This window comes from Spermophilus citellus (genome assembly GCF_964194105.1).
Source record: "Spermophilus citellus genome assembly, contig: SCAFFOLD_194, whole genome shotgun sequence".
NCBI classification, from domain to species: domain Eukaryota; kingdom Metazoa; phylum Chordata; class Mammalia; order Rodentia; family Sciuridae; genus Spermophilus; species Spermophilus citellus.
Window position 1 is genome coordinate 101515 of NW_027672768.1, and position 72089 is coordinate 173603.

General features: G+C 36.7%; 1 protein-coding gene and 1 long non-coding RNA gene across 2 annotated transcripts; both read left to right on the forward strand.

Annotated features, from left to right (window-relative positions):
- Positions 1–11717: 11717 nt before the first annotated feature.
- LOC308640636 (MLV-related proviral Env polyprotein-like) lies at positions 11718–13685 on the forward strand (the record flags this gene model as incomplete). The annotated part of the gene is made up of 1 exon (XM_081312454.1): positions 11718–13685. One exon carries the CDS (start codon positions 11718–11720, stop codon positions 13683–13685), a length of 1968 nt encoding a protein of 655 aa, XP_081168580.1.
- A 9483-nt stretch (positions 13686–23168) lies between these two features.
- LOC308640639 lies at positions 23169–53925 on the forward strand. Its single transcript, XR_014020322.1, has 4 exons — positions 23169–23243; positions 31817–31988; positions 50364–50490; positions 53832–53925. It is a non-coding gene; the product is annotated as an uncharacterized lncRNA (long non-coding RNA).
- Positions 53926–72089: the final 18164 nt, after the last annotated feature.

Consider the following 72089-nt stretch of genomic DNA (forward strand, 5'->3'; position numbering starts at 1 on the left):
AAGGAAAAGTGAATAACCAACCCAGTGGTTCCAGTAACCAACAAGCTAGACCTTGGGCTCCTTGGGGGCAAAATACTGGGTTTTACCCAATAATTAACAATTCAACAGCACCTGACACCTAATTAACAGGGGACGGAGAATTGGATCACTGGGTGTGGGGGTCTGTGGGTGGCCAGCTGCAGAAGCTTGCCTCTGGGGTGCATTCCTTGCATCTGGGAGGTTTTTCAACACCAATGAGATAAACAAAGTGGTGAGAACACTGGCAAAACCCTCTGCAATATTCTAGCCAGGAAAATTCATAAGCAATTTAAAAGCATCTTAATGTTTACCCTGGGTCAAATGTGCCTCAATCCGAATGAAACCATTTGAAAAGAGTTGTCAACATGAAAAGTTTCTGAAATCTGCTGGTTTGTGGATCACTGCAAATCCATATGAGTCCATGGCTAAATACATAAGTAAAAATATAAATGTAATAATGAGCATTTTCTTAAGACTTCTGTCCTGAAAACACTGCCCTATCTGCTTTGATAACTAAATGATCATTTAATCATTCCTCTAGCAACACTTGAGGTCCATAAAAAACTGTGGAACATGTCTGGTTGGGACAGCAAAGCTGGGATACCAAGAAGAAAGTTACTCTGAACCTCAAAGGAAAAGATTCATAAATCACCAGAATGCAGGAATGCCCACAAAATATTTGAAATTAAACACAAGGGACTGGGGTTGTGGCTCAGTGACAGAGCACCTGCATAGCACCTGTGAGGCACTGGGTTCAATCCTCAGCACCACATTAAACAGAAATATATAAAATAAAGGTATACTGTCCAACTAAAAACTATTTTTAAAAATAAAGATCAGATTTATATTTAAAAAAGCAACTTTCTGCAATGCAGCATTTCTCCTAGGCAAGCTTCCTGTACCCCCAAATACGAGCATGATGTGAGCAAGCTTAGAAAAATGGGTGAGAATGTACAGAAGTCTGATCTGGCCCCATCTCTAGTCCAGCCCAACTTAAATGTCCCTCTCCAAATAGCAACACCTCAGACAACGTATTTGCTGTCTCTCTCTTTAGGGCTTTCTCACATTTTTTTTCCTTTCTTTCTTCTTGTGGTGCTGGGGATTGAACCTGGGACCTTGTGCATGCAGGACAAGCACGCTACCAACTTCACTGAATTCCCAGCTCCTCACGTTTTTTCCTGAATGTGCATCTGCTTTTCTAAATAGGTGTATCCATGCACCTGACAAATGAAGTTCTTTTCTGCCATGAAAACCAAGGAACCTACTTTTTCTGAGCTGCTGTCCCTGTCTCTACCTGGAGTCCCTTCCCATGACACAACCTCACACAGCCAGAGTCAGACTTGAGTTTTGGAATTGTGTGGGTCTTTTATTGTTTGGGGTGTGATATCACATATACCAATGGAGGATGCTAACCAGCAGCTATGCACTTTTTTAATAAGCAAAGGACAAGGTTTGGTAGCACATGTCTGTAAGGCCAGGAATTTTGGAGGCTGCTTCAGGAGGATCTAAGTCAGAGGCCACAGTTGGCCTCTTAGCAAGACCCTGCCTCAAAATAAAATATTCAAAGATCTGACACTGGGTGAGTCTTCATGAGGAATGAAGGGTCAGAATTCCTGTTTCAACCGTCTCCCCTTAGGATGCTGTGTGTAGGTATGTGACTGTTACCTTCCAACAGGAGCTAGAGCTGTTGCTGTGTCCACCTATATTAATAAATAGACCAAATGAAGTGAGTAAATAAGTAAAGCAATAAAAAATCTGACATTGTTGGTGGTTGTGATCCCAGAGATACAAAGGTTATGTTGTGTTTCTTGGATCTTTTGTTCTTGCAAGAGTGAATTTTAGATAATACATAAAATGTAATCAAAGTATAGCAAAGTTTATTGGCCCCCACGTCCTCTCCCTTGTATGAATTCTGAGGTGCTGAGTAGGGTGTGAACAACTGTTGGAGACTCTGACACCTATTTTACACTTGTATGTTTTCTGTGCTATCATATCTCTGGTGTGAAATAGTGTTGAACTACTGTGAAATAAGGGTTGATTCATCCTTAAAGACCCTGATGCAATGTTTTCATTGTAAAACTTCTCTTCATTATGAAATCTATAATGTTTTGTAAGATATGATCTTCAATTTGAAAAGGTTTGCCATTCTTCACATTTATAGGACTTCTCTCTAGTATGGGTTCTCTGGTGTCGAGTAAGTATTGATTTTTGATTAAAAGCTTTGCCACATTCTCTACATTTGTAGGGCTTCTCTCCAGTGTGGATTCTCTGGTGCTGAGTAAGTGATGTTTTGTGATGAAAACTTTTGCCACATTCTTTACAGTTGTAGGGCTTCTCTCCAGTGTGGATTCTCTGGTGCTGAGTAAGTGATGATTTTTGACTGAAACTCTTGCCACACTCTTTACACTTGTAGGGCTTCTCTCCAGTGTGGATTCGCTGGTGATGAGTAAGTGATGATATGTGATTAAAACTCTTGCCACACAATTTACATTTGTAAGGCTTCTCTCCAGTATGAATCCTGTTGTGGCAATAGAGATGTGAGTTTGTATTAAAACTTTTGCCACACACTTTACATTTGTAGGGCTTCTCTCCAGTATGAATACTTTTGTGCCAATTACGCTGTGAGATTCTATTAAAAGCTTTGCCACATTCTTTACAGCTGTAGGGCTTCTCTCCAGTGTGAATTCGCTGGTGCTGAGTAAGTGTTGATTTTTGATTAAAACTCTTGCCACACACTTTACATTTGTAGGGCTTCTCTCCAGTGTGGATTCGCTGGTGCTGTGTAAGTGTTGATTTTTGATTAAAACTCTTGCCACACACGTTACATTTGTAGGGCTTCTCTCCAGTATTATTTCTCTGGTGATTTTTAAGGCTTGGTTTTTGACTAAAAGTTTTGCAAAGTTGTTTACGTATGTGGGGCATCTCTTCAGTCTGTGTCCACTGGTGACAAATAAGATTGGAGCTTTTATTAGAAGTTTTGTCACATTCTTTGCATTTGCATGGCATATCTCCTGTATGAACACTGTGATGTTGAGTAAAGTTTCTCAGTGTGTTGCATTCTTCACTTTTGTAGGTCTTCTCTGCAGAATAAATTTTTGGTGTTGAGTAAGAGTTGAAAATTTTTAAAGCTTTGCCACACTTTTTACATTTACAGATCTTTTATTCAGTATACATCCTCTGATGCTTAACAAGTTGTAACATTTCACTAAAAGTTTTTCCACATTCTTTAAATTTATAGGGTTTATCACTGTCATAGTATCTACTGTGTTTAGAAGATGTTGAGCAAGCCGATGCTTTGATATTTTATTTAAAAGTATTGGGCTCTCATTCTCTATAAATTCTCTTGTATTGAGCAAGCTCTGCACTGTGGTTAAGAGCCCTTTCACATACCTTACACTTGCAAGTTTTGTCTTGACTAGAAATATTTGGATGAATATTAGTTTTGGAGCACTGAATCAAGACTTTTCCACATTTTTCATCTTTAAGTTGTTTTTACAAAATTACTAGGAGTTTCTCTATATTCATAATTTTTATAATCAATGTAAATATCCTGGTAATTACTCAGGGTAGAGACATGGCTAATGGTGTTACTTATAGCATTATCTATACAGTGCACTTTCCAGAAATCTGTATCAGAATTGTCATTGAGCAATAGTGGGGAAGTAGAAACCTGTCTACAATTCTTAATATCATCCATTTGTTTTGTTACAGAAAAAAATGGACATTTTGTAAGGAAACTCTCAAAAGAATCACTTTTAGAAATTTGTCTTAAATATTGTCTCTGTGCAAATGTTTGATGGGAAGTTTAACTCAGTGCTACATTTATAATTGGCTAAGTTAAAAACTTATGCATGGACCAGATATCTTCTCAAATTTTCCACATTTCCTTTCAGAGGAAATATAGTCATCAAAATTGGCTGTGAATATTTTCTTAAACATATATATGTTTAAGAAAAAAAAATATATATATATTATATATATCCTTAATACTAATAGAAATACATTATATAATTTTTCAGATATTAATTGTTTATGGTATATTTTGGCTATAAAATTTTTATTGCAAATACAGACGACTAATTGGTTTTGTCCATTATAATACGATTTTTGAACTTTACTCTCACCTATATTTTCCTATTGTTTTCTTAGTTGTAAATAGTCAAGGTCACACTTTCCACATCTTCTCTCCCTCTCTTTTATTCCTTGCTCTGGTAAAATTTCTCGAGGATGATGAGAAGTCATGGCTGAAATAAATAAAAATTAAATAAAAAACAATCATGTTTACTTACTGTATTTTGCAAACATAGGAAACTACAGCAATTAAGGAACATCAGCAGGGGAGTGGATTATTAAATCCAAGTCCATTGATATGGCAGAAATATATATGAATCAAAGAAAAATCTACACAGAAAAATACATTGAGAAATTTTCAAATCATCTTACTGTTCACAGTATCCAATATGTGTACATTACTGTGAAGAATAATACAGTAGAGGAAAATACATTGTGTTACACATAGCCTTTCCTCCTTCACAATATATTTTAAAAATTTACCAACTTTCTTCTGCTTCATTAAAAAATATGAAACATGCAAATATTTGGGGACTGTTCAAAAAAGGGGTTCCTGCTTACCACCAGAAAAAAAAAAAAAAACACAGCTAAGTCAACTGTAAGAAAAGTTATGAATTAATCCAAAGGAATAGTAAATTATCATTTAAATGAAGTTTACTGAACTAAACCAACACACAAAAACAGAATAAAAATTAGTCAAGAATTGTTAATAGTAATAAGCAGAAAATGTGTGTTGAAAGTATTTCTTTAGAAAATGTCTGAAAGTGTCAAGGAGGACACAGCAACATAGGAGGTTGAGCCAGAAGGATAAAAATTTCAAGGCCAGCCAAAGTAAAATGAAAAAAAAATGAAAAGTGGGAAATAATCCTTTTCTTTCTAGTACTAATAAACACATCCCAGAAAATAGGAAAAATAAAACATCCAAGCAACTCAATTTTCACCAAGTTGTAAAGACTCAAAGCAGATATTAAACTAAGTTTTTAAACTCAGAATATTGAGAGCATCCAAGAGAAAAAGATGGATCACCTAGAAATGTGTAACTATATAATTGTGAAATCCTTAGTTGAAACTTCACAACACAGAAAGGAATTCAGGACTATTTTCAAAAAATGAAAGAATAAAATTATCAACCAAGACATTATATTCACAGCTAATATATTTCAAAAGAGAAGGAAAATGATGTCTTTAAAGATATAAAAATGCACACACTACTCATCAACACTAGCTGTTCTCTACAAGTATGGAAGTTAATCCTTCATACTGAAAGACCCCAGCCCGAAAGACCCCAGCCCAGCTTATAGCACTAGCTTTGTAACGCCGGATGAAGCAAGGCTTTAAAAGTATATATATATAGTAGTTTTACAAAAGGAGGTCAGTGGGGCAACAGGACGTGCAAGTTCAGCAAGTTCAGCAGTTGGGCTTGCTCAAGGTCGTTACCAAAAAAACAGGATGTCCAACAGGCTGACATCTGGGGGGAAACAAAGAGTGCAGGAAGAAAACAGAAACTGGTCAATAGCTTTATCAGATGTCCAAGACGTGAAAAATATGGGAAATAACCTTGGCCCCCCACCCCACTCAAATCCTCCAATAGAGACCCTGTAACTACGCATCCTGCTTCTGTACTCATGCTTCTGCTCACAAGTCCTATATAAACCCCTCTGAATGTACCGGGGGGTGCGCAAGTCTCATGCAGCTTGTCGCCCCGGGTACCCGAGTGCCTGAATAAACCTCTTGCTGTTTGCATCCGAACACCGTGGTCTCGCTGATCCTTGGGAACGGGTCTCCCCAGACGGAAAGTACCCTCTCTTCGGGGGTCTTTCATTTGGGGGCTCGTCCGGGATAAGAGACCCCCACCCAGGGACCACCGACCCGCCGTCGGGAGGTAAGCTGGCCAGCCTATAATTTCACTGTTTTCTGTCTGTCTGTCCATTGCGCTGCGAATCTGAGTTCTCTGTGATTCAGCTGAGTCAATCTGAATCTGGCAGGAGGCTGAAGGAGCTGACGAGCTTGGACTTCGCTCCTGCAGCCCTGGAAGACGTTCCACGGGCATCCGGAGTCCAATTTTCAAGGACTCATCCGTTAAGATCCACAACCAGAGTCGGACTCTTTGGGGCTCCACCCCAGTCCGAGGGGTACGTGGTCTTTCTGGGAGACGAGGAATCCGGATCCTCAGCTAAGTCTCCATCTGAACTTTTACTTTCGGTTTTGCACCGAAGCCGCGCCGCGCGTCTCCTCTGTGTTTGTGCCGGTCTGTTATTTGTTGGTTTTGTCCTTGGTGTTACCTGCTACCCAGTCATGGGGCAATCCATTACAACCCCCTTAAGTCTTACTTTACAGCACTGGAGGGACGTCCAAAGCATGGCGAACAACCAGTCGGTGGACGTCCGCAAGAAAAAGTGGATAGCCTTTTGTTCCTCTGAGTGGCCAACGCTATACCCAGACTGGCCTGCAGATGGAACCTTTAACCTGGACTCTATCTTACAGGTGAAAGCCAGAGTGATGAACCCCGGACCTCAAGGTCATCCTGATCAGGTCCCTTACATCATAACTTGGGAAGCTCTGGCGAAGGACCCTCTTCCATGGGTCAAGCCTTTCATTACCCCAAGACCAACCCCTCTATCTCTCTCCTCACCTACTGCCCCCCCTATGCCGCCACTCCCACCTCCTCTCGACCCCATCCCAACCCCTACCCGATCCTCCCTCTATCCTACTCTTACTAAGACTTCGCAGGAGACTAAGAAAAATGCTCAACCACCAAGGACTTCCTCAGTCCTGCCACCGGGAGAAGAGCTGCTGATGGATCTCCTCGCCGAGGATCCTCCTCCATACCAAAGTCCCACATCAGCCTCCAGACCAACCTCACAGCGGGAGGCTGATTCCCCAACCCCTCTGGAGGAACCCGAACCCGCACCCTCTCCTGTAGCTGGACGGCTAAGAGGACGACGAGAGCTACCAGATTCTACCTCCCAAGCCTTCCCCCTCAGGGCAGGGCCAAACGGTCAACTGCAATACTGGCCCTTCTCTGCCTCTGACCTATATAACTGGAAAAACAACAACCCTCCTTTCTCTAAAGACCCTTCTATCTTAACCTCTCTCATTGAGTCTATCCTAGTTACTCACCAGCCCACATGGGATGATTGCCAACAGCTTCTCCAGGCACTGCTGACTACCGAAGAGAGGCAACGAGTCATCCTAGAGGCTCGCAAAAATGTCCCAGGCGCGGATGGCCGCCCAACCCAGTTGCCTAATGAGATTGATGCTGCCTTTCCCCTTGCACGTCCCGATTGGGACCACACCACCGCTGAAGGTAGGAACCACCTACGCCTCTATCGCCAGTTGCTTGTAGCGGGTCTCCATGGGGCTGCAAGGCGCCCCACAAATTTGGCTCAGGTAAAGCAGGTAACCCAAAGATCAGATGAAACTCCCTCAGCCTTCCTGGAGCGACTTAAGGAGGCTTACCGCATGTATACTCCTTATGATCCCGAGGACCCAGGACAGGCTACCAATCTGGCCATGTCTTTCATCTGGCAGTCAGCTCCAGATATCAGAAGAAAATTAGAGAGGCTAGACAATTTGAGGGAAAGCTCAGTGCAAGATTTACTTAAGGAAGCTGAACGTATCTATAACAGGAGAGAAACAGCTGAGGAAAGAGAAGAGAGATTGAGAAAGGAAGCCGAGGAGAGGGAAAATATCAGGGATCGCAAGAGAAGCAAAGAGATCAGCAGGTTATTGGCCACAGTGGTTTCAAATCAGAGACAGGATAAACAGCAAACAGGAGACAACAGAGAAGGGAACCCCCGCAGCACCAAAATAGATAGAGATCAATGCGCTTACTGTAAGGAAAAAGGCCATTGGGTAAAGGATTGTCCAAAGAGACCCAAGGGACCCCGAAGACCTAAACCCCAAACCTCCCTACTGACCCTGGAAGATTAGGATAGTCAGGGCCAGGAGCCCCCCCCTGAGCCCAGGGTAACCCTTAATGTTGGGGGGCAACCCGTCACCTTCCTGGTGGATACTGGAGCCCAACATTCTGTCCTGACTCATCCTGTGGGACCATTGAGTGACCGCTCAGCATGGGTCCAAGGAGCCACCGGAGCCAAGAGATACCATTGGACAACAGACCGGAAGGTACAACTGGCAACCGGTAAGGTGACTCATTCTTTTCTTCATGTACCAGATTGCCCATTTCCACTACTAGGTAGGGACCTCCTCACTAAATTAAGGGCTCAAGTACACTTTCAAGACACGGGGGCATATGTCACCGGACCTCAGGGAAAACCATTATATGTCCTGACCCTCCATTTGGAAGATGAATATAAGCTTTTTGAACTAGGAACCCTGGAAGAACCACAAAGAGGTCCCAAAGGAGACATCCTACCTTGGCTACAGAAATTCCCACTTGTCTGGGCTGAAACTGGAGGGACAGGGCTAGCAGTCCGGCAGCCACCATTAATAATAACCTTAAAGGCCACCGCTTCGCCTGTGTCCATTAAACAATACCCTATGTCACAGGAGGCCCACCAAGGCATCCGGCCTCACATAGAAAGATTGTTAGACCAAGGGATCCTAGTGCCATGCAGATCTCCATGGAACACCCCTCTCCTCCCTGTTAAGAAACCCGGCTCTGAGGACTATCGACCAGTCCAGGATTTGAGGGAAGTCAACAAGCGGGTAGAGGATATTCACCCTACTGTCCCCAACCCATACAACCTACTGAGTGGGCTACCTCCCTCACACACCTGGTATACGGTAATAGACCTCAAGGACGCTTTCTTTTGTCTGAGGCTGCACCCCGATAGCCAGTCCATCTTTGCCTTTGAATGGAAGGATCCAGAGAGGGGAATATCCGGCCAGCTGACCTGGACACGGTTACCGCAGGGTTTTAAAAACAGCACTACCCTTTTTGACGAAGCTCTCCACCGGGACTTAGCTGCCTTTAGGGTCCAATACCCAGCCCTAATATTACTGCAATATGTCGACGACATACTGCTGGCAGCAAAATCAGAGGAAGATTGTAGGGAAGGGACTGCGGCACTCTTGCAGACTTTGGGAATTCTTGGGTACCGGGCCTCTGCTAAAAAGGCTCAAATCTGCCAACAACAGGTCATTTACCTGGGATATCAGATCAGAGGGGGCCAAAGATGGTTAACTGAGGCCTGTAAAAAGACCATCACACACATTCCAGCCCCCAGAAATTCTCGACAACTGCGCGAATTCCTGGGAACTGCAGGGTTCTGCCGCCTCTGGATACCAGGTTTCGCTGAAATGGCCGCACCCCTATACCCTCTTACCAAACCGGGGACCCTATATGAATGGCAAGAAAAACATGAAGAAGCTTTCCGGTCAATAAAGAAGGCTCTATTAGAGTCCCCGGCTCTCAGCCTTCCAGATTTGACCAAACCCTTTGAGCTGTTTACGGATGAGAAACAAGGTTATGCAAAAGGGGTGCTGACCCAGAGATTAGGCCCATGGCGACGACCTGTGGCTTACCTATCCAAGAAACTCGACCCTGTGGCTGCCAGATGGCCACCTTGTCTGCGTATGGTGGCAGCCATAGCGGTCCTTACTAGGGATGCCAACAAACTAACCATGGGACAGCCATTAACCATTTTAGCACCTCATGCAGTGGAGGCCTTGATTAGACAGCCACCAGAGAGATGGTTATCCAATGCACGGATGACTCACTACCAAGCCATGCTCCTAGACACTGATCGAGTGCATTTCGGGCCTATTGTCACTCTTAATCCTGCCACCTTGCTTCCGCTCCCAGAAGCTCCAGAACAACATGACTGTCTCCAGATCCTTGCAGAGGCATATGGGACCAGACCAGACCTCACAGACCAACCTCTGCCCGATGCGGACTTCATATGGTATACTGACGGCAGCAGCTTCATACAAGATGGAGAGCGAAAAGCAGGTGCAGCAGTGACCACTGAGACTGAGGTAATCTGGGCAGAAGCCCTACCCCCAGGAACATCTGCCCAGAAGGCAGAACTCATCGCTCTGACAAAAGCCTTACAACTGGCCAAAGGTAAGAAGCTTAATGTTTATACAGACAGCCGGTATGCTTTTGCAACCGCCCACATACATGGGGAAATCTACCGGAGACGAGGGCTTCTAACCTCCGAGGGCAAAGATATTAAAAACAAGGCTGAAATCCTAGCCTTACTTAAGGCCCTGTTCCTGCCTAAGAGACTCAGCATTATTCATTGTCCGGGGCACCAAAAAGGGGAAAACCCAGAAGCCAGGGGAAATCGTATGGCTGACAAAGCGGCAAGAGACGTTGCCACTGAAGTACCCTCTAAAGCTCCTCAAACTCACCCCCTTAACCCAGGGGAAACCGAAACCTCCATCTGCCTATTTCATTATGCTAAAGAGGATACAGAGTTACTAAAGAAAATGGGGGCCTCTTATGACCCCACTCAAGATCATTGGATTTACCAAAAGAAACCTGTGCTGCCAGCCCAGCAAACCCTTGAACTGATAACCTTTCTACATAAATTAACCCACCTAAGTCCCCATAAAATGAAAATCCTACTGGACAAAGAACAAGACACTTATCATTTGCTCAGGAGAGACAAAATCTTACAACAAGTAATGGACTCTTGCCTTGCTTGCGCCCAAATAAATGCAGGAAAAACCCAGTCTAACTTGGGGACCCGAATACGGGGGCATCGACCTGGGATGCATTGGGAGATCGACTTCACTGAGGTAAAGCCTGGACTATATGGGTACAAATACTTGTTAGTGCTGGTGGACACTTTTTCCGGCTGGGTAGAAGCCTACCCCACACGGCATGAGACTGCAAAAGTAGTGACCAAGAAGTTATTAGAAGAAATCTTCCCCAGGTACGGTATGCCTCAGGTACTAGGGTCAGATAATGGACCAGCTTTTGTCTCTCAGGTAAGTCAGCAAGTGGCCAAATTATTGGGGATAAATTGGAAATTACATTGTGCTTACCGACCCCAGAGTTCAGGACAGGTAGAACGAATGAATAGAACCATAAAGGAGACTTTATCTAAATTAACGCTTCCAGCTGGCACTAGAGACTGGGTACTCCTACTGCCCTTGGCTATCTACAGAGCCAGGAACACCCCAGGCCCATCAGGCCTAACCCCTTTTGAGATATTGTATGGAGCTCCACCCCCGATCACCAGCTTTTATAGTCCTAACATTTCCGATCATGTTAACAACCTCTCTTTAAAAGCTCATTTACAGGCTCTGCAGATTGTTCAGAATGAAGTCTGGAAACCGTTGGCAGCTGCATACCAGGACCAAATAAAGACCCCTGTGATACCCCATCCTTTTCAGATAGGAGACTCAGTGTGGGTACGCAGACACCAGACAAAGAACTTGGAACCCCGATGGAAAGGCCCGTACACCGTGCTCCTGACCACACCAACTGCCCTGAAGGTCGACGGGATCTCATCTTGGGTCCACGCCTCACACGTCAAAGCTGCCAACCCAGCTGGAGGAAGCCACCAATCCAACACCGGAGGCAGACCACTAACAGTCGGGACGGACACCCCCCCATGGAAAGTCCAGCGCACCCCAAACCCCCTAAAGATAAGACTCGTGCGGGGAAAAGCAGCATCCTAATGTTATGGGTTCTGACAGGGTCTCTTGGGATGGTTACAGGGCAAGACAATCCTCATCGTGTCTACAATGTGACTTGGGTAATTAACAACCTTATGTCTGGGAAAATAGCTAACACCACTTCCCTAGTGGGGACAATATCAGATGCTTTCCCTACGTTATACTTTGACTTATGTGATCTAGTAGGGGACACTTGGGACCCTTCTAATCAAGAGCCTTTCCCTGGTTATGGTTGCCACAACCCTGGGGGACGCATAGGAACCCAGAGTAAACCATTCTATGTCTGTCCGTCACACAAACGACAGAAAGATTGTGGGGGACGCGCAGATGGCTTTTGTGCCAAATGGGGTTGTGAGACTACTGGGACTGTCCATTGGAACCCCTCCTCTAGCTGGGATTACATCACTCTCCGACGCGGTAAAACCCCCCACGGGTCTGCCTGCTACGATTCCCGCAGAGGCTCCCGCGCAGGCTCCACTCCCGGAGGAAAATGCAATCCTCTCGTTCTAACCTTTAACCCTGCAGGAAAGCGGGCTACCTGGGATGGATCTCAAGCTTGGGGGTTATGGTTATACAGGTCTGGGCACGACCCCATTACCATGTTCTCCCTGACTCGACATATATTAACAGCAGAACCCAAGCTCCCTGTGGGGCCCAATTCCGTTTTATCTGACCAAACCGCCCCATTACTCAAGATCAGAAAGCCCCCTCTTCTGGAGAAAGAAACCCCACCTCACCTCACTAGTCCAGACTTAACCTCCCCATCCTCCATGGCCTATCTAACCCTTAGTCCTAACCTAAGGAGAGGAATATCTTATATTACAGGAACCTCTACTATGAACACCCCAATCCCTACCACTAGACTACTTCCAACTTCTAGGCCAGGAACTGGAGACCGGTTACTAGGCTTAATCCATGGGGCATTCTTAGCCCTTAATCATTCAGACCCAAACAAAACTCAAGAATGCTGGTTAAGCTTGCTTTCTCGGCCTCCCTATTATGTGGGAATCGCTATACAGAATAACTATACTAGCCATGCTACTCCCCCGTGGAGTTGCGCTTCCCTTCCCCAGCATCGATTAACTATATCAGAAGTATCTGGACAGGGTATTTGTATAGGAAAAATTCCCCTAACCCATCAGAAGCTATGCAGCAAAATCATTCCAACCGAAACTAGTACTGAAAGTAAATATCTGACTGGTCCCAATGGAACCTATTGGGCCTGTAACACGGGCCTAACCCCTTGTGTTTCAACTGGAGTCCTCAATACTGGCAATGACTTTTGTGTACTAATAGAACTATGGCCCACCATAATTTACCACACCCCTGAGTATATATATATTCATAGTCAGTCCCAAGAAAGAATTAGACCTCGCCGGGAACCAGTATCTTTAACCTTGGCTTTACTCCTAGGAGGGCTAACTGTGGGTGGAATAACTGCAGGCATAGGAACAGGAGTAACTGCATTGCAACAAACCTCTCATTTCAAACAGCTCCAGCAAGCCATGCACATGGATATCCAGGCATTAGAGGAGTCAGTCACTGCCCTCGAGAAGTCTTTAACTTCTCTGTCGGAAGTAGTGTTACAGAACAGAAGAGGTTTAGACATAATCTTCCTTCAACAAGGAGGCCTTTGTGCTGCCCTTAAAGAGGAATGTTGCTTTTATGCTGATCACACAGGAGTAGTCAGAGACAGCATGGCGAAGCTCAGAGAAAGACTTAGACAGAGACAGCAGGTATTCGAATCCCAACAGGGATGGTTTGAAAGCTGGTTCAATAAATCCCCCTGGCTTAGTACTCTAATACCCACTATCATGGGCCCACTTATTATTCTACTTCTAATTCTGATACTTGGACCATGTGTCCTCAATCGGCTAGTCCAATTTATCAAAGATAGATTAACTGTCATTCAAGCCATGGTCCTAACCCAACAATATCACCAGCTAGGACAAACTGACCTAGAGACAATTGAACTTACGAATGGAAGATTCCATTCGTAGAACCAAAGAAAATGGTGGAATGAAAGACCCCAGCCCAGCTTATAGCACTAGCTTTGTAACGCCGGATGAAGCAAGGCTTAAGAAATATAGTAGTTTTACAAAAGGAGGTCAGTGGGGCAACAGGACGTGCAAGTTCAGCAAGTTCAGCAGTTGGGCTTGCTCAGGGTCGTTACAAAAACAGGATGTCCAACAGGCTGACATCTGGGGGGAAAACAAAGAGTGCAGGAAGAAAACAGAAACTGGTCAACAGCTTTATCTGATTTCCAAGACGTGAAAAATATGGGAAATAACCTTGGCCCCCACCCCACTCAAATCCTCCAATAGAGACCCTGTAACTACGCATCTTGCTTCTGTACTCATGCTTCTGCTCACAAGTCCTATATAAACCCCTCTGAATGTACTGGGGGCACGCAAGTCTCATGCAGCTTGTCGCCCTGGGTACCCGAGTGCCTGAATAAACCTCTTGCTGTTTGCATCCGAACACCGTGGTCTCGCTGATCCTTGGGAACGGGTCTCCCCAGACGGAAAGTACCCTCTCTTCGGGGGTCTTTCACTGTCACTACACTGTTACTCACACAGAATCATTCCAAAACCAGCATTGTGGGCTGGGGATGTGGCTTGCCTCACATATGTGAGGCCTTGGGTTTGATCCTCAGATCCACAAATAAATCATTATTCTATGTTTTCATTAAAGAAATACAAAGTCATGTTTGGAGGAATGAAGGATAATTACTCATTTATATATCTTATTTGTTATAACTTGACACAAATCATTTGCTTATGTGATAAACAATGCTTCACTTAAGAACAGAATTGTTTTGAATATTTAAAATCACTTTAAACATGGTCAGAATTAATAATAGCACTGCTGGTAAGGCCATTCCATAGATGTCATTTTAATAAAGAGATCTTGATCTTACCTGAAATTGCAAGATATGGCAATAAAGGCTAGCTGAGAGCCAAAACTTGGAAGATAAATTGCAGCACACACCCAGCTCTGCCACTATGTTGTTTCTTCTCCATGCAAAGGCAGATGGTCAGATTAAGATGAATTAGAGAAAAATAACTCTACTGAGATTAAATGGGAGGTACTTGTGATGGGATGAATCCATATTCTCTGGCAGGTGTGGTCCCATTTGAGGCCTTCCTAATAAAAGGTTCAAGATATACTCTGTGCTATTAGTAATGGAAATTAGCTCAGTGACCTTGGACAAGTTATTTAAAATCAATGACACTCTACCTGTGTATAATATTCTCCAGCATAGCATTGTTGTGAAGATAGATGGTAAGCACATTGCCTAGCACATTGCAAGTTACAAGTAGATCTTACTCCACAAAACAGTGGTTTTCTTCAAAGTAAAATGCAACAGGAGGGAAGTAGTTGACAGTGGAGGTGTCAAGAGGAACCACAAATTGGCTCTTAGCTTCAATGGAACTCAAGCTGTAGCAGGTGTTATTTCACAATTTTAATTACAATCAGTATCAGAGGTGAGATGTAACGTTTCATAACTTTAATTATAAGTGGTTAAATGTCTTTGCTTTTTTTCACCAATTCACCTAAAGCAAACCATTTTCATTTGTAAAACTCCAAAAATCAATAAATAGAAGATGCAATGAATACTATGAATACTATGAATACTGAATGCTATGGTTATCTTCATCTTTTGTTTAGTGGATATTGCTTCTCAGTGAAGAGGAAAATACTTGGATATTGTGCTTGCAGAACTCATAGTCTGGATTCTATGGTTACTGAACACTCAGGATTAGTGGTGTTTAATGTAGATATGAATTTGGGTATTATGTGTTTGAAACACATGTAGAGAAATCATGTCAGTCAAAATTCATTAAAAGCTTATTGTTTAGCAAAATTGTACCTCTGCGAACACAAAACATGATAGTTTTGAAGAACCTGAACAAATTTAGAAGAAGAGTAAGTTTTTAAGAGAATCTGAAGCACATACCATCCACAGTTACTATTGGCAAGTTATTTTTATAGATTTTTGGGTACCTTGAATGAGTTCCTGTGTTCTTTTTTAATATTATTCATTAGTGGGCTGGGGATGTGGCTCAAGCGGTAGCGCGCTCGCCTGGCATGCGTGCGGCCCGGGTTCGATCCTCAGCACCACATACCAACAAAGATGTTGTGTCCGCCGAGAACTAAAAAATAAATATTAAAAAATTCTCTCTCTCTCTCTCTCTCTCTCTCTCTCCTCTCTCACTCTCTCTTTAAAAACAAATTATTCATTAGTTGTAATCATTTATACATGACAGAAGAAAATGCTTCAATTCATTGTACACAAATGGAGCAGATGTTGTGTTCTTTTAGAGAAACAACCTTAAAGGGTACTATCATTGTAAGGGAAAAAGATAGTGGAAGGTTTTCAAATGGATGCCCTTTCTATGCTGTAAAAGGTCTTGTATATTATGGTAGACCTATGGGTGGTTTTATTTTTGATGAGAAATTAAGCTTGTATCTTCTATAAGATATAGTAATTTGCATTCTTTTTTTAAATTGTATTTTATTTTACTTATTTTTTTTTAAAGAGAGAGGGAAAGAGAGAATTTTAATACTTTTTTTTTTTTTTTTTTTTTTTTTTTTTTAGTATCTAGGTGGATACAACATCTTTGTTTTGTATGTGGTGCTGAGAATCGAAACCGGGCCGCACGCATAACAGGCAATTGCTCTACCTCTTGAGCCACATCTCCAGCCCATAATTTCCATTCTTGATCCAGTTAGCTGAGTTCAGTAATGAAGAATATGCTCTTACAAAATATTGTCTTTGATACCATCTGTTAGAGAATTTACTTAAAAACTTCCTATTTGTTATTGGTATTTAAAAAAAAATTATTTGGGGTATGTCTTTTCACCCTTTTATATTTCTAAGCCAGAACCACCACTTAGAACTGGCAGACTCCATACTTGCTGTGTGTGGAAGTAATTTTTAATCTTTGTTCTGAGTTCACTTAAGATATGAGAGATACTTGTCATTTTGGAATTCTAAGCTGTTAGTATACAGTTCTTCAGTCATGTTATCATTGAAATTTATTATTTTAACCTTTAATTAGAAGACTCACTGTTCTTGGCTGTCTGTGGCCTGTTTCCATTGCTATTCATTCATCATGTGATTTAAGTGTTGCTAAACCTTACAAATTATTCCAAAAGAGACATGGAATAACTTTGTAATTTGGTACTGTCCATTCTGCATAAAATCCAGCCCTTTAAGCATGACATCCTGAGACCACATGTACAGTAAACATTTATTTGAATTAATGAATTGCTTCAGGGCAGCTTGCAAACATAGTGTTTTAAGTATTCAGTGGCTGAGCCTTCAGTACTGGTAGTGTAGCTAAACATTCAGACTTCATTTGAAGCCAGTAAACAGACAACTGTGCAATCCAGGGAGATCAATTTGCAATTTGTTACCTTTTATATACAATAATAATTTAGGTTTTTTTTTTTTTTTACGAGAGAGTTTTTTTAATATTTATTTTTTAGTTTTTGGTGGATACAACATCTTTATTTTATTTTTATGTTGTGCTGAAGATCAAAGCCACAACCCCGCACATACCAACCTACTGATCTGCTGTCATTATAGGTTAGTTTGTTTATTCTATGTTTTTACGTAAATTGAATTATATTACATGTACTCCTGTTTTTTTTTTTTGTTTGTTTTGTTTTGTTTTTTTTTTTTTGGCTTTTTCACTCAGTGTGATTATTTTGAGATTTGTCTCTGTTTCTGATTATATCAGTAGTTTATTCTTTTAAGTGCTCAAAGTATTCCATTATATGGATGTACCTGTTCACCGTTGACGGCCATTTGGGTGTTTCCAGCATTTGGCTCTTAGAACTAAATTCATCTGAACAACTTTATTCCATATCTTTGTGTGTGAAATTAGGCTCTCTTTTCTATTTGGTAAATACCCAGAAGTGATTTGAATAGATCATGTGGTACGGTATTTTTAATTTTTAAAACTGCCAAACTGTTTTCCAAGTTGTTGTTTCCTTTTACATTCCTACCAGCAGTGAATGAGGAATCAGTTGCCCCAAGTCTCTATCTTAAATACTTACTGTGGTAGTCTTTTAAAATTTTATTTCTCTAATAGATACATAGTGTTATCTCATTGTAAATGTTTTTTTTAATAGTTGTAGATGTACACAATATCTTTATTTAATTTATTTATTTTTATGCAGTCCTGAGGATTGAACTCAGTGCCTCATATGTGCAAGGCAAGTGCGGTGCCACTGAGTCACAACCCCAGTCCCTCATTGTGATATTAATTTGCAGTTTCCTATTGCCTGATGATGATATTGAGCATATTTTCACGTGCTTATTTGCCATTCCTTGGTAAAGTATCAAATCTTGTATGCTATTATTTTTGGAATATTTCATTTTTTTATTTATTAAGTTTTAAGTGTTCTTTATATATTCTGGATACAAATTCTTTATCAGAGTTATGATATTTTGTTCCAGTCTGACATGTTTTACATTCCCCTAGCAGTGTCTTTCAAAGAACACATGTTCTTAATTTTGATGAAATTCAATTTACAAGTTGTTCTTTAATGCACTTTTGGTATCATACCTAATAACTCTTTGCCTAACCCCAAGTCACAGAAGTTAGCTTCTGTTTCCTTGAGGAGGTTTATTGTTTTAGGTTTTGTACTTAGGTATATGACCCATTTTGAGTTAATTTCTGTATGTGGTGCAAGGCAGGGGTCAAAATTCATAATTTTTTGTATTTGGGTATTTAGTTCTACCACCATTTGTTAAAAATGAACATTGTTTCTTTGCTGAATTGCCTTTGTCCCATTGCCAAAATCAGTTTTATGTGTACATGGGTCTGTTTTGGCCTCTATTTTGTAGCATGATCTGCTTGTTTATCTTTATATCTGTACCACATTGTCTGAATTAGTTTACCTTTGTAATAGTGATTTTCTTCCAGATTTTTTTCTCTTGCAAAGTTGTTTGGACTGTTCTGGGTCCTTTGCATATGCATTGGAAGTTTATAATCAGCTTACCTGTTTATACAAAACAGCCTGCTGGGATTCTGAGATATTGGATCTATGAATCAACTTGGAGAGAATTGACTTCTTAACATCATTGAGTCTTGCAACATATGAACATGTTATTTCTTCCCATTTGTTTAGATTTTCTTTAATTTCTCTCAGCAATCTTTTAAAGTAGAAGTCTTGCATATCCCTTTCAAATTTGCCTTAAATATTTGACATTTTTGGTGTTATTATAGTATGTTTAAAAAATTCAATATACAATTTTTCATTACTAGCATAGAACAACAATTCAGTTTTGTATCTAACTCTTGTATCATGCAGCTTTGCCAAACTCACCTTCTAGGGGTAGCTTTTCTGGGTGTATATTTCATTGGATTTTCTATATAGATTATCTAATCATTTAAAAATATTGTTTGAATTCTTCCTTTCTCACTTGAATGTCATTTTTTTTGCCTTATTAAACTAAGCTGAATCTCTGGTATATTGTTGGATAGAAATGATGGGATTGGTAATCCTTGTCTTTTTCCTTATATTAAAAGAAAAACATTCAATCTTTTTTTTTTATTATGTGTGCTGTTAACTGTAGGGTTTTTTTTATTATTCCTTTTATCAGAATGAGACTTTTCTATTCCTAAAGTTTTTATTGTTGTTGTTTTTGAACTTAGAATGGGTATTGGATTGTTATTATTTGTTTGATAATATAATGATGTGCATTGTGTTTTGAATGGCAAACCAGCTTTGCAATATTAGCTTAAATCTCATTTAGTCATGAGGTATTATTCATTTTATATATTATTATAATTAATTCATTAAAATTTTGCTTGAGAACTGGATGTAGTGGCATACACTTATAATCCCAGCTACTCTGAGTCAGGAGGGTCACAAGTTCAAGGCTAGGTTGGGTAACTCAGTGAAACCCTGTATCAAAATAAAAAGGACTGAGGGTGTGGCATTAGCCTAGCCACATTAGAGCATTAGCTTAGCATGTGTGAAGCCCTTTTTATAACCCCCTACCCACACCCCTACAATTTTTTATAGGATTTTGCACCTGTGTTCATGAAGGATATCAAAAACTTTTGTAATGTCATTGTCTGGCTTTGGTAGCAGGGTAATGCTGGCCTCAGAATAAGTTAAGAAGTATTTCCTCCTCTTCAGTTTTCTTATAGAATTCATATAATATTTTTTTCCCTACATGTTTGTTGGAATTTTCCAATGAAGCTGTCTGGATCTGAAAAAAGTTTTAAGGGAAGATTTTCAAGCTACAAATTCTCTTAAATATAAACCTGTGACTATTCAATTCAAGTTTTCATTGAAGGTGAGTTTGGTGGTATCTTTCTAGAAATTTGTTCTCTTCATTTAGGTTGATGGATTTATTGGCATATGTCCTTTTCATATCTCTACGAACTATGGTGATATCATCTTTTCTTTCCTGATATTAGTGATATGTATATTCTCTCTTTTTTTCCCTCATTAGCCCAACTGGAGGTTTCAACTTTTTTTTCTGTCTTCTCAAAGAACCAGTGTTGTTTTTATGGTTTTGTTTTTGTTTTTGTGCTTGGGATCAAGCCAGGGCCTTACACATGGTAAGCACACACTGTACTACTGAGTTATACCACAGCCTAAGAACCAGCATTTAATTAGTTTATTTTTCTCTATTTTTTCTGTTGTTTATTTATTGATCTTTCTGCTCTTTCTTCATTACTACTTTTTCTCATTTACTCTCTGCATGTGATTTAATTATTTATTTTGCCATATTTAAAAATTTTTATACATAAAATATGGTTCTTTGAAGATTGTGATTTAAATTGTTTTGTCTCTGAGACATAACGTTATTGAGGCACAGAGAAGTGTGCTGTAGCTCAGTGGTAGAGTGCTTCCCTCACACACATGAGGCACTAGGTTCAATCCTTAGCACCACATAAAAATAAACAAATAAAGATTATAAAAAAGAGGGTTTAGGAGAAACTAATGTCTGAGGCTCCTTACTTTGTTGAAATCTGTGGAAAAATTCCTGACAGGAAATCCTAAGTGTTACTTTTTTTGTCACTTTCTTTTGCTTTTTTTGCAGTGGCAGTGATTGAACTCTGGGATGTTCTGCCACTGAAATACATCCCCAGTCCTTTTTATTTTGGGGCAGGGTCTCAGTTGCTGATGTTGGCCTTGAACTTATTATTCTACTGCCTCTGTCTCCCGAGCAGCGGGATTATAGACTTGCACCTGTGTGCTCAGTTTTCCAGTGTTAGGTTTTTTTTAGATGGACATAATACCTTTAATTACTTTATTTATTTATATGTGGTTCTCAGGATCTACAGGAGAAGAACATGACCCTCTGAGGATTGGAAGGTAAATAAAATTTGTGATTTCAAAGGGATTTTCTGGAATTAGTGAAAGTAGTAAGTAAACCACATCTAATAAAAAGTTGGCATAGCACATTTGAAAGGAACCCTGTTCTATGATTTTTAGCTCCAGAATGTGATGTCAATTAGATACTGCCTTTGCCTGATTGAGAGATTTGCATCTTCATGCAACCTTATTTCTGACAAGGGTGACACTGATGTAGCTCAGTGGTAGACTAGCTAATCTAAATAATCTATTTATTTATATTACTACATTTCAACATGTAGTAATATAAATAAATAGGCCCAACATGTTGACCCCATGCTTTATTTTACAAGAAAGTTCTGACTTAACTGCACAGGGTATGTTACATTTCTTAACAAACTGTTATCTACAGAAAAAATGCAGTTTCAAAACAATGTTTATAAGACCAATTTAAATTACCCTGAAGTGAAGACTTTTGTGACCCTGCTATAGACCAGATTCTGGAACTCAGAGAAATAAAAATAATTCTTACTAACCATGAAATCTGTGAGAGTTTATGCTTAAGAATTCAATTAGAAATGGTGAACATGAGCCTAATTAACCTAAAGTTGTCATGGCAGAGGATACTTGAGAGTTTAATGTTATCCTTCTGTCAGTCCAAAGTCAAGAAGTGTACCTGGGCCGGACACTTTGGGATCTTTTTTTAGATCTTCAAACAAAAAAAAAAAAGGATTTCAAGAGAGTCATGCTATTTTCTTTTCAGAGAGAACACACTTTCTTCTGTCAGAGTGTCACCCTGTTCCTCCTTCACATCACTTCTAATAAACTCATCGCCTCCCTGTGATGTATTTTAGTATGTCTGACAATACAAACAATAGTGTTATTTCTTAAGAAGTTCACAGGGAAAAGATTGCAAATCAAGGTTCCTGAGAAAAGCTTAAAAACTTACACTTAGCCCCTCATTCTAAAGCCACAACTTGTTCAACATACATTCCCTTCACTAACAAAGCCTTCTTTGCCCTACACAGGAATTATGATGAAAATAGGAAACACATAGTTAATACTAATAGCAAATGAGTTGAAGTCCCCACCTAGTTTGAGTCAGTGACAAATGGCACAGCAGATCTCTCCTGTCATTTGTAGACAAACAACTTAGCAAGGAGGGAATGTGCCTAGAAGTGCTCTGTGGGTCTTTCTAAGGACAAAGGTGATACATAATCTCAGTGAGGCTCTTAGTGCCTTGCCATTCCTGAAGCTGGCTTTGAACTCACTGTCCTCCTGCCTCAGCCTCTCCAGTTGCTAGGATTACAGGCATGCACCCCTGCATGTGGTAGATCCCAAGGGTTTGATCAACAAAAACAGAGCAGCCAAAAACCAGTCTTTGTGTCCTTATTTGATTCTGATCTGTATGCAACTTACTGTAACTCAAACAGTAGGCCTACTGAATTAGACAGGCACTCAGTGTAGATAGGTGAATTGAGTCAGGTTGAATCTAGGAAGCCAATTTTGAGTGAATCTGGGAATTTAGAGATGGTCCCCTGAGGGATATTATCAGGAACCTGCCCCTGCTCCAACCTGTTGCCATGGTAACCTGTCCCAGGTTTTCCCCTCCCTACAGGGAGCTATAAGATTATAAATGTGTCCTTGTCTACTCCATCTTGCCCTTCCCCTTCAGCCCACCTATTTCCCAACTTTAGGCCATCCCACAAAGCCTTTCTGAGCCTAGGCAGTCCTCAGGCAGAAGAAAGATTAAGGGAGGAAAGGCAGGAGAACAAAGGAAGCCTAGGACATATAAAAAGGTCAGAACACCTTGCTTCTTAGGATACCCAGATACCAGCTATGGCCCCCTTCTCCCTTGTGGGAGAAGTCTGTGTTACCCTTTTCTAAATAAACTCTGCTTCATATGCTTCCCTCAGCATGCTTCTCTAATGTTCAAACTTCAACATGTGGAAAAGTAAGACTTGTCACCAGTAACCAGTGGTATCTCTACCAGGCTGAATTTGGAGGAAGTTCCTGAAGCCCTTTCCAATCTGTCTCTTGGGTGAGAACTGTCCAATCAAGAAACAATCAGTGATGAGGGGGCAGACTTCCACAGTCTTCTGTTCCTTTTGTTTTTGGAGCCTGCCATTCACTGAATCCATTTCTTTGCTTCCAGGTTTCTGTGCTACACTGGAGCTGAAAAAAATATGTATATGTGGAACACTAAGCATACTGAAAGCCAGAAAATGGTAAGTGTGTGTTCTTATTTTGAGACTGGGTAGGGAGTGAAAGGGTAAAGTTTCTAAGCTGGAAAGCTTGAATTAAAATGTAAAAGATTAGGTATTAAGTTCCTCTGTTACACCCAGATTCCTGAGATAGTTAAGACAAGGCCCTACTGGCCATTCAGCCTAGGGCCCTGTGCAGTTTGTCACAGAGCCCGAACCAATCAGTTTGAATGTGTACCCAGTTTAGAAGTGACCAATCACCCCTGCCCAGCCTGTTCCCGCCAATGAATGGACTAATCATGTATCAGAGTTTTTGTTCAATTTTCCCGCGCCTCATGATGATTTGTTCTGATGTATGCAAAGCCCCCCACCCTCTCCAGAAAGTGTACTTAAGCTCTGCTTGACCTCTGCTCTGGGCTCTGGGCTGCTCTCCCTTCTTGAGTGAGCACAGAGTCCCAGCGCGCTGGAACGGATCCAATAAATCCCCCTTGCCATTGCATGAAGCTAGTCTCGTGGTCTCTTTCTCCGACGTTTTGCGGGACCCTTACAGGGAGGCTGTTTGAAGCCAGTGGGATTGGCAATGGTGGCTGGAAACTCCTCATAATTGTCTCCAGACTCTGGTGGCTAGAGGATCTCTCCTTTTCAGCTTAGCCTTTAGTTTTCTCTGACTAGTGTAGTGGAGCTTAGATTAGCATTTTAGACCTCAAGTCTTTTGTTCCATAATTGTATGGTGTTTTCAGGGCCTTCCTGAATTCCTATGTGGACATCTGTGTGCCATTAGCTCAGCATGTCCCCAGAATGTGTGGTGAAGACTGGGATAATCATCAGAAGAGGACCCCAACCTTCATTAGTTGTGTTGTAAGGGTCCGGCGGAGCATAGGAGAAAGAGACCACACAAGAGACTAACTTCATGCAATTGGCAAAAGGGATTTATTAATTCAGCATGCTGAGGTTCCAGGCTCACTCAGGAAGATAGAGCAGCCCAGAGCCCCGAGCAGAGGTCAAGCAGAGCTTAAGTACACTTTTTGGGGAGGGCAGGGGGCTTTGCATACATCAGAACAAATCATCATGAGGCGCAGGAAAATTGAACAACAACTCTGAGACATGATTAGCACATTCATTGGTGGGAACAGGTTGGGAAGGGGTGATTGGTCACTTCTAAGGGGGTACACATTCAAACTGATTGGTTTGGGCCCTGTGACAAACTGCACAGGGCCCTAGGCTAAATGGCCAGTAGGGCCTTGTCTTAACTGTCTCAGGAATTTCAGGTTTTGGGTGTAGCCAAGGAACTTAACAATACCTAGTCTTTTACATTTTAATTCAGACTTTGCAGCTTAGAAACTTTACAATGCCCTGTCTTTTGCATTTCAATTCAGGCTTTGCAATTTAGAAGCTTTAAAATGCCCAGTCTTTTACACTTTAACTCAGGCTTTTGCAGCTTAGAATCAGCTTAGAAATTTTACCTTTACAGTGTTCCTGTGTGAGAGAAGCTGTGGCTTTTTTAGGGACTCCTGTTCTTCTTCCTCCTAAGTTTTTATTTTTGTTGTTTATATTTTTGTTTACTTTAGACCACAAATTATTTCCCTGGGTGTTTATCTACTGACCCACATTCTCAACCTTTTTCTATATATTTATGTAGAGACAAAGTTGCACTGAGTTTCTTAGAACCTCACTAAGTTGCTCAAACTGGTTTTGAACTCAACATCCTCATTCCTCCTGAGCTTTCTAAATGTAGACTAAGAAGTATCTCAAATCCAGAATGGTTATCTGATAGTTTAGCTATTTATAGGTCTGAGGTTAAATCCCAAATTTCCAGCTCCCTTCAGATTCTCAAAGGCAGGGTTCTTACACAACTTGATTGAGAAAAAATAAAATAAAATAGATAGTAAAATTAACAGGCAACTGTTTCATGGACATCTTATTTAACCACACCTGAATGTTAATGGATAGATATGTTAATGAGCACCATTAAGGCCTATTCAAATTAAAAAAAAAAAAAACACTTGAGACTCACTTATGGGGATACCTTCAATCAAATTCTTTTTCCTTGGGGTGAACCCAGTTGGAAGTCACTGGAAGGAGGATGGGATACATTAAGGACAAACTTGAGCCTAGTTGGTAATAAAAATGCCTTTTTCAATACTCATTTTAAATAGATATTAACCAAAGCTTTGCCAATAACCATATTTAAACTTTGAAACTGACACACACAAAAAAATGGGTTCTTCTGCTAACATGCCCTTTCCCACATATTGGGAGGTGTATTTTTTCTTGCTAAAATAAATCCTATTCTTTTTACTACTACCTTCCTTGAGTGTCCATAGATTTTATTCTTCAAAACTTGTGAGACAAGATCCCAGAGAAAATTGGTTAAATGGGAAATTTAACTCTCAAAACTTCTGTTTCAACATAATTATGTTTTCCCATATTTTGTTTTAAAGGCATGCTTTGTTTGTATTTTTTTTTCTCCAAGAACTCGATGACTGTTTTAAAAAATTTTGCTTTTTCCTTGTGAGACTTTCAAATAAGAAAAAAAAGCAGGAAAAAATTAGATGACATTAAAAATAATGACTTTTTTCTTAATAAAATAATATAGTCAATGTGTCCCAGTCACCAGGGGCAAAATTGCGACATATGCAGTCAAGGAGAGAAATAAAAAATGTCCAAATGCTTCTGCCCCTTTTAATGCTTTATTCACTCAAATTGCTCAAAGCAATTATACTCTATAGGTTCTTACTCAAGAAAATAACAATCCTGAACGCTAGGCACTGTAATAGAGATAATCCATTCACAGTAAAAGAAAAAAAATAAAGGTTGATTAATTTACTGCTAAGAAGTCTAGATTAATTTTAGACACTGCAAAAGTAACTTAATCATGAAAGGCTAGTTACAAACATTCCCTCTGTGTACTAAGTTTAAATGTCAGAACAAAATTCTTAAGCCTTAGGCTTTTAGTCCAGCAGATGCACACTCACTCAGACCATGGTGACCAGGTCCAGAAACAAGGCAGGTTTCTCCTGGCTTGGAGTGGACAACAGGTTGAGGAGAGAACCTATGGAGAAGTTGTGGCTTTCACCAAAGTTCAGATGAAGTGGTAGAGTTTGAGAGATGCGAAAATCATGCAGAGGATCAGAAGAACAATGACAAGTGATGGGATGTCAGGTCCTCATGAGGTTCTTCAGCTTGAGTGCATGCTGGTTTCTGCTGGCTAAATTCCTGCTCATTAGCTCTATTATTTATACTAAATTTGGGGGCTTTTAACCTCTCTTTCAGTTCTTCTTAGCTATCATGGGATTTCTCCATGACATCATTTACCCTGGGGTTAGAAACTTCTGGTCTTGTGGTCTCCACTCTGATTTTCTTCTCTTTCTCTCTTATCAGGCAAGTATAGCCTGCCAGATACTTCACTCTGTTTATCAAGTTAAGGGGAAGTAACTTTTTTTAGGCCATACTGGAGGACTCTGTGTGTGCCTGGTGCCTCTGCATGTTTCAAACTGGAGTTTTTAAAATGGAGTTGTTTAAGCTCAGGGCTAAGGCCATCCTCACAGTCCCAATTAAAGACTTTTAAAAAATGTAATGGGATCTTAGTTGAGTTTTTTCCCATCCATATATGTAAGACCACTTTATTAAAATGACCTGTAGAAGCATTCCAAACATTTCCAGGAAACATCTTTGTCCTAGTGTGGAGGAAAATAAAGATGGAACCGGACTTGATTTAAACTATAAGGAAGTTTAATCACAAAGGCTATAGTACATAGTGAATCTGAACATCAAAAGCCATGTGAGAAACCTGGTACATTTAAAAATTTAGTTATCAATGGACTTTTATTTTACTTATTGATATGTGGATCTGAGGATCCAACCCAGTGCCTCACCCATGCTAGGCAAGCATTCTGTTACTCCAGCCCTAATCTGATACATTTTTAATAACCTGTTTTACATAGACATTAACCAGTAGCCTTAACACTTTTTCAATATCTGTTTGGTTTGAATTAATAACCCAGAAATCAGTGAAGCAAAGAATCTAATTTTATCTCCAACTGTGGTTTCAGATATCACAGTGTCTGAGTTAAGATTCCCCTTTGAAGAACTTAACTGTGTTGTGTTCTCATTCCAATGTCCCATATTTGCCCAGTCCTCAGTTTTAGAACAGTCTGACTTAAGGTGTCCACAGATATCAATGTCTCTTAGCCTATTTAGAAAATATCATTATCTGAGTCTTGTCTTCTAGAGATCAGTTTGAACTCTAAGTGTGTAACATCTAAGGGGAGTAGTTCAATGCTGTGAAGCTGGAAGAAATCTTTTGATATTCCTTTCATCTAAAAGGATTTTTTTTGGGAGGTGCATACCAGGAATTAAACTCAGAGGCACTCCACAACTTAGGCTCATGCCCAGCCCTATTTTACATTTTTTTTGGAAAGAGTTGCTTAGTGCCTTACCATTGCTGAGGCTGCTTTGAACTCTCCATTCTCTGCCTCAAACTCCCAAGCCCCTGGGATTAGAGGGATTTCCCACCATGCCTGACTGGCATTTCATATTTTTTATTAGATACTGTGAATTAAGGTACAATAAAAATGGAATTGCAGTTATTTTTTTGAGAAAAATTTTTCAATTCATTTAGATGTATGCCCAGAAATATTATTACTGGATTGTATGGCACTTTTTTGCCAGATTTATTATTATTATTTTTATTTATTGAGTCACTATAGATTAACCCATGGGTACATTGTCACTGTTCTATACACCAACCTGTACCCCTTTTTTGAGACAGCATCTCACTCATTTGGTTACAACCTTGCCAAATTGCTGAGACTGGTCTTGAACTTGAGATTCTCCCTTCTTATACTCCTGAGCCACTGGAGCATAGACATGTGCAGCCTTGCTTTGCTACCCAAAATTATTATTAGTGAATTATATGTCATTTTTATCTTGAGGTTTGGAAGGACCTTAACACTTTTTTAAAAAAATATATATATTTATTAATTTTTAAATTTTCACTAATATTTTTACATGTATATGTACACTGGCATAATTGTAATCTTTCAGAAATTGTTCACCTTACATGGTTTGGCACTGGGAGATAAACCCAGGAGTGCTAACCACAGAGCCACATCCCCAGTCTTTTTTATGTTTTATTTTGAAACAATGTGGAGAAAACAGGAGCCACTTCAATGAAACTATAAATGTGTCTGATCCCAAGAAAGCAATTTTTTTCAAACTATAGCATTTATTTCATTTTGAATGTACCTCCTCTTTTCACCTATTTTTCTGGTTTCAACAGCATGGACAAACATATCTGTAGCCTTATGCTATCATATAACTACATATTATCAGGATCAGAAACAATATTTTATAATGGCTTTGCTACTGTTTGAGGAGTATCATATATATTAAATAAACACTTTACACAAAATATAATAGCAATTTATATTCTTTCTCTAATTTAAGAGAAATTGTTTCTTGTCCTCATCAATACTGTGAAATTTTTTTTTGGCATCAGATGTTAGCTTGCATTTTTATAATTTGTTAAGATGTTAAGAGGTTTTAATTTTTGAACATTTCTCCTACCATAAGTGTCATTTTCTTTTTTATTAAATATTCTTAACTTTTATGAGAGCTCATGAGTTCTCCCACTTCTCTTTATACCTTTTCCTAAAATTATGTTATTATTTAGTTGTGGCTGGACATAATACCCTTATGTTGCTTATTTATTGTTATGTGGTGTTGAGGATGGAGCCAAGGGCCTCATGTGCCAGGTGAGTGATCTGCTACTGATCCAGAACTAAAGCCCATCTTTGTACAACTTAATGAAAAAAAAGTTTATGTATTAATGTTGCCCAATTTATATTTTTTTAACATATTTACATAACTTGCTGAAAATAAATAACTGCTCTGTTATGTGGTTCTTGAGATTTAAACCAAAGTTGCCATTACACTCATTAACAACCCCAGGTATTTTTTTTTTTTAAATCTTATATAGAGACAGGTTGTTGGCAAGTGGCGAAGGTAACCTTGAAATTTTAAGCTTTCTGCCTTAGTCTTCCAAATAGATGGCATTAGAGGCCAGTACTATGACATTTTCAATATAAATCCCTTTTATTCATGCTGGTCATTGAATGCAGGGGCAACTGACAAATGAATCACATTCCCAGGATTATTTTATATATTATGTAGTGACAGGGTCTCACTGAGCTTTTTAGTGACTCTTTATTGTGGCTGGCATTGAACTCACAATCCTCCTGCCTCAGTCTTTAGAGTTTTGGAATTGCAGGCATGTGCCACCACACCTAGCATAAATTCCTTGTTATAGTAACTTTTGGCAGATATAAAAGGTTATTGAATCTAGGGGTGGCATACCCTTAAGCCACAGCTATATACCCAGGCCATTCAATATTTTATTTTGAGGCAGAAACTTCCTCATGGTGGTCATGGCCTTCCTGTGTTGACGAGGCTTTCCTTGAACTTTTGGTTCTTCAACCTCTACCTCCCAAGTCATTGAGATTATTTGTGTAATGCCATCCACAGCTCTATTTTATTTTTATATTGAAGTATATAATACTTCTGAAAATGAGTTTCTTCTGGTATTAAGAAAGAATATAATATAGTTTTCCCAAAAAATAATTTCTTGTCCCAAAGATTTTTTTGGAAAGAATGTCATATTTCTATTTCTGCAAAACACTTCAAACTTTCTCTAGATTTCAAGTTTCTTGTTGTTTGTTTTGTTTTGTTTCATTGTCTTTTTCTTAATAAAGGTTCTGTGTTACTTACACACGTCTATTTATTCATATTATTATAAGGTATCTAATTATTTCTATAAGTTCATATTGAACAACAATGTGTGGTAAAATCCATCTGTTGTTCAGTGATGTACTCCAAGTAAATATAATATGTAACCTGAACATTTGGCAATACAAAATTCTAGATGTCAGTATTCACTATTACATATAAAAAATAAATAAGATAAATTAAAAAAATAGTTAAAAAAGTTTAGAGTTCATTTCTTTCAATGTATACCTATTATTAAATGAGGCATATTTGGTACAGGTACATATATATTACTATTATGTACAATTAATATTTTATTGCTACATCTCTAATTAATCATATCTCTTTCAATTTAATTTGTCTTTTGGAAGCACCCATACATGACACTCTATGCAGATGTACATTTTTTGTGGTGTGAAAATTTTGCTTTTGCTAGTATGTTCTGCCCTTTACTCTCCTTTTTATGAAATTGTCATTTCAAAACTATTCATTTTCCTGAATTTTGGACCTTTTATTTTAACTAGTGGAGTCTGTAGATTTTCTTTTTATCCTCAGCTTTAGGTGCATCCCACTATATAACGTTTTAATGTTGTGTAATTGACATCTAACATTCTGTAAAATTTACCCCCAATTCTGAGCACTCTGGACTATTGATGTCTGAATGAAAAAAAATATCAAAATTATTCATGGAAAAAGCAGTAAATGGATGGATCAGAATGTAAGACTGGTGGATGCTAAGTATGTAGGTGACATTTTTTTTTTTTAAGTATTGGTTGAGGGGCTGAGCTCAGCTCCAGATTTCTGACCTATCAGATAAGAGGCCCTGTGTTTGATCATCAGCACCACATAAAAATAAATAAATAAATAAAATAAAGATATTTTGTCCAACTACAACTGAATATAAAGACATTAAAATTGTGGAATATATGGGGGTAGGGAGAAAAAGATCAATTAAAAAAAAAAACTTGAGCAGCAGAAGGGTTCAGATGCAACAAGTCTACAATGGCATCATGAGGTTAGGGGGATAGTGTTCTTGAAAGCAGAAATAAAATTTGGGAAGAAAGAAAAAGGTAACTGTTGCACTATTCCCAAGAGAGAGAGAGAGCCAGTTGAGTGTGTTCTGTTTTTAACTCTTCCCATTTATAAGTGGAATTGAAAGTTCATTAGGTATGCCTCAGTAAGTAGTAGAACAGCATATCGAAGTACCTTTACACTTTTTCAAGGCTACAAGCTCTCTTTTACAATTGCAGTCGCATTAAATCTTTGTGCTTTTTAGTTATTCATTCATTCATTCACTTATTTATTTGTTTCTTTATTTACTCACTTTTTCTTGTCATTATTTTTACATTACTAGTGATTATATAATGGCATAAATATCCTGAATGTTAATTTCTCTAATATTGGTTTATGTGTTTATGTATATACTTATTATTTGAACAATTTCCCCCTTGCCAAGCTTGATTTATATTAGATCTTAATCTTGTTTTATAAATACTTGATAAAAACACATTATTTTAAACAGCTTAAGGATCTGTGTCCTGAGCATAATTCCAATCACAAACTAAAGTGGGCATCTGGGTCAATTAAAAGCTGTGTCAAATCTTTTCTTTGTTCCTATTTACATTTTACAATAGGACTCCTCTCTCACTTGTATATGTTTGAGAACATACTAATTTCTGAATGCAGCATTTATAAATAGAGATGAGTTTTAATCAAAAAAACCCACTATTGTTTTTAAATTGATTAAATCCTTGACCCTGAAAGTTTCACTGATTACCCCCCACCTCTCTCTCTCTCTCTCTCTCTCTCTCTCTCTCTCTTTCATATTACAGATTGAACCCAGGAATGCTTTTCTACTAAGAAACATCCTCAGCCCTTTATAAAATATTTTATATAGAAAAGGGGTTTTGTGGAGTTTCTTAGAGCCTCACTAAGTTGCTGAGGATGGCTGACTTTGAACTAGTGATCTTTCACCCACAACCTCAGAAGACTCCAGAATTACAGGCATGCACCACTGCACACAGCTTTTGATACTCTCTTTAAAATAATCAGTCACAACTCTAATAATTGAAATAGCATTTACATCACTCTTTTCTAATGCAGTAATATATTACCATCTAAAATATTTTTTGAAACAAATTTATTAGATGACTACTATTTTATTACCAGAGTTTATTCTGTTACCTCTTTAGGATTGATAAATGGTCTTCTTTCTCTTCTTCCTTCTTCTTAGATACATGTGGTCTCTTGTTATCAAATGGGTCTATGATAAGTGTGTTGAAAATTATGATTCTAAACCTATCATGAATCCCAACATTTCCAAGAGTATTGAGAGCAGAAAAAGAACAATATTTATAACTAATGAATCACTTTCAGTGGAAGGATAGTACCAGTGTCCAAGGTGGAATGCAATAAAGATTCTTCAGTGGTAAGGTGGTGTCAAGGGTAAATTCAGTGTGCATGAGTTGTATGTACAAGGTAATGATGGCACCTAAAAGATGAAGAAAGTAGTAATTGAGGTGATTCAGAACTCTATAATTGTGGGGAATAATAATAAAAATTCAATAAAAATAGATATTGTTATATCCCTTTGGGTATGCCTCTTTCCTCTGCTGTTCATCTGAATTTGATTCTCTCAAATAAGCTTAGGTGGGTAAAGTGCTTTCTGAATTTTTGTTTTCAGGATTTTGTCAGCTAAGTCTTGTAATGCCCAGTCCTGAACTCACTTTTGTTGCTTTTTTACAACTTATTCTCATCTGCAGAGGCACAAACCCACTTCACTCACTTTGTTCAATGAACTGACTTTTTTCTATCTTTGCAAACAATGTTTGGAATAGTCAGTCTATAGGAGGGTCTTCCATATTATATAATATGGTTCTCAGACCCTGTGGGAATTGAGGGTAGTTCCCTGCTGTTTTCCTATCATCTTCCCTGTGAGAAGGCTTATCTATCTTTTGTATTCCACCAACTCAGAAGAGAAGTATTTGTGGTCACAAGCTAAAGAACATTAGAAGCTATAAGATTTGAGAAAATGCAAGTAATAATTTTCTCTTAGAGTTCTATACGAAGTATGGCTATTTCATCAATTTGATAAAAATTAATATACTCACAGTCATTCACACTGTGAAAGTCTTGTATTTAAATAATCCATAATTGTAAGAAATAATTTCTGGTTATTTCATTCCAATAAGTGACTTAATTTTTTTAGCCATATTAAAAATCAAAAATTACTGAAAATTAAATCTATGTATTCAAATTTCCACCATAATAATGTGATCAGAATTAAGTAGGAATTAAGAGAACATTGAACAAAGTTGCTATAAAACATGATTGAAACTTCCCTGCCTTTTCTGAGTGTAAGAAACAGGTTGATAAATCAACGTTAAATTTCTGAATAGTATGTAAGTTTATTTGTGATTCATTTTTCAATACTAGTTTGCAGTGCTGAGGATATAGCTCAGTTGGTAGAGTGCTTGCCTTACATGCATGAGGCCCTGGGTTCAATCCCCTAGCACACACAAGAGAGAGAGAGAGAGAGAGAGAGAGAGAGAGAGAGAGAGAGAGAGAGAGAGAGATACCTGTTTCTTTGTGATGTAACTTATTGGTGTTCTTTGCTAAACCATTCTCTTCATGTTAGATACTCACATGTTCTCTTTGATTTTAGTTACTTCTGATAACTTCTGCCTTGACTATTATTTTCTTATAAACCTAATAAGGACTCATTTTATTATTTGGAACTAAAAAAACTGATTTTCACAAAAGGAGGCTTTCTACTGTTATATATATACTCTGATCATTCTAGTTTTATATTTTGGAGATTGGCTGTTTTATTTCCAGCTTTTTAACGTACTCAATTTAAATTTGGTCAATTTGTTGGCTAGTTTACTATCATTTGTTTCATCAAGTGAATGTAGTTTGATCAATTTTATGGTCCCATTCTCTACTTTTCTACCTCATTGATATTGGTTTCTTCAAAGTTTCCCATCAAAGTCTCTGATTGGTGGTGGGGATAACTAGAAACTAAACTCAGGGCTACTGGAGTACTGAGCCTCATACCCAGACCTTTTTTGTATTTGATTCAGTGGCAGGGCCTCACAGATTTGCTTAGTGCCTTGTTGCTGAGGATAGCTTTGAAGTTGAAATCCTCCATCCTCAGTCTCCAGAGCTACTGGGATTCTAGGCTTAAGCCACCTTACCCTGCTAGATCTTGCACGTCTTAATTTGATGTCATTTTAAACTTGCAAATACAACTATGTTGCTCTTACAGAAATATATTTCCATTCATTATGCAACTATTATTGTGTTAGCAAATTTTTTGGGGGGGGTAATGTTTCTCTATAATTTTTCTGTTGTACTTACTAAATTAAATATATATCATGTTAATGTCATGTTATTGACAGTGTTTTACAACATTTAATATTTTTGTAGCTATGTAGTAACTAAAAATGAATAAGCTCATATTTCTTCAATCTTATATGACCCCAATGTAGCTAGTTTCAGACACACTTTTTACTTTTTGTACTAAAATTTGTCATTTTATGATGAGTAGGCCAATGACAAAATTTAGTTTCATTCAAAAAATAAATATTTAATTGTATTTATTCAGGTTATCATCACATCTGATAAGCCTATAAAGAAAATAGTAGTGTGACTACTTCATAGGTGATTGTGAGTTGTTTTAGTAATTAATATGTTACCACAGTGTGTCCATTAAAAACAGCTCATAATTTACTCAGTGTACATTCATTAAAATATAATATTTTGAGAGACCTTTAGCATGACAGCATGAAGATATTCATGAAAGGTTAGCCCAGGAGAACTAGTGAACAGGAAAAAAATTTCAACTATTTATAATTGCTGATCCAGAAAAGTAGCTCAAGAAAATAGACACATAAAGGTACAAACAAAAGTATAAAAAGCAATAGAAATACACGTTTTCTACTTTCTTAATGGATATTGAAAGCAACATATAAAACTGCATATTTAGAATATATGTCCCTAGTTCCTCAAAAACTCTAACCTGAAAAATAAAAACAAAATCAAAAAAACCTCTCACTATGTGGTAAGCATTCTTAGTATTCTTCTTTATATTGTTTGACACATATTTTGAGGTTTCTAAAGAAAAACATGTAAAAAATAGAGAGTGTCTTTAGACTGAAGTGTTTAACATTTTTTTTTTTTTATTACCCACACACATACATTTGGCTGGGTACAAAAATCCTTGTTTAATTCTACTAATTTGCACTTTTTTTTTCAGAGTGCAACCAAAAGTTTCAGGATGTGTATCTTCTAGTCTAGCATGTACTTAGTGCCACATTAGTTATTCACCAATGGAAATCAGTCCTCAAAAGGCACTGATTAATTAATTAATTAATTTTTAATTTTACTGTGGAATTGACTTAAGTAAATGTATGGCTCTTTATTTTATTCTTTTTTATTTTTGTTCTTATTTGTACTGGGGATCAAATCTAGCAGTGCTCTATAATTGAGCAAAATCGTCTCTTCCTTAGTTGCCCAATTGGTTTTGTACTTTCATTAGTATCAGGAATTAAACGTAGAGGAACTTAACCACTGAGTTACTTGAAAAACTCTTATTTTTTTTTTTTTGGTTAAATTTCTGAGGTTGCCTTTAACCTTGAGAATTACCTGCTTTTTTTCTTCTGAGCTACTAGTATTGCAGAAGTTCACCATCATAACAAGGAATCTTGTACTTATTTGGTTGGACTCACCATCACAACTTACTAAAATTATAGATGTACACCATCATGCCTGGTGCTTGCTGAGCAAGTTTGAGGTACTGGGTTCAATTCTAAGCATCACATATACTTAAATTTGTAAAAATTAAAAGTCCATCCACAACAAGATACATACTTCACATTTGTTTTTTATTTTATTACTAAATTAATATTTGTTAATAAAACTGGTTATTAAACTCATACTAGTATAATTAGGCTTTATGAAACTGGATAATGAACTAAAAGTAATGTATATGTCCAGGTCTCAGGAGATTACAGTTCATCAGTTATTTACAATATATATCATGTTCCTTTGATTGGCAACTTTTAGTTATCTCCTTCAAATAGAAATTAAAGTAGAGGCTAATAAATTTGTAGGCCATATTTGTTTCACCTAAGTGCTAATTTTGTAATTCGAAGAACTATTAGATAATTAATTCATTTTTAGTAAATTTCAGATATTAGTCATTTTAAGGGTTTTGGTGATTGACCCCATTGACACTTTACCAATGAGTCACAGCCTGAGAATTTTCATTTTTAAGACATGCTCTCTCTATGTTGCATAGGACCTCACCAAGTTGTTGAAGTTGGACTCCAAGTTGCAATCCTCCTGACTCAAACTTCATCATTTCTGTGATTACAGTAGTGTTCCACTGCCCCCTACAGTTATTATATTTTAAGAGAGGACAATTGGAAATAGAATGACCTTGCTTAGTTGGCTTTGTATTTGTAATCATCTGGCCTCAGCCTCCAAAATTGCCAGTTTTACCAATGTATGATAAATTGTGTAATTTTCATCTTTGTGAGTTACTCATATAACTTATGTGTAAATAACATGTCAGGAAACTTTATGCTCAGGATCTTATTTGTCAGCTTTCATTTTGTCTTTTAGTAGATGCCTTGTGACTCCTTTTTTATAAATCTGAGTGTCCCTATGTATAGTTTCTTCTGTCTGAAAACATGGCTATGAGTTATAGATGAGTTTTCTTTGTTTTAATGCAGACTTATTCCTTGCTATGTTAGAGTAAGACCCATGACATATGCAAGAGCATAGGTAAGAGAGATTGCCGACACTGAACTAGAGCAAAAGCAGGAGTGAGGAGCCTGAGGAGCCCAGAGAACTGAGGATTGTGTGAGACTGAGCACACTAATCAGCAGGGAGATCAAGTATATAATCTACATAAAATAAATAGGCAATACAAGAAAGCATATATGTGAAGTATTAGAAGATTCTATTTAATTATGTGAAATTTTTATTCACTCATAAAACAGCAACAATCTATACAGTATTAGCAGAATGTTAATTAGAACATAATAAATGTTCTCTTTTGCAATAAGAAATATGTATAATACAGTTGAAAATTGGCATTAGATATCTTTTCAAAAAGAGATAAATAGGCAGATATAGAAAGACATGCCTGTAATCCCAGGACTGAGGGCTGAGGCAGGAGGATTATAAATTAGAGGCTAGCCTAATACACTTAGAAAAACTCTCTGCCAAAAAAATCAAAGGGACTAGGGATGTAGTTCAGTGGTAAATGACTCCAGGGTGCCATCTGTGTCCAAAAATAGAAAACAGAGAGAAAGAGAGTGAGGGGCTAAGAGAGAGACAAAGAGAGACAGACAGACAGACAGAGACAGACAGAAAGAAAGAGAGGGAGGGAGGGAGGGAGGGAGGGAGGGAGAGAGAGAGAGAGAGAACACACCAAGATTAAAAATATACATTTTTACGTGGGTTGTGGCAAAACAGTCAAACACCTGCCATGCTTGTGCTAGATCTTGGATTTGATCTCCATTGGTGCATGCACACACACTCTCACAAAAAATGAATATTAATTCATATAAGAATATTAAAAACTTGACAACTTTACAATAGTGGTTGATGTATAGACATAGTTTTTTATATACTTATTACAAATTATAAAGTAACAATGAAAAATTTAAAAAGTCACAGTATATTCACATAAATGTAAGTGGATCCCATAATGAAAACTCAGTGCTTTTTTTTAACAGTAATAAGTTACATTTTTATTTCCCTATTTTACAGGCTTTAATTTTGGCTGCTTTATGAATTCCATAAATTATTTATCTTTTTATTCCTAGAAAGCACATGTGAACTTAAAATTAACTATAAATATTTTCAGGGTGTAATTCTTTATCATTTAGTATATTCACATGTTTACCATCCCTAGCATTTAGTTTCAGAAACTATTTTAGATGAAAAGAAATTAGTGCCCACTAGCAGTTTTTCCTTTTTTTGTTTTTTTTTTTTTTCACATAGCTCTAGGCAGTGACTTATATGTGTTTTGGATTCATGAATTTACTTGTGCAAAAAATTAAATATAATATTAATTGTAAATCGCATTACAGTTTCTCTGCTTACTTTCAAATAGCTAAAGGTTTCCATGTACACATTCATTGTAACATTTAGTGCTCTCATGAATCCTACTTGCTCAATATGGCTGGGATAATAACTCAGAGGTAGAGTGCTTTCCTAGGCTGTGTGAGCCCCAGAGTTCAATTTCTAGCAACACCAATATAATATTACTGAGTAACAGTCTACTGTGAGGATTTACATGTTTCCATTTATCTATTTACCTTGCATTGATTTCACATATTGGTTCTTATGAATACTTCAGTAATAAATATTCCTATATTAATGACAGTCTCAATACATTTCCAGTTACTTTTGGTATATTTCAGAAATAAATGCTTCTTCATCTAGTAATTCTTTATTTTACCAAGAAACCATCAATGTAATTTTACTTTTGTATCAGAGAGGCATGGGATTTTCAATATTCTGCATATTTACATTTTTTTCTTTAGCATATTGTTTTATTTTAGGGTATTTTTGCAAATATTTATAATTTTTATTTACATAATATAAAACAGTTGCTTTGGATAGGCAAAAGGAACAAAAGAATAATGTCAAAAATAAACACATAGTTGTTCATTCAAAGGTATAACAAAGACATATTAGAACTGTGGTAGCAGTTCTATGTAATCTGTACTATATACTATGTACTATGAAGTCATCTAGATTTTAGGAATTATCATTGACTTAACAGCTTAAAAAATGTGGGGTCTCTGGGATGTATAACATTTTTTTCAATGGTTTAGTCCCTTATTGTTGGGTAATTATGAAGGGTGCATTTTGGCACTGGAGTATGAGAGCCTAAAAAAGTAATTATTTGGGCTCTGTGCTCAATCAGCCTCTCAATAAGGAGGAAAGTCTACCCTCTAGCCAAGGCTAAAAACTTGGAAAACATAGGTCTTTGAAAACAAAAAGGAAAACTTGATTATTATGTCTTCACTTTCATTGTGAGGTTATTTTTTGTACAGCAGTTTTTTCAAGTCCAATTTCTTATTTCTTATTTTTACTTTGGAAGCATAAGGAAGACTCCACAGCTGAATCTGATTTATAAATATGTAATTGTTTTCTTCTTAATTTTTTATAGTTTTAGTTCTTATATTCTAGTGTAAAACACATTTTATGTTAAATATTGTACATAATCTCATGTAAAGTCCAACAACATTACTTGAAACAGAAACATGCATTTATATCAATCTACATTAAAGAAGAGACTACTTATTCTCCATTTAATTTTTCTGACACAATTGTCAAAATTAAATTGACCAGAGGTATGGAGTTTACTTATAGACTTCTAGTTTTCTTCCATTGTTGTGTTGTTCAATCTTATTTGTATATATACTACCTGAATATTCAAATAATTATAATGATTAAGGTAATAGGATATGTCAATGTCAGTAAGATATAATATGTAATGACAGAACCTTTTTACTTAATTTTATGAGACATTAAGAAGAACAACTAGTGAAAAATTTGAAGCACAATATTTTTAGAAAAAAAAACACTTTTTTTTTTTTACCTTGGATTGAACCAGAGGCACTTCACCACTAATCCACATCCCCATATCTTTTCATATTTATTTAGAGACAGAACCCCTCAAGGTTGCTTAGAGCCTCACTAAGTTGCTGATGCTAACTTTGAATTTATTATTTTTCTACCTCTACCTCTTGAGACCCTGGGATTTTAGATATGTGCCACCATGTTTTGTTAGTTTTTGTATTTTATAAAGATGAAATATTGTTAACTTGCATTATTGAAAATCATTCTCACTTATTAACAGAAGTGTTAATAATCAGAAAACTTTAGGATAAATGTGGCCTCTTTAGGTAATAGCTGGAACTGAATTTTTATCTGTATACCAGGGATTACTCTTGTGACAAAGGGGGGTTTACGTACCTCAGGTTTCTTTTAGAATTGATTTTTATTTAAATTGTTATTTGTTTTCTACTCATTCATATTTATTTTTTACTCTAACTCATATATGGATTTATCTTATGATATTTAAAATAATTCTTGCAATTAAATTTAAAACAGTGTTCTATCAATGCATATATATCATAATCATCGAATGCATTTCCCAATTATGTCTATTTGAAATCCTTTTGTTTTGACACAAGTTCCATGTAGCTTTATGTTGTCATATATAAAGGCACAGATAATAATCTTATCAGGGAATTCTAGTGTATTCTGTGGTATCTTGTTTAAAAGTGCTGTGTTCTTCTACACTCTTTCATGGGTTTTTAAATTTTCATTTTTAGAACTTTTGGGACACAGATGATGTATTCTTTTTCTAAAATTTCCACAGAATATGTTAATGCCATGCCTGTGGAATGCATTGTAGCATTTTCATATTTCTCACATGGTAAGAAATTAAGAATATATTGTTGATTACTGATTTTTTTTTTTAAATTGAGACATCAGCCATTACTCAAAATTATTCCAAGTTCTTTTTAGAAGGCTCAGAAGAACACTCTTGAGTATATTATCCCCACTGGTGATGTACACAATATGGATACAGATCCTGCTCTTTTTGGTATGTCTCTGTCCAAAACCTCAGAGAGTAAGCAAATTTGCATGTAGTATGTGGTTTAGTGGAAATCTTTGGGATTTGGAGTCATGCATAGTTGATTCTGGATTCTACCTGGTCCGCTTAATAGCTGTGGATGTACAAACACATTTTTTCCTTCAAATCATTATATAAGCTTCATGTATAAATTAGGGTTGAATGATATAGAGGGCTTGATATCAGCAATTCTTCCTTATTTTCTGCCTTTATAAACTACGTATTGTGTTTTTCATCTTCACCTCTTAAAATGCAGAATCTATTCCTAAGTTTATATAATATTTATTTCTTTTTTTTCTTTCTTTTTTTTTATTGGAGTGGGGGTGGAGTACTGGGAATTGATGTCAGTGGCACTTGGCTATTGAGCCACATCCCCAGCCCTATTTTGTATTTTATTATAGACAGGTTCTCACTGAGTTTCTTAGTTTCTCAACATTGCTGAGGCTCAGTTTAAAGAATGTTTTTAAGAATTCTCCTGCCACAATCTCCTGAGACACTTGTATTATGTTCAGGCACCCACCACTGTTATTTGCATTTTTTTATTTATTGTGGCTCATAGGAACCAGTAAAGATGAAAGTGAATAGTATAGTACCTACACTCAGAAGATCTTTATTTCTTTTGATTTTACTTTTCAAATCTTGTTGTGTCCAAAATAACAAGCCTACATTAGTGGAGGAATTATCAAAGCAGAGAATCAAGGTACTGCTTGTGAGGATGATAGCTAACCCTCTGAAGTTCACCAGCCATCAGCTAACTTTTTCTACCAGATAAGCCCAGCTTGAATTAATAAAGCAGCCCAATCAAAATCTAATAAGCTTTAGAGTGACTCATTCACCAATTATAATTGGAAACCAAGATTCTGTCACATACTTGGAGAAAATTCTGTGGAAAACAGCAGTTGCCTTATTGGTACTGTTTTCCTTTTTCCCTAAGTTAAGTCTGGACCATTATTGAGGTGCTATTAGCTTATGCAGACATGTATACATCAGATTGATGCAAAAACTGTCACAATACCTCATACAAACTGAGGAAACAATATCACGGCCTAGGTAGGCATTAGGTCAAAGGCTAAGTTACAAAATAAGATGTTTGTCTTTAATATATTTAAGTTTTAGAGTCAACGCTGTGAAAAGATATACCAAAATGAGACATCCAACTCTTGGAACTCTCTGTAATGCTATCTGACATCTGAAATGGGAATGAGTCTGTGTCCAGCATCAAATAGAAAAAAAAAATCATTATCTTTTATACCTTGTCTTTTGGTCTTCTCTTTCTGAGGGCAGTGTCACTACTGCTGTTTGGTTTTCTGGAAAGTCATTTATTAGAAAGTGTATTCTCATATCTCTTGTATGGAATGCAGGGGCCCAGGCACTTTGACTCCCCGAGGACAGAGAAGCCATATTCTCAAAATGGAATGAGATCATTATGAATTAATTGTGATAGAACATTAAAATTGAGGGAGTTGTGAGGATGGAGTTCTAAATACATATATATTCTTTATTAGTAATTTTATATTTGTCTCATAATAAGAATACTCTAGATATATTCAGTTTTGTGATTAAAATAAATTTCAACTATGTCTTTTTTTTATTTTATATACTAAAATAGTTAAATCTACACCTGTGCCTAACATATTATTTGTAATTGGAGATTAGGGGAGTGCTTCCCAGTTGAGAGCTCTAACTGTGTTTTTAGAAATTAGATCAAGAGACTTTAATAAAAAAAAATATTGCCCATTATATAGTTTTCAGTAATTAATAATATGTATGCATTTAATTCATACATTGATATTATCCTATATAAAAGGCTTAATGTAAATATCCTATTGCCAGGCTAGACTCCATAACTTTTGGATAAACTTGCCTTTTAAAAAACCTGTTGTCTGTACTCAATTATAATCACCTTTAAAATATGAAGTAAATGCACACAAGAACATGCCCATCTTGACTCATTCTTTTTTTTTTTTTCCTTTTTTCTTAATTGGTTGTTCACAACATTACAAAGCTTCTTGACTCATTCTTGCCTCTTTCATTCCTGGAGTTGATGACATCTACTGTTATTAGATAGTAGGCTCAGTGGATTCAGACTAGGAGAGAAGCAGTTTCCAATCATGTGCTCTTGGATGATAATTGTTTAATCCAACATATGATAAGTACAAAAGCTATGACTTACACTATCTGATCGAGTTTTAATTTCTGGAGCTTGTCATTCCTTCAGATTCATATTTAGGCTTTCTTCACAGTGTGCAGGAGACTGAGGTTCTGCTTCCACCTAGATAATAAAAAAAATCTACTGGGAAAATGCAAGTCACCCTGAAAGCCGGGCAATAGTTACTGTGCAAGGTATTGAGACTGTATCTGTACACTGGAAAGGGAGAAGCACTCTGAAATATTGTGTGGAGATTATCTGGAGAGTAGTTGGATGCCCTGCACCTGAAATAAATCTCCTGAGACACCCTTTACTTAAGTCTTTTTTTTTTTCTTTGACTATTGGCAATACTGCTACATGATAATGGGCATGTAGTCATTTCTTTTACTTACTCATTTTAACTCCTTGAATTTATATCCAGAATTAATTTAACCATGTTATCTGTTATTTCTTTTTTTAAATAGTTCAAGGAGTTTACATTGTTTTCACAAATGACTTTTTTAAACTTACATTTCACCAACAGAGTACAAGGGTTTTCTTTTTTTTCCATATCAATAGTTTCTCAACTCTTTGTTTGGTATTAGATTATTGACAAAACTATTCTCTTTTTTGGGGGGTAGGCACTTGGGATTTAACTCAGAGACACATCCCCTGCCCTATTTTGTATTTTATTTAGAGACAGCATCTAACTGAGTTGCTTAGTGCCTCACTTTTTCTGAGTCTGGGCATTGAACTCGAGGCCCTCCTACCTCAACTTTCCAAGCTGCCGGGATTACAGGCATGTGCAACTGTGACTGGTGACGAAAGCTACTCTAACACCTGTTTCAGTATACAATTGTCCACTATTTGACTTGCTTATCAAATATGTCAGAATTGTGGAGTCCAGTTTGTCAAGTATCCACAGAGAGAGTGTGTGGAAACATTTTCTGGGAATTAACAAATATATGTGCTTTATAACCCCTTATCTGAACTACTGCTTGGGATTTTAGAAGCCCATTTAGATGCTTGGAAACCAATAGTAAACAAATATTTTGTGATCTAGGGGAGATTTGCATATGATCAGTAAGCTTTATTCCCAGAACTTGAGCATAGGGAATGGCTTTTTATTTGTTGTCCTCCGCCTAAGCCTCCTACTTTTCTTTCTCTAGAGTGTTTTCTTATATGTGATGTAACTAGTTTCTTCCATCGAATGGCAGATGTTGAGATATTACATCAGTCAATAAAGAAAAATTTTCCTGCTGGGAAAAAATTGGCTGTCATTGAATTTTTAGAGGGGCAAGCTGAAGACTGGAACTCTTTGTGTGCTGGACACCCATAAATCCATAAACCAAGTTATTTGTGATTTAACTTCTCTGTCCCAATCCCATGGTCTTAAGCCCATGGATGCCCTTGCAAGAAAATTGATAACCATCATTTTTTTTTGTATTCTTATTAGTATTAATGTGAGGATCCTTCTTCAGCACAAGCAAAATTAAGATCTATTTCTCTATTTTGGAGTCTCTGTGTTTGATATTCTTTTTATTTTTATTTACTATTTTGGTGCCCAGTTTTAAAATCATGGATTCTTGGGCTGGGGATGTGGCTCAACAGGCAGTGCGCTGGTCTGGTATGCGTGCGGCCCGGGTTCGATCCTCAGCACCACATATAAACAAAGATGTTGTGTCCGCCGAAAACTAAAAACTAAATGTTAAAATTCTCTCTCTCTCTCTCTCTCTCTCTCTCTCTTTCTCTCTTAAAAAAAAATCAGGGATTCTTAACTACTGTGCAACATCCCCTAATATTTTTATTTTATTTTTTTAAAGTTTAGACAGGGTCTCTAATTTGCTTATGGGCTTGAATGTGTTGCTAAGATTTGGGATCCTCTTGCCCTAGCTTCTGTTACTCCTTTTTCTTTGTGAGGCATACATTTTGTCATATGTGAGGCAATTAGTTTTTCCCCAATTTGTTACTTCTGTTCGTACCCTTTAATGGTATCATATTATAAATATGATTTGCATTTAAGTATTTTTCTGTTTTGTTATAAATTTATCATTTAGGGGCTGGGGATGTGGCTCAAGCCATAGTGCGTTCACCTGGCATCCACAGGGTGCTGGGTTTGATCCTCAGCACCACATAAAAAAAAATATAAATAAAGATATTTTGTCTTCTGAAAACTGAAAAATTAAAAAAAATTAAAAAAAATTCTCTCTCTCTCAAAAAATAAAGGTATCATTTAACTTTGAAAATAAACAACCATATTTCTGTCTCTTAATGTTCTTATTATTTTATTATTCTTCATGATTAAAAAAAGGTGTGTCATACTACTCAGACACATTCACAGCCATTTGTAAAGTTTACTTTGAGTAAGAATCTCACTAAGATGTTTAAGCTGATTTAATTTTGCAATATTTCTTTCTTTTTCTTCCAAGTAGCTGGTATTACAATCACCAACCATTATGTACAGTGTATAAATTTCTTCTTTGTATAAACTTTGGCATATCTTATATTTTTCTTTTATATTAAGATATATTTTAGCAGTGAATGATTTATTAAGTAATACCAGGAAATGATACAATGGCATTTTTTGTTATGCAGATACTCCATTGTTTAAGCAGATTTTTTTTTTTTGGAAAGTTTCTCTCTTTTTTCTCCTTTATGGTAGTTCTGTTTCTGTGATATATCATTGTCTAAATGACCATTGTCTTCTTAAGTATTCTGTCTTTAGTTCCACAGGGCTAATAACTCACCTCATCATGATATCTATATTGATTGCTATAACATTAAATCCAATAGTCATATGTAGCACAATGTTTTCATTAATGATGGACTTTATGTACTCTAATGGCTAAATTATAACCTAGGTGTGTAGTGGTATATACCATGTAGAATTATGTAAGTACCCTGCATCATTAGTAAAATAACAGAATCACCTTATGGTGCATTTTCTATAATGTATCTACATAATTAAATGAGGCATCATTATACATACCATACATTTTACAAGTATATAATATATAAATAATATAAAAATTTTACTTATAAAATTTACCAGAGCTCTTTTAATTTTAGTTGTGTTCTCAGTGCAACATTTGGAATTACTGATACTTTCTATGCTATATTCACTGTTAATATGTTCAAGTATTACTCCTTTGTTAGTATTTTCCCTATACTCTCTACCTATAAAAATTGCCTTTCTCAAAATATTGAGACTGATATTTAGTGAATGAATTCTTACTTTTATTTTGAATTAATTATTTAATAGTGTGATTTCTAGTACCCTAATTTTTTTGTCTCCCTTATGCTCTTCCCCACCAACTTTTATGAAATTAATTTGATTATATTTAACAATGCAAATACTTGATCAGCATCACACTCTACTGATCAATGAATTATTACAAGTGGAACATACTATGTGACTACTATTTCTATTAAGAAATAGAACATTAATGATGCTGCAGAGAACAGCTTCATGTCCTCTTGCTTTCACTATACACTCCAGTCACCCTAGTGGTAACTTCTACCTTTTTGTTTCAACTAGTTATTTTAAAGTATTATTCTTTAAACAAATAAAAAACAGGTGGGACCATTTATTTTATTAATTGTACATGAAATGAGTAAAATATGCATCTCATTGTGTAGGAAAGAAAATCTTACACCAATTATGCCTGAAGATTTTTCTTGGTGGAGCAAATAGGAGGGTGATCCAGGAGTCATAAAAAGAGGGGTAGCTCAAAATGTCAGGGATGGAGCATTAAGAGTTCAGTTCTGAGAGGTTACCTGAGTATAAGGATTGGTGGGATGGTTTGAAGAAAAAGACAAAAAAAAAAAAAAAAGATTAGGTATGAGTTACTGGAGACAATCTGAGGGAGCTCAAATGGCACAGGTTCAGAAGTAGAGGACCAGCAGATTTAAGTTGGATGAGCAGTGCCTGGAGAGGGATAAATTCGAAGTCTTGAAAGAAAATGAGAGTGACATTTCTGGTAAAGCTCTAAGAGCAGGAAGCCAGGTGTGTGGCATACTTGTTTGATTACAGCATTCTGGTTTTTAGAAATGTCCAAATATGAGGCCACTGGTGTAAGTATCCTGCTACCACAATATTTCCTGTCTTTTTCCCCATAGGGATCAACCTCTTTTCTCATCTAATACACAGTTAGCTGTTTCTTCATCCTCCTTGGATCCATTCTTTTAGTCCTTCACCATTTTTTCTTCTACTTGTTCCAATTTGCTTTTTCTTTCATTGTGTCCACATTCAGATCCTTGATTCTCAAGGATGCCACATTCCTTATGCTTTATTCTGACATTGTTGTGGGACTGGGCATGGGCTCATGGGAATGTTGGTAACCAGGGCCCTGACTTAGAGAACCTGGACATTGGAAGATTGTGGCAGAAGCAGTGTATTTCCATGATGAAAACAGCAGTGGCAGAAACCTGTTGGAAAATTCAGAATATTTTGGTGTCCAAGAGTAGAACTGATGACTCATTGAGGTATACCTATGTAGGCAGTACCAAATCAATTTTCCACAAGGCTTGTAATTTCAGTCACTTTTTTTTGCCTTTCTATTTCATGTTCTCCTTCCTGATTAATATGCAATAGTGAATATGCTTTTTTTGTAAACTTGTCTCAATAGTCATGATTTATACTCCTTTTTGTAAATTTACATAATGGTTTAATATTTCCTCTCTAATTAAGTGAATTTAGAAATATTTTGACCGTAACATACTCTTTTGGTATGCCTTTTTTTCCTCAAAAATATAAACCACTTTCATTCTGTCATATCAACTTTTTGCTACATATGTACTTTGCAAGTATTTTCTCTCACTTTATATTTCAGCTTGGATACCTGAGTGTTCCTCATCTACGATATTAAAAATTGGCCTTCACATACATAAATCCATGAAAATAAACAGGAAAGGGTCTTAAAAATTGAGTAATATAGGTCACTGATATAGTTTCTCTTTTCCCAGTATTCTAATAAGTACCATGCACATTCATTGTAAGAGGATGACCAAGGACAGGCAGAAAGTATAAACAGAGTATTAGTTGGAATAATCCAAAGCTCCATGTAATTGAGAGGGTTTCAAGAATAAAATAAATAAGACTTCCACTCTGTACACAGCTCTGTCCTCTGCTCTGCATCTGGAGATAGTGTATGATGTCACATTTTAATCTGTCATAGTCAGTTTTGAGCATAATTAACCTGTCTTGCTACTTTCTCCTGGATCAGTGTCCCCTCTCTTCCTTCATCCACTCTGCATGAAATTTTATTTTTTTGTGATTCTGTCAAATACTCTGTGCAAGAATAAAAATAAGCTCAATGGAGGATCTAATTTCTATGTTGCTATAGTTCTCAGATTCTATGCGACTTGAATGTTGTAACTTGTTATCACAGCACCATTCTCTCTCTCTCTCTCTCTCTCTCTCTCTCTCTCTCTCTCTCTCTCTCTCTGTGTGTGTGTGTGTGTGTGTGTGTGTGTGTAGTCTCTCTTTATTCTTTTGAAGGCTGTATCACTACTAGGAGAAGGGAAACATTTGTAACCACAGAAAAAATATTGATAGCCATTAAAAACTGGAATGATTTTCTTCTAGAGTTTCTGAAGGAGTGTGTCTTTGCTAATATTCATTATTAATCCTCTGTCTTGATAATAAAAACATCCATAACTACAAAAGAATGAGTTTTTATTATTTTAAGCTATTATATTTGTGATTATTTCCCTTAGTTGCAATAGGAATCTATGGATTTTTTTGCAAGTTTAATTGACAATGTAACCAAACTGAATCCTCCTAAAGTGGTTGGTATCAAATATAAATACTGGTTGTCCAGGTTGTTTATATATATTTGCAAGTGTAATTGAAAGCTTCCTAGCATATTTTCAGAAACAGAATGAGCTTGGTAAGGCAAATTCTTCAGTATTTTATTTATTTATTTATTTAATATCTTACCTGCTGCTTACTGCAGATGTGACTCGATCTTTTATATAACTTCTCATTACTTATTCTTTATAAAATATTTTGTTCTAAAATACTTTTTAATATATTTTATTTTTTGCAGTGTTCAAAAGTGTAGGGCTGATTCTGACAAACTTCCTGGAAATATGTTTTTATTTTTTAAAATTGGATGAATTCTTTATTGCATCTGTCATCTACTTAATTGAGAATAGTAAATGTACTGGTTCATGTTTCTTTCACTTCTTTCACTGAGTGGATGTATTCGTTTCCGTTGGTGGTCTTGTTTTTTTTTTTTTTTTTTCTTTTTTTTCTTTTTATTTTGTTTCTGAATTGTAGATTTTTGAGATTCAAACCAACGTTTTTAATACGGTAAAAGTAAGGTATATACCGAGTAGCTTACTTGTGTCTCTTGCTATTTAATTTTGTTTCTTTCCCTAATGAGTTATAACAGAGCTAAGCAACATTGTAAGCCCATTTATCACAATAAAAATAAAATCAAAACTTCTTGAAATGCATTTCAGGGGTAGAGTGACCCTGGATTAAATCTCTAAATTAAAAAAAATAATAATAATAATGCTGTTTCAGAAGAAAGACATCACAGATCAGAATGTTAAAGTAACTTCATGTATGTGTTTGTTCACTAGTGATAATTGAGACCCTGGTAAAAGGAGTATTTCCAAGCTGTCAGAGAGGCATTTAAGGTGCAAGAACCTTTCAGAATTTTTTTTTTTTAATTCCTTAGTATTCTCTCACTTTCTACTTTGAAATGAGCCAAGTGAGGATACAGTTTCACAGTGAGAGTGGTTTTACAAATCTGGGAATATTAAACCTGATATGTCAGTTTCCTTATGAACTGAGAGATTAAGAGTCTATTCACTTAATTTGCTTATTTATTTATTTTTTGTTATAACTTTGTGCCATGTGATTCAAGGTGACCCAAGTACCTAAGTGTTTTGTAATAGTTTGATACTTAAAAACTTTATTCTTTTGTTTTAGAAGTGAGTTGTGATATTGTGAAAGTAATTTTTTAAATACAGTATAGATTTATGGTATATTTAAACAATGAGCAGATAGACAACTTTAGAGATAAACATTCAAATAATTATGTGGACTGTTGAAAATTTTAGTGTGTTTTTAGTGATCTCTTATGTCTTCTACTCACTAAGGTGACCTCCGTCATATAAGTATAGTTATTATTTACAATTTTGCTATGCATATCTCAAGTATCATTGATTTGTTTGGTTGTGCTTCTTTTGAATATTTAATAACTAATTGCAACTATTATTTATCCTTTGGAATTATGTTGGATTTTTTCCCACATTTTTGCTTCAGTGTTTTGCTTCACATGTGCTGCTCCCTGGGTTTCATTATAACAAAATTATCTACCAATTTTACTGCTTAAAATGAATTATTGGGGCTGGGGATATAGCTCAGTTAAAGTGCTTACCTTTCATGCAAAAGGCCTTGGGCTCAATCCTGGGCACCACAAAAAAAAAGTATATTATTGAATGGTTGACATCACTACCATTTGTGAAAGCCACCTCTTTTAACTCTCATTAAAATTTGTATAAAATTAAATACTATGTCGTTAATCATATGGTTCATGTGATATGTATTTCTTCATTTTTATTTCAGGAACCATTGACATTAAGGGATGTGGTCATTGAATTTTCGGAAGAGGAATGGAAATTCCTGGACCCTTCTCAGCAGACTTTATATGGAGATGTGATGTTAGAGATCTGTAAAAACCTACTCTTTATTGGTGAGCCTAAATTTCATTCAGAATTTTTTAATTCAAAACCAATATTTATTTTTGTATCTTTACAGAGTATCCTATGGTAGCTTTTATTATGCATTAAAAAGTTTCTTTCTTGTTTTTAGTACAAAGATTGGGCATTTGTTTATATAGAAAAGAAAATGTTAAAGATTTTTTTTTCTTTTTATGTTTAACTTATCTTTTCTAAGTAGTGCTCACAATGTAGAAAATGAAAATGGTTTTTCCTAATGAGGGTAACATTAAAAAGACTTCTTTAGTTTCTTCAAAAATAACAAAATGTGACATATTCCATAAAAAAAAAATTGATGTTTCTCTGTAATCTTTGGTCACCATTTGATCTCCAATGAAATAACCTTGGGATTTGAATAGAAAAATGACAATAGACATATCAAATTGGGTAGAAACCAATGAAGCAAAGAATACAGATAGGAGGTCCAAAATTAAAGAGGAATTCACATTTAAAAATGTTAATTGATAAGCTAAAATTGGACAGAAAATATTTTCTTCAAACAAGTTCTCCTTTATCTTACTTTTTCATCCCTAATGCCATTCCTTTTGGTCTTTATATTTGGCTATAGTAGATATCTCTCAGAAGAATTACCTGTTTTTTTTTTTTTGGGGGGGGGGTGTGAATTACTATTTTACTTAACATACTCTCCTGAATGTTGATCATTGTAGATATTATATAATTTATTATCTTTGAAAAGATTTCTGACTTTTTCATTCCAAATTGCCTTCATGTAGTCATTTGAAATGATACTTGATTGGCTTGCCACATTGGTCTCTTTTGAATGTTGTTTAATGAGAATAGCTCTGTAAATATATTTTGAATTGACCATCAAGTTGAGGGCTAATTGATATACTTTCAATTTTATTACTCATGGCTTTCTCATTTAACCTCATTCCCTTGAATATTGTGGCTTTTATTATTTTATATCAGGAAGCATTTTTATTTTTTATGTGTAGTTATTGATGCACCAAGAATATTCCAAAGAATTGTTCAAATAACTTATTTTGTTTATACAAAAATAATGTTTATTATTTGGTGTTACATATACTTCTTAGATTTGGGAGGATGCTACTGACACTTTTTTTTTAGAACAGTTGCTTAACCACTGAGCTACATCAAAGATCTTTTTGGGGAAGGGTACTGTCGATTGACTTCAGGGGCACTTGTCCACTGAGCTACATCTCAAGCCCCATTTTTTATTTTACATAGATTTGCTTAGCACCTTGCTGTTGATGAAGCTTGCTTTGAACTCACAATCCTGGTGTTTCAGACTTCCAAGCTGCTTGAATTACAGGTGTATATTTACCCTGCCTAGCTGGCAGCTGTTTTTATATTTTATTTTGTGACAATGATTAGGTAAGTTGCTTAGGGCCTTGCTTACTTGCTGAATTTGGGTTTAAACTAATATTCATAAATTTTGAATATCACTTTCACTTTTGCTTTCCAACTTATTATTTTATGTTACAAAGCAACTTCAATATTTTAATATATTTAACATTTGTTTTGTATTTTTAACCTGATCTCTTTGGAACAATATTCCATACACTATAAAGAAGATTGCCTCTGTAAACCTAGTTAGTTTTTAATGTTTTCTGAAGTTTTTTCACTCTCTGGGTACTAATGCAATGATATTTTTTTTTATTTGCATTAACTGGGGATTGATGTATCCTACTATTACTGTGTTGGTTTTTATGCTATTGAATTTTTTTCTGTGATTCCTTTCTAGATATTCTACTTTCTATCTCATTTATATAATTATTATCACCTTTGCAATTTGAATGTAATATTTGTTATATCTTTTGTTTTTAGTCATTCTGTAACCTTATATCTTAAGAGAACTTTCTGTAGATTTGCATCTGACATTATTAATATATTTTTATTTTATTTTAATATATTCTTATTAATCACATTTTCTGATTAGTTTTTTCAAATTAGTTCATTTCTACTTAAATTACTGATGAGAAAGAACTTCTGTAGATTTCAAATTTTGTTGAAATTTTATAAATTTTTCTACTATGAAAAAAACTGCCTTAATTTGTATTTCATAGATTTTATAGTGATTATTTTATTTTATTCCCTTCAATATTTATGTTATCATTACTTTGGAATTATATAAAAGTACATAGGATCTCATGATGTGCTTAGTGCCTCACCATTGCTGAGTCTGTCTTTGAACTCATTATGCTCCCGCATCATTCTCCCCAGATACTGGGATTATAGTCATGTAACACATCTTTGAGCAGTACCTGTGTATTTTAATTGATTTTAGCCTTTGATATATTTTCTTCCTCAAATTTCTAATTTATGAGACTGTGTGTGTGTGTGTGTGTGTGTGTGTGTGTGTGTGGTGCTGGGGACTAAGCCCATCCTTTTGCATGTGAGGCAAGCATTCAAACATGTGAGCTGTGTCCCCAGCCTGAGACATTGTTTTTAAAAGAATATTTTTAGTATATAATTTTTACCTTTTCTGTTGCTATTTTTTTCTGATTTTTTTCAATTTTCTACATTGTTATTTATTTTATTAAACATATTTCAGGTGGTTTTCTGGCATTACTTAGATAATTAACAACATCAATTTTTGAACTCTCAATTACTAGTATTACATTGTTTTTTTTTGCTTGAGTTGATTATACTGTTTATTCTGTGATCTATTATTTTCATTGGGATTTTTCTATTCAAAATTGGTTCAACTAGATCATTATAGTCATTTTGGAAAATATTTGGAATTACAAAGTAAACAAAAAAAGGTGATGTGCAATGATATATAAATTTAATTCCATATAACTGGAATGCTGGGACAGTGGAATGCCAGTTTAAAATAAATTTCAGCATCTTTTTTTATAAACTGTCTTTTAAAAAAGTATATAGATATAGATATAGAAATATAGAAATAGATATATAGAAATGCCTGTGGATCTAGTTTGGTGATAGAATACCCCTGTGTTCTCTTATGAAATAATCCCCCCAAAGATAAAAATATAAATAAACAAATAAGAGATATTCATTTCCTGAAATATTTGAGTCACAGATGGAGTTTGAATATGTTGAAGTGAAGGGCTATGATTTCACATTGTTGTAGTAATATTAGTCAGTTTGCATTTTGTCCTCATCTGTGGTGCTATAATTTCTTAAGATAATTTTCAAAGTTCTCAAAGCTTTTGTCATCATATTGTAGTAAATTCTATATATTTTTTTGAGTAATAATGGCCTTGAATCATACTGTTCTCTGGCTATTCCCCCCCACTTTGACAAAGTTTTATATAATTGAAGAGTTATTCACCATAGTAAGTGAAATAACTTCCTATTATTTTTTTAGGTATGACTTCTAATCAAAACCAAGAATTTTCAGGAGAGCAAGAAATAAAATATTTTTTGCAAAACTTGAAAAAGCAAAGGTATGGAAAGCAGGAGAGATAATACTTGGCTTTAAACAAGAAATTGAAATTGAAAGAGAGGGAAGTTCAGAAAATTTGTCTTAATGAATGGAAAAAAACATGAAAATTATTTATGCATAAAATTACAAGTTCATCAGTTTATATTATTACAAACATCTCAAAAGACTGACTGCTCAACTAGTGCCATTTAGTTATTCTTTGGTTAAAACTTTAAATTACATTATTGTAATTGTAAAATTTTTACTACTCAGTATTTTGTGTAAAACCACTTGCAATGCACAAAATTTTAAATTGCAAAAACATGTATCAAATTACATTTACCAATGTTTACAGGGCATTATGAAGCTGTATCTTAAAAATACCTTTAGAAAAATAAAGACTCAACCAGTTTGCTCAGCTTTTAAATAGGATTAGGATAGAAATAGGCATTTTAATGAAAAAATCTCAAAAAGTTATAAAATGCTTATATTCAATTATGTTTTTTTAATTTATTTTTTATTTTTTATTATTTTATTGTTGGTTGTTCAAAACATTACATAGTTCTTAATATACCATATTTCACAGAATGATTCAAGTGGGTTATGAACTCCCACCTTTACCCCGTATACAGGTTGCTGTGTCACATCAGTTACATTTCCATTGATTTACAAATTGCCTTTCTAGTGACTGATGTATTCTGCTGTCTATCCCATTCTCCACTATCCCCCCTCCCCTCCCCTCCCCTCCCCTTCTCTCTGTCCACCCCCTCTACTGTAAATCGTTTCTTACACTTCTATAATTTCTCTCCTACTACTCCTTTCCTCTTATATGTAATTGTGTATAACCCTGAGGCTCATCTTCCAATTCCATGCAATTTCCCTTAACTCTCCCTTTCCCTCCCGCCTATCATCCCTGTTAAATGTTAATCTTCTTCTCCAGATCTTCGTCTCTACCCTGTCCTTGGTTACTCCCCTTATATCAAAGAAGACATTTGGCATTTGTTTTTTAAGGATTGGCTAGCTTCACTTAGCATAATCTGCTCTAATGCCATCCATTTCCCTCCAAATTCTATGATTTTGTCATTTCTTAATGCAGAGTAATACTCCATTGTGTATAAATGCCACATTTTTTTAATCCATTCATCTATTGAAGGGCTTCTAGGTTGGTTCCACAATCTTGCTATCGTGAATTGTGCTGCTATGAACATCGATGTAGCAGTGTCCCTGTAGCATGCTCTTTTTAGGTCTTTAGGGAATAGACCGAAAAGGGGAATAGCTGGGTCAAATGGTGGTTCCATTCCCAGCTTTCCAAGAAATCTCCATACTGCTTTCCAAATTGGCTGCACCATTTTGCAGTCCCACCAACAATGAACAAGTGTACCCATTTCCCCGCATTCTCGCCATCAATTATGTTTTTAAATCTTTTGTAATCTCTACATAAGTGCAGGTTAGAGAAAAGTGTACAGATCATTAATTTAAAGTTGCAGCATTCTAATCTGTCTTTTTAATAAAGTAATGAAAAGGAGATTTTCTATACAGTATAGACAAATTTTTTAATATTTTAAACACATGCATAGTATTTCTACTTAAAGAAAAGAAAAACATGCAGATTAAGGAAATGCTGCAACAAGCCTTATTAAGACATTTGTGTTGAAAAGAACAATTAGTAATTAAATATTTTTACACTGAAAGTTTGGTAGATATTGCTTTTTAAATGCAATAATAATTAAGCAAGAAAAAAAGAAAAAGAGAAGCAGTTAAATCTTTCTAAAACACATTTAATAAGCATACAGCTCATCTGTCATGTATGACAATCGAAACACAGGAAAGTCTCAGGAACTTTTATCACAGTCTCCCGGAAAATCAACAGCCCAAATGGCTTGCAGGAATGCATCACACCCCAAAAGCAGACATGAGGGTCTTGTGAGAATTGTGAAAGGCTTCTAACACTTTTCTGGGATCATGATAAGAGGTAGAAAACATGCCTGGGATAGAAGTAGTAGGGATGGTGTGGGGCAAATGAAGAACAATGAAGGGCTTAAGCTAATAATTGTATAACCCTTTGAGAAAAGTAAAGCAGCCACAGTGGTGATTTAACACCACCTTTGAATGAGGAATGGCTTACCATGAAACTTCTCCTCTGTAAGAAAAAAAAAAAAAAAGAAAAAAGATCTATAATGTCTTTGTCATTTCATGATTCTGTCTACCATTGAAGAAGCCCACTTTTGTAGAAACTTCTCCCTGAAACTTGATAGTTTGAGTCAAAGGTGCTTGTAAATATTTATATATCATTTCAATTCAACTTGAAGCAGTCTTTTGAAGTTACCAATGTATTTATGGCTCATAAGTTAGCATAATTACTCCATGTCTTGGGTCACCGAGAATCCCACCTGAGTAATTTCTTTTTTGGAAGGTGATGAGCCATCTGAAAAAAAAAATATCTGAAATAATTAGTAAAGGAATATAAGACCAGGCAAGAGCTTATGTTAAAAGAGGTAAAACATCTTATAGATTCTCTAGACCACATAAGTTCTGAAAAACAATGACTAGATAATTTTTTCCAGTTCTTTATTTAAGGGATTGTGCATCAAAGAAGGAATAAGATTTCACCAGGAAGAATATTTCTTGAGACAGGTTGATTCGCATTCTGACATGTCTCACCCATCTCTGTGATGCTATGTGGCTATGTGGCTCCAGTAGATAATACCATTTCCAGTGCCATGCTGAATTTAGACAAAACTAGGTAGTATATAACATGTACTGGATAGTCTCAAACTAGCTGGATTTCGACTGCGAGTTTCCAGATACAAGACTTCTTTCCCTAAAGGCTTCCATGCTTTATTTTTTTAAATTTCATGCACAGTTTATAGATATCTTTCAGCAGCTCCATCTGACATGCACTGCTTCATCTTTCATATCAACAGGGATTTTGACCAGACTCCAAGTGAATATCCCAAAAGATCTATGCATTTTGTGGTTTTGGGTGGAATGGGAAAAACTTTCTGAGTGTGAGAAACAGAGACTTCCTGTATCCTATACATGTCCCTACTGAACTAAATCCTGTTGCTATTAGATTTTTCTGAGACCCTAGGACTACTTACCTGTGCATCTCAAGGAATATGTTTTCAACAACTCAAAAATATTATCTAACATATTTCAGTCAGCTAGTTACATAGAAAGAATTTTTAAAACACCCTCAGTGATAGATATTTTTGCTGGAAAGTTGAGCAGCCCAGCTCAGATGATGTTTACTCTTTGGCTTAATGAAGAATGCTCTGGCACATCAGGGCAATGATTATGTCCCAGTGCCTGCAAGATTCCTCACAAATTAAAACTAGACAATAGTGTGTTGAAGGCAAGGTGGAACTGTAGGGATGTGGGGCATTGGCTAAGCTGGAGAGAGACAGCAACACATATGGCAATCACATTTGAGGACCTTTGTGTGCTTTCAAATATATTTGAACAGTATTTGTAATTAAACCCTTCCTCTAAAAAATGAAAAGTTTGCAATGGAGTCTATTTCATGCTTTCGTTAGTCACTGGAATAATTTAAAATTCACCATTGAGTAAATATCCACAAATATTTCTTTAGACAAGATTGAAGAAGAAGAAAGAGAAGGAGCAGGAGAAGAAGAAATTTCTGAGTTTTAGTAGTCTGATTGTTCCTTTACAAAAAATGATGAAATGAACAGTTTCTCCTTGTGGCAATGCATGGAATTATAATGAATGTGGGAGTATTTGTACTTATCTAATATTGCTTAATTTAAAAGTAGACGTAGATACTCAGAGAGACCTATATTTATGATAAGACTTTTAAGACCTGTAGACAGTGTTTACCCTAGGTAATTAGCAGTATAATAGATTTGGTGTAAAACAATGTAAATTCTGTGAAAGTCATTAAAATTTTCTTCTTTTTTTTAAATCCTAGAAATCACCAATGTGATCATTTAAAAGAGCTTTTCAATGAGAAAAGTGAAAAAGGTTTTAATCCATACCCAAAATTTATTTATCCAAGCTTGTATAATGAAGAGACAAATTACAAGTATAAGGTATGTGAAATCATTTTTAATAAAACTACAAGAATTCCTGAACTCCAGAGAATTAATATTGGTGGGAAGATCTACAAATTAAAAAAATATGTAAAAGCATTTAAATATTCCTCAATTCTTAATCAGAGTAGTGATGTATCCTCCATAAGAAAGGAATGTAAAAAATATTTTACTCAAATTCTATCTGTCACTAAAAGCAATAGGCTTTACAATGGAGATAAACCTTACAAATTAAAGAAATGTGAAAATGTCTTTAAATGTTGCTCAAACCTCTTTAAACACTACAGTAATCATACTGGAGAGAAAATCTGGAAATGTAAAGAAAGTGTCAAAGCTTTTAATAAAAAATCACACCTTCCTGAGCACCAGAAAATTTATACTGGAGAAAAGCCATACAAATGTAAAGAATGTAAAAAAGCTTTTAATCGAAAATCTTGCCTTATTCGACACCAGAAAATTCATACTGGAGAAAAGCCATACATATGTAAAGAATGTGAAAAAGATTTTAATCGAAAATCACACCTGATTGAACACCAGAGACTTCATACTGGAGAAATGCCATACAAATGTAAAGAATGTGGCAACACTTTTAATCAAAAATCAAAACTTACTCGACACCAGAGATTTCATACTGGAGAAATGCCATACAAATGTAAAAAATGTGACAAAGCTTTGAATCAAAAATCACACATTACTGGACACCAGAGACTTCATATTGGAGAAAAGCCATATAAATGTAAAGAATGTGGCAAAGCTTTTAATAAAAAATCTTGGCTTACTCAACACGAGAGAATTCATACTGGAGAAAAGCCATACAAATGTAAAGAATGTAGAAAAGCTTTTAATAAAAAATCAACCCTTACTCAACACCAGAGAATTCATACAGGAGAAAAGCCATACAAATGTAAAGAATGTGGCAAAGCTTTTACTAAAAAATCATGCCTTTCTCAACACCAGAGAATTCATACTGGAGAAAAGCCATACAAATGTAAACAATGTTACAAAGCTTTTAATAAAAAATCAAACCTTACTCAACACCAGAGAATTCATACAGGAGAAAAGCCATACAAATGTAAAGAATGTGGCAAAGCTTTTACTAAAAAATCATGCCTTTCTCAACACCAGAGAATTCATACTGGAGAAAAGCCATACAAATGTAAAGAATGTGGCAAAGCTTTTAATCAAAAATCAACACTTACTCAACACCAGAGAATTCATACAGGAGAAAAGCCATACAAATGTAAAGAATGTGGCAAAGCTTTTAATAAAAAATCATGCCTTACTCAACACCAGAGAATTCATAGTGGAAAAAAGCCATACAATTGTAAAGAATGTGGCAAAGCTTTTAATAAAAAATCACACCTTACTCGACACCAAAGACTCCATACTGGAGAAATGCCATACAAATGTAAAGAAGGTGGCAAAGATTTGAATAAAAAATCATGCCTTTCTCAACACCAGAGAATTCATACTGGAGAAAATCCATACAAGAGTAAAGAATGTGACAAAGCTTTTAATAAAAAAATCAAACCTTACTCGACACAAGAGAATTCATACAGGAGAAAAGCCATACAAATGTAAAGAATGTGGCAAAGCTTTTAATCAAAAATCATGCCTTACTCAACACCAGAGAATTCATACTGGAGAAAAGCCATACAAATGTAAAGAATGTGACAAAGCTTTTAATAAAAAATCACACCTTATTCAACACCAGAGACTTCATACTGGAGAAATGCCATAATAATGTAAAGAATGTGGCAAAGCTTTGAATCAAAAATCATGCCTTACTCAACACCAGAGAATTGATACTGGGGAGAAACCATACAAATATTTGTAATGTAGCAAAGCTTCTAATTGAAGGTCACTCCTTAGTCAACGCCAGAGACTTCATATGGGAGAAAAGCCATACAAATTTGGAGAATGTGGGAAAGCTTTTAATCAAATATAACTTATTTGACACCAGAAAATTAATACTAGGAAAAAGCTATACAAGTTTAAAGGATATGGCAAAGCTCTTTATCAAAGATCACACATTTCTGAAAACCAGAAAATTCATACTGGGGAGAAACTATACAAATGCAAAGAATGTGGCAAAGCTATTCTATTAGGAAAAGTATTGTTGTTCACCAAATATTCATATTGGATAAGAGCCATGTAAATTTTAAGAATGTGGCAAATTTTAAGTATGCTTCAAGTGTTAAAAAGAAACAGATCATTCATACTTGTGACATTTCTCACAAATCCATAGACTGTAAAAATCAATTCTTGTAAGATCACACCTCATTGGTCACCAGAAACTTCATACTGGAAAGAAAAATTAAAATTACCCAGAGATAGCTCCACAACACTGACTCCATAAAATCCCAACCCTTTCCCAACTGGCCATTACTCAGGAGCCCATGGGAGTGGGCAGGAATAATGATTGGATCTTTGGCCCTCTTTTATTCTGTGGACCTCTCCAGGTTCAATTGTCCTTTCATCAGTTTCTCTGTATTGATTGAATTCAAATCATCTTTTTTTTTTTCAAAACTATCTCTGGACTTAAAGGCCTATTTGTACCAAACCAACACATTAATAAAATTACCTTATGCCTGAAGTCAATGATGACATAAATATTTTTCCCATAATCTCAGCTGGACAGAATGGTCCTATGTCAATGTATTATATATTTATTTTATTTTATTTTGGGTGTATAGCAAATTCAGGTGCACTCATGCACTAAGCCATATCCCATCCTTATTTTGTATTTATTTAGAGACACGATTTCACTGAGTTGCTTAGGGTATCACTTTTACTACTAAGACAGGATTTGAACTTGTGGTTTTTCTGTCTCAGCCTCCTGCACTACTTGGATGCAAGACATGCATCCCTGAACCCAGAAATCAATATCTTTTGCTTTGTAGTTAATTAAAAAATTTTACTCAGGATTTCATGTCCATAAAAAGCATTCAAAAGATGGTTTTGTCACACTTCAGGCATCAGATTCTGGCTTTTCAAATGTCCTGCATGATACATCCTAGCTTTCTCCATCAAATGCAGCGTTCAAAAATTTGAAACCAGGTGGCTGAGAAACAAAGATATTGAATGGCAAAATGCAACACATGTTGTTGTTAAATCCACACATGTAGTGGGTATGAATGCTCACACTAAATAGACATCAAGAGACCTGTCCATGACCCCTGAGGGTCCTGAGCCTCCATTCATGACTTTGAGCCCCTGAGACTCCAGAGGGTCTGCACAAATGAGAAAGAAGTATACTACATTTACCCACCACTAAACATACTATAGCATTTACTAGACAGACCAGGGGAAGCACTGTGTGTCTTTGCACCAAAGTGTGGTTCTACTTGCATATATATGACATCTGTTTTAGAAAACACTGGGTCAGTACCTGAGGAAACATAGTTGCCGTTTTTTCTCTTAATAGAAAACCACAGCCCTGCACATTTTTAAAACAATTTTGTTACACTTGAAAACAAATAAGAATGGTTAAAAAATGGTGTCAATGAAAAGCATTTGAACTGATGAGTCCATCCTTCCAGTAACACAAGGATACAGTTGTGTCACCCAGAAAAATGCAGGTCTGTCTCAAGCCACACTGTGAAAGCTCAGAAAGTTACATCTTTCCCTGGACCCATCCTCGGCTCTTCAAGTTGCTTGTACCAAGTGAATGATGTTTTTAACGGTTAATAAAGTATGAGGAAATCTCTTCCACTGCAGTACTTCAGGTTCTTTCAGGATTCTGGAAGACTCAAACTTAAGCTGGGCACACTGGTACACACTTTTCACCCAAGCATCAGGGGAGTTCAAGGAAGGAGAATCACAGTTTCAAAACCAGCCTCAGCAATTTCACATGAATCTAAGCAACTTAGGAAGATCCTAACTCTAAATAAAAAGATTTGGGGATGTCGTTTAGTGATAGAGAGCACTTTGGTTTGATCCCTAGTACCAAAAAAAAAAAAAGACAAATAGGCTCAGGTTTAGTGGTCATAAGACTCATTTTTTGTTGTACATAAGTCTGAACAATTGCATTATTTAAAAACTTTTTTTTAAAAAAATATATACTAGCTATAGTTACTTAGTGATCACCATAGTGCTATAAAGCACAGATACCTCCAATAACTTTTTTGATGGTGCCTCTGTTGATGGAGGGATTCATTTGGTAGCCTCTGTTCAATTACTCTCTCACAACAGGTGTGCATTTAACCCCTGAAAGTTTCATTAATTCAGACTCAAAAATCATGCCTTTCTCAACACCAGAGAATTCATGCTGGAGAAAACCCATACAAATGTAAAGAAGGTGGCAAAGCTTTTAAGAAAAGATTATGCTTTATTCAACACCAGAGAACTCATACTGGCAGTGGTTACACCCAGTGGACATTGGGCATTCTAGAGGCAGTTTTATTTTCAAGTAGGGAATAGGATTACTAAACATCATCATGATGGGCAAGCCTCTTACCAAAAACAAGCCTTTGGTCTCTAAGTTTTACCATGCTGAGGCTCAAGGTAGATCATACATGCTTAAAAAAAACTGGTATTTTTCTAATTTATTTTTTCTCCCAGTGCTTTAAGCACAATGATTGTTTTCCAGTAGTGAGGAAGGGAGGAAATAAACAAGAGAAGGAGCAGAAGGAGACACACAGCATATTATCAGAAGAAACCTAAGGCCTTCAGGCAGGAGAATTATTAATTTGGGCCTGATTGTGGTGCTACTAACACTCTATCAAAGAGTTCTACCAATCTTCCCAAACTTACCAGTCTTGGGTCACTTGTCAGTATCAAGCCAGATGCCCCTACTTGAACAACAGGCAACATTCTTCCTTAGTAGAAACCCCATTGAGTATGCAGTCTTTTCACCTCTTCTTTTCCAAGAATGAATAGTGAGTCACTGAGGACTTTACCTGCATTCTTATGCACACACACACACACACACACACACACACACACACACACACATTATTTTTCAGGCCATCAGATTCTGCAACCCCATGCTGGAGCTGGTAACCTGGGACAGTATGTTGCCATCTACAAGAAAAACCTTTGACTTCTTATCCTACACATTCCAGAATTTTCTGTGCAGTGTTTCACTTTCCCCTTCCTAGATGCCGTCCAAGAGAAAAAAAAAAAAAAAGCTACAGTGAGATTCAAAGCCTTGCCACTGCAATCTTCTCTGTATCTGAGTAATCTGTCCTTGTCCCATACATCTTGAGTTTTCCCCAGGCAGGTATCACCTGGTGACAATTTGAGGATCAAAGGACAGTGGAGACACTGTTGACAGGCATCAGAATTCTCTGCTCTGCTGGCCCAGATTTAATACTCACTGGAAGACACTCTATTAAAACAAAGAGTCCTGCTGCTCCGCAGTCACTCACAAGGCTGCATAGGGTCCATTTTTAAATTTTACCATGAGTCAGGATCTCACTAAAATGTTCAGGCTGACGTTGAACTTACAATCCACCAGCATCGATCCCCTGAATCACTTGATTTATAAGCATGGACCACCTCACCTAGGCATGGACCGTTTCACCCAGTCATGACCTTCTTGAAAGAGCTAATTTTTAGAGATAGTCAGCCATCTTCCCAAGTGGTTCATGTGAAAATTAACTAACATAATTTTGTCTGATCTAATCATGGCATGTCCAGTTACCAGAATAACAGATATGGTTCATGCCCCCTAAAGCTCACTGAAATTATAATAACAAAATAACCCTAAATCCACTTATGCTGAATCATCTTTTTGTCCTGCATGAATAGAAGAAAGTCTCTTTTACTTGTTCTCCATCACCTCTCACACCCTCATTTCCTAACCAACCCTGTAGCTTCCCAAATGGCTCTTCTCTACTGCTTATAGAAAACTGTAGCTCTCTGTGACAGTGCATGTGTTCATGTGCATCTCCTATATATGATTAAAACAAACCCTAAGCACTATTACGACAATGGAAAATCTATAAATCTCCTAAAAAGGGCCAGAGCAACTGCATTTGTAACCTGTACCATTTGGACTTGGTCATGGGAGGCACTGTAGCCCCTCCTTTCTGTTAGGCCTTCCCCATCTTAGTGCTGGGGAACACAAAAGTCTTCCAGAGGTGGGAGGAAAGGAAGGGCTCTGCACCTGCAATGTGGGAATGGTGCAGGCACTGTCCCTGTTGCATACAGTCTCTTCCAGCATTGTTGTAAACGTGGGTTATAGAAGAGGTACATTAGTAGATAAAGTCCACAATAGTCTGGAGTAGAGCTATGCTTGGATTCAAATTCGAGATATCTTCTAACCTTCTCAGTTACCTTCCTTATAAACACTTTAAAGCATCAAAAAAAAAAAAAAAAATAAGCAGGCCATATGTTCTGGGTGTGCATAAAACCAGAGTATACTTTTCAGGAGAAGAAAATATTGTCTCTACTTTTCTCTTCGAGATTGGTATTATTAGGGCCTATGACCATATCTCTGCGACTACCAGGATTTCAGGCTGTGGGCAAATAGTCAGCCTGTTCTGTATGAGGAGAAGGATCTGCACCATTTTAAATAAATTTCTTGCTACAGTACTATAGTAGTACTGTAGTCAAAGACCCGGGCTTCCTATCACTTCCAGGAATCTGCAGTAAAACCTGCCTCAGCATAGGGTCACTTCAGGAACTCTGATGGGATCAACCAAGAGAAGCCCCCAGCCACCTGCAGAGCTCCTCCACTGGCAAAACAAAACAAAAATCACACTCGCCATCTAGTGGTCTTATCGGGTAACTGTGGGGATCTGCACATCATTATCCAGAATCTTTATTAAGAAAACCATGGTCCATCCAATCAGGGTTACAGTGCAGTAGCATGGCCTTTAGAGTTTTTTAAATTTTTTTTTAATATTTTGTTTTTAGTTTGAGGTGGATGTAATTTTTTAAATTTTATTTTTATGTGATGCTGAGGATCAAACCCAGTGCCTCACACATGCTATGAGAACACTCTTCCACTGAGTCACAAATCCAGCCCCCTTTAGTGTTTTTAAACAAGAGATTAGGTATCACTTTAATGTCTGGAACAGAAGTAAAGGTTAAAATGTTTACAGGGATTCACTGTTAGCTGTGGATGTTGTGGTTGATGGCCTTAATGAGGTCATTGCAGCATGATTCCCTGAACACCTCAGCAGTAGAGATCCATGCATCCAGCCCCTTGGATCTCAGGGTCTGTCCACCAGGGCTGAAACTAGTCAATTTTGGATGCAGGTCATTAAGGTGTAAGTTAGTGAGGTCATAATAACTTTTCTTTTGTAAAGTGGTGAAAAAAAATTGTTCTTGGAGACACCAAATCAGGACACAGATTGTAAGCCCCAACCATGGAAATCAATGGATCATAAAAATTAAGATTTGTGAGCCACTCTGAGTCTCATATAATAAAACTGATCTGCAACCTGAAAATCCACATTTTTATCCAGTTCTCTGGTAAAACTGATGTTTGTCTGGGACGCAGTCTTTGGGACATAGGATCAACAACAGCATGATTTAGGCTAAACTACTTCTTGCTAAATGATAGGGGACAGACGTGAGTGGTGAGAGCATGAGATTCAGGGAATAATTCTATAAAGTGCGGGTCACTGTGCTGACTCCCACATGCTTTTCTCTTCATGAAGAAATTAACCCGTAACCCTGCCTGCTTTAAGTGGACAGGGTATATCACACTTCTCAGTAAACTGTCTGTTATCTGCAGGAGAAAATCAGGTATAAAATAAATGTCCATAAGAGGAAGCCATGTTACCCTTAAGAAAGGAACTTTTGTGACTCTTTCCACATAGCAGATTCTAAAACCCAGAGAGATAAAAATATTTTTCCTAGCTCTAAAATCTGCAAGAATTTATGGTTAAGAATCCAATTAGAATCAGTTGCATTGGCCAATGTGACCTAAAGTTATCATAGCAGCGGGGACTTGACAGTTGGATGTCATCCAGCTGTCAATTCAAAGTCAAGTAGTAGGCCTTTGTGAGACTCTTTGGAAACTTCTCTGGGATGTCAACAAAAGTGTATTGCATGAAAGGCACACTGTCTCTCGCCCTCTCAGAGGACCCATTATCTAGTATGAGAGTGTCCCCTTTCCTTGTTTATCTATTCAATAAACTCATGCCTGTTATTCTGAGTGAAATGTCTTAAATCTTTCTGACTTAGTTAAAAGAATTAGAGTTTGAAAGGGGGCCTTCTTACACTTTCAGTTTATTTGAAGTCACCAACCTTGTATCATTAAACATTTACAAAGTTCTCATGATATACATTAAGCTTGCTCCAGCGACATTTTCAAGATTTACAAAGTTGTAGTCTCCAGCTCTTTCAGGCAAAGCCAAAAGATAGAGCTAAGATCAACTAAGATAAAGCTAAATGGTGTGACTGTCTTTTTCCTCACACTCTAGTGGTTAGGACCACCAGGAGAAAAGGTTGAGCCCAGTTCCTGTGCAGCAAAAATTTTTGGTTCCCACTTCACCATCCAAATAACCAATGAGGTTAGGATGATCATCATCCACAGTATGTGAGTCCAGGTATAAAATGTTTTCACAAGATACATGCACATTTTCATCACTTTCAAATAAAGATTTGCATGTGGGGTGTTTTATGCTAGAAACTCACCAAAACAAATGGTAAGCCTGTGCACTGAACAACCAGAAGAATTTCATCAGAGGATCAGTTTCATCCTGTATCTCCAGCATAAGGGGCTCTGGTAAATGCTTGGTTTAATAAACCACTCTTAGTTTAGAAATAACCAATGATCTGATACCCACCCACAAATTCTGTTCGGCCTATTCAAACCACTAGTACATGTAGCCAATCAGAAGTTATCCCTGCTCAAGGGACACTCAAGAAACTGGAATCTATAACCTGGCTCTACCTGTTCTACTCACTCAAGAAATGTATCTCAATTGATATGGTTATAGAAACAAATTATTGGTTATAAGTGTATGCCCACTTATAATTATATATATATATATATATATATATATATATATATATATATATATATATATATAATCAGTAAAATAAACAAAAAAAACAACACTTTCAGAGTTAGTTTATTCACTGAGAAACATCTCCAGCCCTATTTTGTATTTTATTTAGAGACAGAGTTGCTTAATACCATGTTATTGCTGAGGCTGCCCTTGATCTCAGGATGCTCCTTCCTCAACCTCCAGAGCCACTCAGATTACAGGTATGTGCTACTGCACCTGGCCCCAAATTTGTTTTCTTTTAAACATAAAATATGTGTGGGTAGTTCTGACTGAGACACAGGTGACTTCAGGAATCAGTGTCTTTTCATCTCTCACTTCCCATTTTATTTTCTGGCCTCCCCTGTAGCCATACTTGGCAATAAGCTTTCCATGCTCACTTTCTAGTTATTTGTGGCCCTCTGAAAGAGTATGTCCAGACCAACTCAAACCAACCTTGCAGGTTAAGAGCCTCTTGTTCAGAGGGGTTCATGCTATGACTTCCTGTTTTGGGTAACCTTTGTGACTCACCCCACATGGAGTGGAAAGCAGAAGGTGATTCCCAGGAAAAAAACACAAGCAACTTCTGAAAGAAGAGAAAACAGACATTGGAGACAAATAACACATCAAACTCCCTTCTTGTCTCCAGGGAAGCCATTGTCTATACTGTGGATCTGAGCATCTATGTTAGTTCATGTCACTGTCCAAGCACTCAGGGCTCAGAACATCTCCACTTTATAGATGAGGAGACTAGAGCTCACAGGGAGTTTAAACTTCCTGTCAAAAGCCATTGGCCTTGAAAGTGGCAGACCTGAATATGAAGACAAATCCAGACTGTTTTGAATCAGTGTTGACCTCCCAGCTCAAGGCTACTCTCCATCAAGTACAAGAAGATTATCATTGACATAGAGGAGGAAGAGGGGAGGCAGGAAAGATAACGATCCCCTGATAGAACTTCACATAGACCCTGTACTGGTAAGTTTGTTCCTGAGTTTGGGAGGTTTCCTGCCTACCAATATCTTCTAGTGGTTGATAAACATATATATTTCCACATCACCTTTCTAATTTTGGCATTCATATTGCTTTTTTTTGTTGTTGTTGTTGTTCACTTATTTTTCTTAAGTCAACTTCCCTGGTATACTTACAGAAATGTCCTCAAAACCTTAAGCGTTTGTGGCAGTTTAAAACCCAAATGAGTAATGCTTGCCTCAAATAAAAATTACATTAAAATTCCATGAAAGAATTTAATAAAAGGCTTGCCATCTGTTCACCATTTAATATCATCCCACAACTGAGGTAGGGTCTTCTGAATCAATTTGAATAATTAGAGCTACCAGGTCACAGAAGAACACAAATGCTTCTTCTCCACATGCAGTTTTCCATTCCTGCAATTTCCTCTGAACTCTAAGAGCAAGTCAAAGGAAGTACCAGGTCCTCTAAACCAGGATTCCAGGTTATCCTACCCCGAATGTGGCCAAGTCTCCACACCTTTCCTCAGGCACTAGATTCTGGCCACTGCAACCCCTAGTTTCTGAACACATACTTTTATAGGTGTATAAATTTATTCAGCGACCTTGGTTTCTTCCAGCACTATTTTGTGTGAACACTGTATAGTGTTGTAACTCCCATTTTACCTTTAGTGTGATTATTGCTTTACGTGCCATTGGAAAAGTCAACAGGATTTCATTGTGTATCCAGGAAGCCAGGCAGTGCTAGGCCTTGTACATCTTTTCCCAATTTTCTTCTGCCTATCTGCTGCACAAATGTCTGACTTAGACCAATTTTCAGGGGGAAGACACAGAGGATACCAGCCCCAGAATAAAAAAGGACCTTTGAGAGTAAGAACAAATACCAGTCACTGTGAAGAGAAAAAAAAATCAGTCCTCAGGGACCTGTTCTAAATACCTTGCACAAACAGCTAGGACAGAGCTGTATTTGATCAATATTTCCTGATTCCTGGCACAAAGTTTTCTTTTATTCAACTGAGATTATTTCTATCACAAATGGCATTGATCTCCTTTCTCTAAGGACAGAGTGTGCAAACTTCTCATTCTAAAATTGTCTAGTCTGTGGAACAGCCATGTAGTCACAATGACTTTCTCTCACCTAGGAGATGAACCACGTGACCTCCTAGAAGCTAATGATCCTATAGAAATAGAAATAAGAAAAAAAAACTTGGAAAAACAAAAGGATATAGAGAGCCCCACCACACCTTTCCCTCATCCTGAAGACTCCAAGACATTTCATCCTGTGGATGGAGAAGGCTTCATGTGATTGCATAAACCATAAGGCTCTACATAAAGTACATTTCCTCTGTCTCAGAAAGCAATATGAAGTCGTTGTGGCTTGAACTCTTTTCTCTCACAGTTGGCCACTCATCTCCCTTCTGCTCATCCCTGTTTCACAACTGGGTTTCAGTCTGGCTCCTCTCTCAGTGCTGGTAAGGGTCATCCTTAGGAGGTCAATGCATCCCACCTGCTCAAAATCTGTACAACTACACCAGAAAGATAAGCTGAGTATGGGTGAGAGACACAAAGAGTCTACGAGTTGAGGTCCCAACAATTTAAGGACAGATATTATCCCCAAAGCCTAGACTTCCAAGAAAGTGTGGTTTTGTGAAAAGGGAAGGGAGAGGAAAGAAATCATTCCCCAATCAAGAATACTTCCTCTACACTCACTTCTTGTTTTATTACTTAGCGTAAGATGTTTATTATACTTATTTTTAGAATGGCTAAAAACTATAAGAAACACAATCACCCAATATAGCAATATGGCTGGGTATCTATGGTGAAACTATTCTACAAGCTCTTATGCAGACCTAAGAATGATGGTTTAAAAGTATGGATGGTTTTTTTCAGATAATGTTCATATGTAAAAACAAATTGTTAATTGCATGTGTGATGAGATTACTACTGTGCTGGTTGATGCTGAATTTCTTGAGCAAAATGTTTCAACCCATATATAAGTATAGTGGTCCTAGTGAACTTATTGCTAGTGCATACAAATATAGAAATACATGACTGAAGTATAATCCCTGTTTCCACTCAGTGCCTCAGAGTGGCCTGGGATATCCAACTCTGGCCTGCATGCCCTGTACAGCTGTCCCTAAGAATTTATGCTAGGAAGCTCATCCTGGTACCAAACCTGTCCTGCTTCATAGGAGGTGCCACACCAAGAAGAATGACACTGTATTTTTCAGAGTGCATGTGATCTTGAGGAAAAGTTTTTAAAAATTTAAGGCTTGGAATGGACATTCCTATGAGAATGAATGTGTCAGTGTTGCTTGGGGGTTGAGCCCTGACCCTAACCTCAGGGGGTTTACAATTCAGGATGACTATTCACAGGTCTTGCTCCTTATTTACTTTTCTGGTAAATATACAGATGACTATTCACAGATCTTGCTCCTTATTTACTTTTCTGGTGCTGAGGATTGAACCAGATCTTTACATGTGAGGCAAGCACTTTACCAACGTACTATATCCCAAGCTCGAAATAATTATGAATTATAAATAAGAGTTTCTATGCTTGTATAATTTTATCAAAATGGATTCTATGCCATGTAAACTTAAGAAGAACAACTAAAATAAATTTAAAAATAATGAATAGGAACATGAAACAAAATTGACAGAATAAAAGTCTGATAATTAAATGTCTTTAGGTTCATTTCAGAATTTTCTGAATATATTCCTATGTGGAGTCTGCCAAAGGTATACAGGCCTGAAAGAAAGGTAGAAGTTCAGGATGCTGCAAAGAGAAGAAGAAGAAGGGACTGCACCCCTGCTGCATTGATATACAGGTGAAGGGATACAAATGAGTAGATAATCTCAAGGCCCCCATGTTTAACTAGGGCAGAGAGGAGCGAGGTGCTTGATTATATATGAATTTCATGGCACATACATGGGTATATAAATAGAATTATAAGAATCTGGAATTAGTTTTCCTGGATTTACAATGAAAGCCATTTTATTTTTTGCTTGAAGAAAGAGATCCTTGACCCTCTTTTAACAATAAGTCTTGTCTGTATTATATGACTTTTTGCACCCCTGATATTTGGGGAACAAGATACAGAGCTCTCTTTTGAGTTGTATCAAAAGAAGCAGGCAGAGGTGAGAAGTTAGTAATGCTGTTTTTTTTTTTCTTTGTAAAGTGCAGAGTGTCCAGCTGCAATTATGGATGCACCCCTTGGCAAGGCCTTTTTGATTGTTGTAGGAAGGCAGGTGAGAACCCAGGTCCCAGGATCTAGGTGAGTGGCAGGAGCCAGAAAGACTGTCCAGGTTTGCCTTGTTCTGTGGAAACCTGCCATCATGTGGCCACCATAGGTATTTCTTTCAAAAAATGTCTCACCAGTGAGCAAGGGAGCCCAGGGACAGCTGGATTTTACACATGTCTGTGCCCTCTGATGTCTCTTCTGTGCTAATCTTCTTATTCTTACTCCACATTAAACCACTTAGAGAAAAATCAGGCTCTAATGCGGACATCCACATCCAAGTCTACAACAGGGCACCTGTCAAGCCTGCTGGAAGCACTCACCAATGTGGGCAAAATGCAGTGTGTTTATTGGGCACTGAACATTTCTTTTCTGTTTCTATTGTTTTTGTTTTAGCTACCTGCCCCAGGTAGCCCATGTATCAGTCAACTCTACTGGCCTTCCAGTTATTTTACAAGATGCATTGATAACTTTCCAACAAACTGAAAGGCCAAAGCCATTTGCATATGTTTAAATATATATAAAATGAAAAGTCAGCACTCCAAAGAATGCTTTGTGATAGTCTTATTATAGGAAGTAGCCCAGGTAATGAAGCTTTAAAGTCAACTTCAATTTTTTAGCATTAGAACCAAGTAGAACTTAGAACTCTGGTAACCAGGCACACACATTCCAGAGACGGTGCATTATTCATCTCATTTAAAGGGAGATGCACAAGATGAAGAGATGTTTTCATGATGTAAAACCTTCCAGGGTTCTAGGCATAAAAATGTCCAGAGCACATTTGCATGTTGGCTCAGCCTTCACACCAGGACCTATGACAATTTATCAGAAGGCATTTATGGGTAAAAGAGAGCAGTTTAGAGAAGACAAATCCAGGCAAGTCCTCATCTGGGATCACAGATGGAAAGTTTTTTGACCTTCACCTTCTGTGTGTGTGTGTGTATGTGTGTGTGTGTGGGAAGTAATTGAGTGGCACCTTCAATGGCAGAATTAGGTT